The sequence below is a fragment of the Sabethes cyaneus genome, chromosome 3, assembly GCF_943734655.1.
Source record: "Sabethes cyaneus chromosome 3, idSabCyanKW18_F2, whole genome shotgun sequence".
Taxonomy (NCBI): Eukaryota; Metazoa; Arthropoda; class Insecta; order Diptera; family Culicidae; genus Sabethes; species Sabethes cyaneus.
Genome location: NC_071355.1, coordinates 109381554 through 109453642, shown reverse-complemented (window position 1 = coordinate 109453642; position 72089 = coordinate 109381554).

Here is a 72089-nt window from a genome sequence, read left to right as displayed (position 1 = left end):
CTGTAATGCCATTCTATTTGAATCACATCTATAGAGTTTTTTTGAATAATTTTCATCAATTTTTATTAACCTTCGGTTACTCACGCTATTGTATTTTATACAACACGTGTAGGTTTTTCAACGCCATATTGTTATAAAGTTACAAATCGTTGTTTAACTAACTTAAAGTTATAATGTTACAAACGTTGTTCAACCAACTTATTGTGAGGAAAATGTCATAATTATTCAATGCATTAAAAATTTAAATTGTTGGGAAAATGTATGCAGCAAAACTATCAGCAAATGTAAAATGTTTAAAATGTATCCGTCTGCTGGTAGTCGAGTAATTCGCAGTCAAAATTAGAGTATTCTTTATAATCAAAGTTCTACAGTTCCTAAACAAGCAAACATACAGGTATACTATTTTCAGCAAAGTTGTATATATTTACTATTTGTACAATTTTATAGTACATGAAAAAGTCATACAACAATTACAAAAAGAGCAAAAATAGAAAAACTGATTTTACAAATTCATTTACAATAAATAAGATATTTCTATCTTCGCTGCAGAGTTAGAAGATTACTGTCTTTAGCAAAATTTCTTTTAATAATATGCTCTATAACTTTGCAGAACACATCAATGTGTTATATTGACACTGAAGAAAAATATTTTTTTATTTCACTTTTAGGGGGATTAATCAAAATAAAAATTCCACCAGACGATAGAACTTTCAATTTCAAGAAACTATTCCAAAGGTTCGATGAAGTTTTCCCAGTCAAAACTCTAGTGCACGCGTTTTATATGTCAAAACCAATAGTGTCAAAACCTCTCGTTTGATATTAAAGTAATTGAAATTAGGTAACTTATTTTGGTTAAAATCATTATAAATTTTTGTTAATTTTGGTGTGGTGTATACGGTTGCTCATAACTTTCAAATTAAATGTCCAATCTGATTTTTTGATTCAATTATGATCTATTAGGAGATATTATCCTCCAAATGAGACTAATAGCGCCTAAATCGGTTTAGTCATCTCTAAGAAACAGGCAATAATTATTACCTTGTCAAAACAGGTTTTTTAAGCGTAACTTTTAAACTACTTGTTTGTTTTCAATAAAATTTACCCGAAAAATTTAGCGTTAACAAGAGCTTTCATTCGATACTAAGATCGTTGAAATCGGTCATTCAGTTCCGGAGAAAATCGTGTCACGTAATTTTCACTTTTTTACTTATAACTTTTAAACGAAATGTCGGACCTCGAAGCAATTCAATAGTGATATACTAGCAATAATACCTTTCAAACAAAAGTAATAGCGAAAAAAACGGTTCAGCCATCTCCGAGAAACAGGCGATAGAAAAGTTGCGCCCCGCACATACATACACACATACACACACACACACACACACACACACACACACACACACACACGCACACACACACACACACACACACACACACACACACACACACACACACACACACACACCACACACACGCACACATCATACACACACACACACCACACCACACACACACACCACACCACACACACCACACCACACACACACACACACACTCACACACACACACACGGATGGTAAATGGTTGAATAATGCGCTCCAGAACTATCACGAAGTTCCACAGCCTCTTATTTAGCAACTCCTATCTCTACCTCCTCGTGGTACCATCCGGGATACTCTCCTTAGTGGAAATCGGACAACCGGTGGAAACTAGGGTCGTATGCGGACAGAGAAGGGGGCACTCATGCGAAGGCTGAGTGTAAACTCTCCGCCTGCAAATGACGGATCTCGGTAGAAGCATGTTCGATGAACCTGAAAATACCGAGAACCTGAGCAGAGGGTCCAAAGCCCCCAAAGGAGGATGGTTTTAATAGCTATTATCCATGGCTAAAAGTAAAAACATGAATGGATAAACCCCTAATCCAAGGTGTCATGCGACCCGTGCCGAGGGATGAATGGTGGGGGGGGGGTTCTATAAATACTCAGCCTCAAACGGAGCCTGTGGAGTACCAGAGCGCCCTCCACAGTAATCAGCCCTTACCGCATCATGAGGGGCTCTGATGTGGCGGACTTTTCTTTCCCCTCAACTCGTGGGATTCTTATGGAAGACAAAATCAAAAATATAACAAGTGTGGATACGGTGGAAAACCCGTTCGCTAGAGGAGGTATCCAGCGTTCTCCACCAAGGGTGGAGAAGGATGCAACTAGGAGCGCTAGTGTGGGTGGCAAAGGCAGCGGTATGCCTACCACGCCGGACACAGCGATGAACGGCCCAGCGCTTATCAGGGCGATGGAGAAAAATAGAGACGCTGTACCTAAAGTGGTAGCAGCGTCACAGCAGCTCGAGGTAATAATCGAGTTCACGTCAGGTCGCGGAAATTTCTCCAAGGACCTAAAGCAGAGCTTGCTCATGCTTCGGAGAACCTTGAATGCAGCGACCAAAACGCACAACGACCTCGTGGCGCGTGCAGGAGAGGCTAAGAAGGTGACCGTGAAGGCGTCGAAGGCAGTACAAACGGACGCTTGCCCGTTGACGGAGTGTCGTAACGTGGCCCAGGAGGCTACGGAAGGCGCTACCAGCAGCGGTAAGGCATCCGCCAAGCGCCCGAGACAGTCCCCGGGGGATAGCACCCCTGGCGGACCGAAAAAACGCCTGATCGGTAAAAGCCCTCAGGCTAGCGGGTTGGCAGAGCTAACCGATGAACCAGCGGGAAGCTCCAAGACAGGTGGCCCGTGGACCGAGGTTAGGGCCAAGAGAAAAGGCGGAGGAGGCTCCAGTAAAAAAACTGCTCCACCTAAACCGGCAAGAAAGCGAGCGAAGAAGGGCGACGCTCTTATCCTGAAAACCGACGGGTTGAAATACTCGGAGGTTCTGAAGGCCATGAGAGGAGACGCCCTACTCAAGGATCTGGGCGCGGACGTACGGAGCATCCGCCGCTCACGCACGGGCGATATGATCCTCGAGTTAAAGAAGGACGCCACAAAGAAGAGTTCCGCATACAAGCCAATAGCGGAAGGAGTGCTCGGGGACGGAGTGAAGGTGCGTGCTCTCACACCAGAAGTGACTCTCCAGCTTAAGAACCTGGACGAGATCACCGAAGTGCGTGAGGTCGTACAAGCTCTCAAAGAGCAAAGTGGAGTGGTGGTGGCAACCGAGGCGGTTCGCCTACGCAAGGGTCCGGCCGGGACCCAGGTAGCCTCCATACGACTTCCGCTGATTGACGGAAACAAAGCCCTGAAAGCTGCTAGGCTAAAAGTGGGGTGGTCGGTATGCCCACTGAGCGTGTCCAAGCAGTCGGAAGCTTGCTTCCGGTGTTTCGAGCACGGACATAAAGCCTGGAACTGCAAGGGGCCAGATAGGAGCCAGTTGTGCAGGAGATGTGGCAGTGCTGGCCATAAAGCAAAGGACTGCGCGGAGCCTCCTAAGTGCCTGATCTGCACCGGTAAACGGGACGCAAAGCACGTAACGGGAGGTCCAAGGTGCCCGGCCGGTGTGCCGGCGACTAAGCCACGTTCATAGTGCAAGTGACACAACTCAACCTGAACCACTGCAGCACAGCTCAGCAGCTGTTACACCAAGCAGTTTCTGAGTCAGCAATGGACATTGCCATAGTCTCGGATCCATATCGCGTCCCTGCCGGAAACGGCAACTGGGTCTCGGATAGGTCTGCGACGGCGGCTATATGGACAACAAGCAGGTTCCCGGTTCAGGAGGTTGTGTCAACTGCAGACGAGGGATTTGCGGTTGCCAAAGTGGGTGGAGTGTTCTACTGCAGTTGTTATGCTCCGCCGAGTTGGTCTATCGAGCAGTTTACGCGGATGGTAGACCGAGTATCAGTTGTGCTGACTGGTTTAAGGCCGGTGGTTGTGGCGGGCGACTTTAACGCTTGGGCGGTAGAGTGGGGAAGTCGTCGCACGAACCATAGGGGTCGGATTCTGCTTGAAGCTCTGGCAAAGCTTAACGTAGATCTGGCCAACGTCGGCAACACAAGTACCTTCAGTAGGAACGGTGCGGAGTCTATCATCGACGTGACTTTCGGCAGTCCTGGCCTGATAGGAGACTGGCGGGTAGATAATGGCTACACTCACAGTGACCACCAGGCGGTCCGCTATGGTGTCGGTCAGATAACGAGGCGGCAGGCGGCGAGTAGGGCCAACACTCCAACCACCCGTGGATGGAAGACATCATACTTCGATCCCGAAGTATTTGTGGAAGCGATCCGGAGAGAGTGCGGTGATCGCGGTATGCCCGATCCGAACGCTGATCATTTGGTTGAGGTACTGTCGCGAGCATGTGACGCTACCATGCCTAGGAAAGGTCGTCCTAGGTATGGCAGGTCACCGGCTTACTGGTGGACAGATGAAATTGCGGAACTCCGCGGAGCGTGCTTTCGTGCGAGGAGAATTATGCAAAGAGCTCGTTCGGATGAAAGCAGGGCTAAACGTCGAGTAGCACTTGTTGCTGCACGCGCAGCGCTTAAGAGCGGGATAAAAGCTAGTAAACGAGACTGCTTTGAAAGGTTATGTGCTAGTGCCAATGCGAACCCGTGGGGTGATGCCTACAGAGTCGTAATGGCAAAGACCAAGGGTGTGATGGCGCCCGCTGAGCAATCGCCAGAGATGCTGGAGCGGATCATCGAGGGCCTCTTTCCGCGCCACGAGCCAAGGCCCTGGCCCCAGGCCGCTGAGTCGTCCCACGGCCGACGTTCCAGTATCTCAGACCATAGCGTAGGATGGTCGGCCTTCCAGCCGAACATCCAAAGTAACGTGGGCGACGGCGGTTTGGAGGTCGGGGAGGAAGTGACGGTTACGAACGAGGAACTCATTGATATCGCTAAATCCCTAAAGGTGAGCAAGGCACCGGGGCCAGACGGTATCCCGAATATGGCCATTAAAGCGGCTATTTTAGAGGCTCCCGAATTATTCGGGGCAGTAATGAATAGATGCCTGGAAGCTGGCCACTTCCCGGACAGATGGAAGCGACAGAACCTGGTCCTATTGCCGAAGCCGGGAAAACCTCCGGGTGTCCCCTCGTCATATAGGCCGATCTGTCTACTCGATACTGCCGGCAAGGTGCTGGAGAGGGTTATCCTTAACAGACTCGTACAGTACACGGAGGGTACAAACGGTCTGTCAAGGAACCAATTCGGCTTCCGAAAAGGCAAATCTACGGTGGATGCCATCTTGTCTGTCACTAAGACAGCCGAGGTGGCAATCCAGCCCAAGAGGACAGGTATTCGTTATTGCGCAGTTGTCACGCTCGACGTGAGAAATGCGTTTAATAGCGCTAGCTGGGACTACATAGCCAGCTCGCTTCGGAACGTCCAAGTGCCGGTGTCGCTGTACAGAATTCTGGAAAATTATTTCCAGAATCGTGTGCTATGCTACAACACTGAGGAGGGTCAGAAATGCGTTCCAATCACCTCAGGGGTTCCGCAAGGTTCCATACTGGGCCCGGTGTTGTGGAACGTCATGTATGACGAGGTGTTGAAGCTAAAGTTTCCGGTAGGGGTGGCGATTGTCGGCTTTGCGGACGATATCACCTTGGAAGTCTACGGTGAATCTATCAGAGAGGTTGAGTTGACGGCTGCTCACTCTATAAGCATTGTTGAAGATTGGATGCGATCCAGGAAACTGGACCTAGCGCATCATAAAACGGAGGTTATCGTGGTTAACAACCGCAAGTCGGTGCAGCAAGCAAATATCAGTGTCGGGGACTGCACTATTTCGTCAACGCGGTTCTTAAAACTCCTTGGAGTCATGGTCGACGACAAGCTCAAGTTCGGGAGCCACGTCGACTATGCCTGCAAGAAGGCTTCCACAGCTATTTCGGCATTGTCTCGTATGATGTCTAATAGCTCTGCGGTATATGGCAGCAAGCGAAGGCTTTTAGCCAACGTGGTCCAGTCCATACTCAGGTATGGCGGGCCGGTGTGGTCATCGGCGTTAGGTACCAAAAGCTATCTAGCCAAGCTGGAAAGCACCTATCGTCTCATGTGCTTAAGAGTGGCGAGTGCGTACCGCACAGTTTCACATGACGCAATCTGCGTCTTAGCGGGTATGATGCCTATTGGTATCATCATCAGCGAGGACGTAGAGTGCTTCAACCAACGTGGAACTAGAGGCATACGGAGTACCACAAGATCGGCCTCGATGATCACATGGCAGCGGGCATGGTCTGATTCCACAAAAGGCCGGTGGACACATAGACTTATCCCGGAACTATCCAGATGGGTCAACAGGCGTCATGGCGAAGTCAACTTCCACCTGACACAGATTCTGTCAGGGCATGGTTGTTTTAGACAGTATCTGCACAAATTTGGGCATGCGGAGTCCCCCGAGTGTCCTGAATGCGCGGACGTTGAGGAAACTGCAGAACATGCTTTCTTCATATGCCCTCGTTTCGAGGGCGTGAGAAGCAACATGATGGCAGTTAGCGGACAGGACACTACTCCGGATAACTTAGTCCAAAGGATGTGTTCTAGCTCGGACGTCTGGGGTGCGGTGAATGCGGCTGCTACCCAGATCGTACTTGAGCTACAAAATCGTTGGAAAGCCGATCAACGGCGAATAAACAGCCTAACTACCATAGTCCAGTAGTTATCTAAGAGCGTGCGTTAAGCACAATAGCCCCTCCCTGAAGTAATACCGAGAAGGTGGTTCCAGGGGGGATTGAGGCTGGAGACTCGAGTAGGGTTTTAGTGGGTCTGGATCTCCACGATCTTCACGGGATACCAAACCCCACTCCCTGAGCTGTCTTCTCAGGTGTCTGATAGCAGATTTCCCTACTCGTTAAACAAAAAAAAAAAAAAAAAAAAAAAAAAAAAACACACACACACACACACACACACACACACACACACACACACACAAATACACACACACAAACACACACACACACACAAACACACACACGCACAGACACACACACACACACACACACACACACACACACACACACACACACACACAAATACACACACACAAACACACACACACACACAAACACACACACGCACAGACACACACACACACACACACACACACACACACACCACACACACCACACACACATTCACACACACACACACACACACACACACACACACACACACACACACACACACACACACACACACACCACACACACACACACACACCACACACACACACACACACACACACACACTCACACACACTCAGGATGGTAAATGGTTGAATAAGGCGCTCCAGAACTACCACGAAGTTCCACAGCCTCTTATTTAGCAACTCCTCGTGGTACCATCCGAGATACGCTCCTTAGTGGAAATCGGACAACCGGTGGAAACTAGGGTCGTATGCGGACAGAGAAGGGGGCACTCATGCGAAGACTGAGTGTAAACTCACCGCCTGCAAATGACGGATCTCGGTAGAAGCATGTTCGATGAACCTGAAAATACCGAGAACCTGAGCAGAGGGTCCAAAGCCCCCAAAGGAGGATGGTTTTGATAGCTATTATCCATGGCAAAAAGTAAAAACATGAATGGATAAACCCCTAATCCAAGGTGTCATGCGACTCGTGCCGAGGGATGAATGGTGGGGGGGGGGGGGGTTCTATAAATACTCAGCCTCAAACGGAGCCTGTGGAGTACCAGAGCGCCCTCCACAGTAATCAGCCCTTACCGCATCATGAGGGGCTCTGATGTGGCGGACTTTTCTTTCCCCTCAACTCGTGGGATTCTTATGGAAGACAAAATCAAAAATATAACAAGTGTGGATACGGTGGAAAACCCGTTCGCTAGAGGAGGTATCCAGCGTTCTCCACCAAGGGTGGAGAAGGATGCAACTAGGAGCGCTAGTGTGGGTGGCAAAGGCAGCGGTATGCCTACCACGCCGGACACAGCGATGAACGGCCCAGCGCTTATCAGGGCGATGGAGAAAAATAGAGACGCTGTACCTAAAGTGGTAGCAGCGTCACAGCAGCTCGATGTAATAATCGAGTTTACGTCAGGTCGCGGCAATTTCTCCAAGGACCTGAAGCAGAGCTTGCTCATGCTTCGGAGAACCTGGAATGCAGCGACCAAAACGCACAACGACCTCGTGGCTAAGAAGGCGACCGTGAAGGCGTCGAAGGCAGTACAAACGGACGCTTGCCCGTTGACGGAGTGTCGTAACGCGGCCCAGGAGGCTACGGAAAGCGCTACCAGCAGCGGTAAGGCATCCGCCAAGCGCCCGAGACAGTCCCCGGGGGATAGCACCCCTGGCGGACCGAAAAAACGCCTAATCGGTAAAAGCCCTCAGGCTAGCGGGTTGGCAGAGCTAACCGATGAACCAGCGGGAAGCTCCAAGACAGGTGGCTCGTGGACCGAGGTTAGGGCCAAGAGAAAAGGCGGAGGAGGCTCCAGTAAAAAAAACTGCTCCACCTAAACCGGCAAGAAAGCGAGCGAAGAAGGGCGACGCTCTTATCCTGAAAACCGACGGGTCGAAATACTCGGAGGTTCTGAAGGCCATGAGAGGAGACGTCCTACTCAAGGATCTGGGCGCGGACGTACGGAGCATCCGCCGCTCACGCACGGGCGATATGATCCTCGAGTTAAAGACGCCAACAAAGAAGGACGCCACAAAGAAGAGTTCCGCATACAAGTCCATAGCGGAAGGAGTGCTCGGGGACGGAGTGCAGGTACGTGCTCTCACTCCAGAAGTGACTCTCCAGCTTAAGAACCTGGACGAGATCACCGAAGTGCGCGAGGTCGTACAAGCTCTCAAAGAGCAAAGTGGAGTGGTGGTGGCAACCGAGGCGGTTCGCCTACGCAAGGGTCCGGCCGGGACCCAGGTAGCCTCCATACGACTTCCGCTGACTGACGGAAACAAAGCCCTGAAAGCTGCTAGGCTAAAAGTGGAGTGGTCGGTATGCCCACTGAGCGTGTCCAAGCAGTCGAAAGCTTGCTTCCGGTGTTTCGAGCACGGACATAAAGCCTGGAACTGCAAGGGGCCAGATAGGAGCCAGTTGTGCAGGAGATGTGGCAGGCTGGCCATAAACCAAAGGACTGCGCGGAGCCTCCCAAGTGCCTGATCTGTACCGGTAAACGGGACGCAAAGCACGTAACGGGAGGTCCAAGGTGCCCGGCCGGTGTGCCGGCGACTAAGCCACGTTCATAGTGCAAGTGACACAACTCAACCTGAACCTCTGCAGCACGGCTCAGCAGCTGTTACACCAAGCAGTTTCTGAGTCAGCAATGGACATTGAGACTATGGCAATCCATATCGCGTCCCTGCCGGAAACGGCAACTGGGTCTCGACGACTGGGTGGACGACAAGCAGGTTCCCGGTTCAGGAGGTTGTGTCAACTGCAGACGAGAGATTTGCGGTTGCCAAAGTGGGTGGAGTGTTCTACTGCAGTTGTTATGCTCCGCCGAGTTGGTCTATCGAGCAGTTTACGCGGATGGTAGACCGAGTATCAGCTGTGCTGACTGGTTTAAGGCCGGTGGTTGTGGCGGGCGACTTTAACGCTTGGGCGGTAGAGTGGGGAAGTCGTCGCACGAACCATAGGGGTTGGATTCTGCTTGAAGCTCTGGCAAAGCTTAACGTAGATCTGGTCAACGTCGGCAACACAAGTACCTTCAGCAGGAACGGTGCGGGGTCTATCATCGACGTGACTTTCGGCAGTCCTGTTCTGATAGGAGACTGGAGGGTAGATAATGGCTACACTTACAGTGACCATCAGGCGGTCCGCTATGGTGTCGGTCAGATAACGAGGCGGCAGGCGGCGAGTAGGGCCAACACTCCAACCACCCGTGGATGGAAGACATCATACTTCGATCCCGAAGTATTTGTGGAAGTGATCCGGAGAGAGTGCGGTGATCGCGGTATGCCCGATCCGAACGCTGATCATTTGGTTGAGGTACTGTCGCGATCGTGTGACGCTACCATGCCTAGGAAAAGTCAACCTAGGTATGGCAGGTCACCGGCTTACTGGTGGACAGATGAAATTGCGGAACTCCGCGGAGCGTGCTTTCGTGCGAGGATAATTATGCAAAGAGCTCGTTCGGACGAAGGCAGGGCTGAATGTCGAGTAGCACTTGTTGCTGCACGCGCAGCGCTTAAGAGCGGGATAAAAGCTAGTAAACGAGACTGCTTTGAAAGGTTATGTGCTAGTGCCAATGCGAACCCGTGGGGTGATGCCTACAGAGTCGTAATGGCAAAGACCAAGGGTGTGATGGCGCCCGCTGAGCAATCGCCAGAGATGCTGGAGCGGATCATCGAGGGCCTCTTTCCGCGCCACGAGCCAAGGCCCTGGCCCCAGGCCGCTGAATCGTCCCACGGCCGACGTTCCAGTATCTCAGACCATAGCGTAGGACGGTCGGCCTCCCAACCGAACATCCAAAGTAACGTGGGCGACGGCGGTTTGGAGGTCGGGGAGGAAGTGACGGTTACGAACGAGGAACTCATTGATATCGCTAAATCCCTAAAGGTGAGCAAGGCACCGGGACCAGACGGTATCCCGAATATGGCCATTAAAGCGGCTATTTTAGAGGCTCCCGAATTATTCGGGGCAGTAATGAATAGATGCCTGGAAGCTGGCCACTTCCCGGACAGATGGAAGCGACAGAACCTGGTCCTATTGCCGAAGCCGGGAAAACCTCCGGGTGTCCCCTCGTCATATAGGCCGATCTGTCTACTCGATACTGCCGGCAAGGTGCTGGAGAGGGTTATCCTTAACAGACTCGTACAGTACACGGAGGGTACAAACGGTCTGTCAAGGAACCAATTCGGCTTCCGAAAAGGCAAATCTACGGTGGATGCCATCTTGTCTGTCACTAAGACAGCCGAGGTGGCAATCCAGCCCAAGAGGACAGGTATTCGTTATTGCGCAGTTGTCACGCTCGACGTGAGAAATGCGTTTAATAGCGCTAGCTGGGACTCCATAGCCAACTCGCTTCGGAACGTCTAAGTGCCGGTGTCGCTGTACAGAATTCTGGAAAATTATTTTCAGAATCGTGTGCTATGCTACAACACGGAGGAGGGTCAGAAATGCGTCCCAATCACCTCAGCGGTTCCGCAAGGTTCCATACTGGGCCCGGTGTTGTGGAACGTCATGTATGACGAGGTGTTGAAGCTAAAGTTCCCGGTAGAGGTGGTGATTGTCGGCTTTGCGGACGATATCACCTTGGAAGTCTACGGTGAATCTATCAGAGAGGTTGAGTTGACGGCTGCCCACTCTATAAGCATTGTTGAAGATTGGAAGCGATCCAGGAAACTGGACCTAGCGCATCATAAAACGGAGGTTATCGTGGTGAACAACCGCAAGTCGGTGCAGCAAACAAATATCAGCGTCGGGGACTGCACTGTTTCGTCAACGCGGTCCTTAAAACTCCTTGGAGTCATGGTCGACGACAAGCTCAAGTTCGGGAGCCACGTCGACTATGCCTGCAAGAAGGCTTCCACAGCTATTTCGGCATTGTCTCGTATGATGTCTAATAGCTCTGCGGTATATGGCAGCAAGCGAAGACTATTAGCCAACGTGTTCCAGTCCATACTCAGGTATGGCGGGCCGGTGTGGTCATCGGCGTTAGGTACCAAAAGCTATCTAGCCAAGCTGGATAGCACTTATCGTCTCATGTGCTTAAGAGTGGCGAGTGCGTATCGCACAGTTTCACATGACGCAATCTGCGTCTTAGCGGGTATGATGCCTATTGGTATCATCATCAGCGAGGACGTAGAGTGCTTCAACCAACGTGGAACTAGAGGCATACGGAGTACCACAAGATCGGCCTCGATGATCACATGGCAGCGGGCATGGTCTGACTCCACAAAAGGCCGGTGGACACATAGACTTATCCCGGAACTATCCGGATGGTTCAACAGGCGCCATGGCGAAGTCAACTTCCACCTGACACAGATTCTCTCAGGGCATGGTTGTTTTAGACAGTATCTGCACAAATTTGGGCATGCGGAGTCCCCCGAGTGTCCCGCGGACGTTGAGGAAACTGCAGAACATGCTTTCTTCATATGCCCTCGTTTCGCGGGCGTGAGAAGCAACATGATGGCAGTTAGCGGACAGGACACTACTCCGGATAACCTAGTCCAAAGGATGTGTTCTAGCTCGGACGTCTGGGGTGCGGTGAATGCGGCTGCTACCCAGATCGTACTTGAGCTACAAAACCGCTGGAAAGCCGATCAACGGCGAATAAACAGCCTAACTACCATAGTCCAGTAGTTATCTAAGAGCGTGCGTTAAGCACAATAGCCCCTCCCTGAAGTAATACCGATAAGGTGGTTCCAGGGGGGATTGAGGCTGGAGACTCGAGTAGGGTTTTAGTGGGTCTGGATCCTCACGCCCCAGTAGGGGGGTCGGGATACCAAACCCCACTCCCTGAGTTGTCTTCTCAGGTGTCTGATAGCAGATTTCCCTACTCGTTAAAAAAACACACACACACACTCACACACACACTCACTCACACACACACACACACACACACACACACACACACACACACACACACACACACACACACACACACACACACTCACACTCACACACACACACACACACACACACACACACTCACACACACACACACACACACACACACACACTCACACACACACACACACACACACACACACACACACACACTCACACACACACACACACTCACACACACACACACACACACACACACACACACACACACACACACTCACACACACACACTCACACACTCTCACACACATACACACACAGACACATACACACACACAGACACACACACACACACAGACACACACACACACACACACACACACACACACACACACACACACACACACACACACACACACACACACACACACACACACACACACACACACACACACACACACACACACACACACACACACACACACACACACACACACACACACACACACACACACACACACACACACACACACACACACACACACACACACACACACACACACACACACACACACACACACACACACACACACACACACACACACACACACAAACACACACATTGCTCAGTTCGTCGAACCATGTCGATTGGTATATGTGGCTATGTGGCTCGGCCTCGGATCAATTTCGTGTTTTTCGACCAATTCCTAAACCTTTGTTATAGTAGGGTAAGGGTAATTCGACCTATGAAACCAACGCAAGGCTAACAAAATGCAATATAACGTCCAAATAGCGCTATTTTTTCGAAAATATGATAGAATAGTACAAAAGGATGTATATTCAATTAATATTTAAAAGGAAATAAGTGTACGATGTATATTTTTCACTCATCTTCTTGTTTCAATTTAATATCCCATTGGGCTGATTTTCGACCCCTTGTTTTAGTTTTCGACCCTTGCGTGTTCTAATATTCGACCCAAGTACAAAGTAATGTATTTTCAAAGTCGAGGGTTGTTTAAATTGTTGAATTTAATGCAAGAAATTAACTGCAACATTTCTGTATTTGGTATTATTTTTTTTAAACTAAACCGTAAACCTTTTTTGTAGACTATTTCAATTACCCTTCTCCTTTGAATGAATAGATGGAAAATGTTTGAAATGCAATCCCGGAAAACGCCTGAAATCATACAATTACTTTTGGGTCTGGTTACTTTCCACTTCTATGGCTTTTGAACGAGGTCGAAAAATGAAACAAGCGTCACAAACAGTTTCGCGTTTCAATTTTCGTACTTTTTTAAAAGTCTTTAATTACATCGTGAAAACAAATATGCGCTGTAACAAAAGAAAATTGGAAAGAAATAGGTATTGCCTATTCTTTGTATAATAACATATTGCATGAATTCAGTGTCCTAATATACACAATTTATGGAAATTTTGATTTCGAATCTGTTTTCACTAGACGAAAAGAAAACACTAGAACTCCAGTCCCAGCTTAAAAAATTTGATTATTTGGACGTACAGACGCCAATTTTGGTGGGGTATTGCAAAATTTCTAGCAAAATAACAACCTTGATATACAATATCCTAAATAATAGCTTTCCTCTACCTTTTTCTTAGGAATCTATTTGAAGAATGTTTCAGCAGTGGTGCGAAAACTAGCACAGGGTCGAAAACTAGATCTCTTACCCTATAACAAAGGTAAAACATAGAAAAGTTACGACGGACCGTTGCACGTGACAAATTATAATCAAAAGCGAATGCAACCCGATTGAAAACTTGCTGTATACCAGTCAATGAGCTGTTTCGTCCGTAGTTGGTGCGTTGAAGAGGTACCCTCAGCATTGAGTTGCCCCGCAGTGCCCTGAGACGCACTGTTGTGCGGTAATAAAACGAATCCTGATTTTGTGAATTTACTCCAGCATGTATTCCAAAGTGTAGAAAATAATTACAAAATTCCTGAGAATCGTGGACAATTAGATTCGGTAAACTAATGCTATATTATAACTCACTTTTGGTGACTCGTTACCGCGATGTATGATGTTGCATGAACGGGTAACTTTTATAACTTTTTAGCCTTATTCATTTAAGTAAGTTTAGATAAGGATATATCAATAAGTATAGTTTCAGTATCACTAGTTTTAATGATTTCTCACCTTAGGCAAATTTTAGTTATTTATAAGTTAACCAATAAGTAGTTTAAGAATAATCAATACCTCCAGGAGGCTAGCAAATAAACTGTAAACAAATGTAATTTCACTTATTTTTCACATATTAGCATGTATGACGATAGTTTTATAGGTACCTAGTAGTTTATAGATCTAAGCAGCACAAGTAACAAGTTAAGTAGATTTTAAGATGTTTGCCACTTAGTTAAAATAATTTTAGATAAGCAAAAAGATAGATATAAGTACAAACGGCCCTATCGCTTTCGATCACATGTACGGTTTTTTCTATTGTTCCCGACTATTGACGTTTCTTTGCTCTGGTGACTTTCGTTTGACCATTAGCTCCATCGACGATCCCTTTATTGGGGCATGGGTGTAGCTGAGTTGACGCATGAGCGTTAGTAGCAATAGGAGCATTGGGGCTCGGCGGATCATTGGACGTGGCGGGATCAACATTCCCCCCCCCCCCCCCCCCGGAATACGCCGATGGTCATCCTGAGGCGTATGCTGACAGACGCCCACGTCTAGAACAGCGAGCTTCACGGCTGGACGCTCGTAGATGCCGCTGGCGGTCTGAATTGTTGCCCATCTCACTTGACCGTCTACTCCTGGTTTCGTGGCTATAACCCGTCCTTTCGGCCAGCAGTTTCGCGGGAAGTTCGAATCAGCAATTATTACGATGTCACCGGTCTTAATGGGTCTCGCTGGTTCGAGCCATTTGGTTCTGCGAGTGATCGATGGTAGATAGTCGCGTATCCATTGTTTCCAGAATTGGTTGGCCAAAGCTTGGGAGAGCCGCCAACAGTTTCGAAGCATTGTAGGGTTGTCGTCGAGATGTACCCATGGCTTCAATCCACTAGACGAACCTAGCAAAAAGTCGTTTGGGGTGAGCACGGGCGAGTCGTCGTCTTCCAAAGGTATACTGGTCAGTGGTCGCGAATTGATTATGCTCTCCACTTCTATCAGCGCGTTTTCCAGGATCTCGTAGGAGATCGGGCAATTCGACAGTAGCTTACAGAGATTCTGTTTGACTGTGCGGATTAGACGTTCCCACGCTCCGCCCATATGCGGGGAGGCTGGTGGGTTGAAACTCCAGCTAGTGTGGGTAGTAGTGAACTCGGTCATCAGGCGTTCCCGATCCAGACTTTCGAGAGCAGCCTTCAGTTCCTTACTAGCACCACGAAAATTGGTCCCTTGGTCACTATAGATGACTGCCGGTGTACCCCTCCTACCTATGACGTTACGTAAAGCCAGAATGCAGGAATCGGTACTGAGTGTGTGTGAAATTTGCAAGTGTATGGCACGGATGGTCAGACAGGTAGCTATCAGCACCCAGCGTTTTTCTGTTTTACGGTTTGCGGAAACCAAGATCGGGCCGAAATAATCCACTCCCATGTGTGTAAACGGACGTGAGTAGGCGGCCAGACGTGCTGGTGGCAAGTCGCTCACGGCTGGCGGTCGTGGAGTTGCCGCTTCGTTCATGCATTTCTGGCATTGTTTCCGAATTGTATTGTAGACTGACTTGAGGCGGGGGATCCTGTACCGCTGTCTAACCTCGTTGAGGACAGTGTTATGGTTCTGGTGGTGGTACTTGCGATGGTAGTAGAGCAGTATCAGACGAGTGATGTGGTGTTTGCCCGGAAGGATGATAGGATTGACTGCGTCGTAGTCGATCGACGGGCATGCACCGGTCCGGCCACGAACTCTCAACTGGTCCTTTTCATCAAGGAAAGGACAGAAGTAGGCGATAGAGCTGTTCTTTGGGATGGACTTCACCTCAGTTCCACTCAGGCGATTACCGTAGAGAGTAGCAATTTCGTCAGCGTATTCGCTCTGCTGGGCGAGACGATGAAGAAAAGTTTCAGCTCTAATTAATTCTTGCTGCGTCAGCGGCCCACCGTTTCGTTGATTCGTGCTGATCATCTGCTTTGAGTTGAATATGTATCGAAAAACGTACGCCGTGCTTCGGAGCATGGTTATCCACGTTGAGAAGTTCTGCGGGTCAATGACAGGTTCTGCTGCGGGAGCGTGCGTTAACAGGTGAGCTCGCAGCGCCGTATCTGTCGTTCCACATCGAGGAGTAGCAGGCCAATCTGCTTTACATTTCCGAAGAAACTCTGGTCCTTGAAACCAGCGGCTGGACGGATTGAGATCGGGATGGCGTGTCCATTTAGTTCCTTCGTCAGCCACGTTCTGTTTCGTTGGAACCCACCTCCACTGCTTCGCATCGGTAGTCTCCAGAATCTCGCTCACTCGAAATGCCACGAATGGGCTGTACCGGCGATGATCAGAGTTTATCCAGCATAGAACATCTCTGCAGTCGGTCCAGAAGTAGCGCTCTGATATCTTCGTAGATAGCGATTGGGCAACGCTGTTTGCTAAGCGAACTCCTAAGATGCTGGCTTGCAGCTCTGAACGTGGAATGGAGAGGAATTTTAACGGGGCAACTCTCGTTTTCGTGCTGACAAGTGCGGTTTCTATCAAGTCCCCTTCTTCGAAACGGAGATACACAATCGCTGCAAAGCCACTCTCACTCGCGTCGACAAACGTATGCATTTGGACGTTACTGCCTAGGGAAGTAGATAACCTGTAGCATCGAGGGATCTGGACGTTGGTGACTTCCGGCAGAACCTTCAACCACATCAGTAATAAAACGAATCCTGATTTTGTGAATTTACTCCAGCATGTATTCCAAAGTGTAGAGAATAATTACAAAATTCCTGAGAATCGTGGACAATTAGATTCGGTAAACTAATGCTATATTATAACTCACTTTTGGTGATTCGTTACCGCGATGTATGATGTTGCATGAACGGGTAACTTTTATAACTTTTTAGCCTTATTCATTTAAGTAAGTTTAGATAAGGATATATCAATAAGTATAGTTTAAGTATCACTAGTTTTAATGATTTCTCACCTTAGGCAAATTTTAGTTATTTATAAGTTAACCAATAAGTAGTTTAAGAATAATCAATACCTCCAGGAGGCTAGCAAATAAACTGTAAACAAATGTAATTTCACTTATTTTTCACATATTAGCATGTAAGACGATAGTTTTATAGATACCTAGTAGTTTATAGATCTTAGCAGCACAAGTAACAAGTTAAGTAGATTTTAAGATGTTTGCCACTTAGTTAAAATAATTTTAGATAAGCAAAAAGATAGATATAAGTACAAACGGCCCTATCGCTTTCGATCACATGTACGGTTTTTTCTATTGTTCCCGACTATTGACGTTTCTCTGCTCTGGTGACTTTCGTTTGACCATTAGCTCCATCGACGATCCCTTTATTGGGGCATGGGTGTAGCTGAGTTGACGCATGAGCGTTAGTAGCAATAGCAGCATTGGGGCTCGGCGGGTCATTGGACGTGGCGGGATCAACACGCACGTTTAGATCAATCGCTCCAAGAATAGCAGGACAATCAATTCTTCCCTGCAACGTGTCGACAGGAAACAGAGCTCTTGCGATGTTCCTTCATGTCTGTAGTGTCTCCAAATGTATTAATCGGATTTCGCCATGGTAGACGACGGAGAGCAAAGCGTAAGAAGCGGCGTTGAACTGATTCAATGCTTTGCATCCCGTTTGGGTAATATGGATGCCAGACAACGGAACCGTACTCAAGAGTCGAACGGACGAGTGCACAGTATAATGCCTTGAGGCAACAGACGTCAGTGAAGCTCTTAGCGATGTGGAAGACGAATCCTAATGTCCTGGATGCCTTGTCCACAATGTAAGAAATATGCCGTTTATACGATAACTGGCTATCTAAAATAACGCCGAGATCCTTTACCTGGTCGACACGTTGGATTTCTGTCCCGCGTAGCTTGTAGTTCAAAATGACGGGTTCTCTGATCCGGGCAAAAGAAATAATGGAACACTTCTCAGGATTGACGAGCATGCAGTTCAGATTGCACCAATTCGTAAAAGTCTCAAGCTCTTGTTGAAGACAAATTGCGTCGTCCTTGGAACGTATCTTCAAGTACATCTTCAAATCGTCGGCGAAGGATAAACGAGGACTTCTGCGTACATAGTTGACATCATTGAAGTACAATAGGGAGATTTACGGTCCCAAATGACTACCTTGTGGGATTCCAGATGAGGCCGGAAATGCATTTGATTGAAAACCTGCAACTGTCGCAATCAGTTGGCGACCTACGAGGTACGAAGTGAACCAACGCAACATACTGCCGCTGATACCGAGTCTTTCCAATTTAGCAACCGCAATAGCATGATTGATTTTGTCAAACGCCGCAGACAAATCAGTATAAATGACATCCGTTTGAGCACGATCCGCTAGACTTTCGGCAACATATGTTCTTTATTTATTTTTATTTATTTACTGCATATTCAGTGAATACTGTATAGACTGAAACATATATCTAAATTAATTGTCTTACACTACTTTTAAAACGATGTCTACTAACATGAAAATCAAACACATCTAAATTATTTAGCAGACTAAAACACTTCTCCAGCGGATGGTTTAGACCAAACACTGTTCTATGTCTAACAGTTAGGAATAACAAACGTTGGCGAGAGCGACGCGCTGGAACGGAAAAGTCGAAGAAGGTCTGGGAAGTCAATCCGGTTGGTCAATATATCAAAGGCAAACATTCTTTGCAGGTATACGCATCGCTGGTGCAAAGGCTCCAGCCTTATCAGTAGGCATCGCTGTTCGTAAGGCGGCAATCTCTATGGTTCATTCCAGGGCAGTCGTCGAAGCGCAAAACGAACAAAACAGCGTTGAACCCTTTCGATGCGAGCGATCTGGCTTGCATGATAAGGTGTCCAGACTTGTACAGCGTATTCAAGAATGCTCCTCACAAGTGAGCAGTACAATGTTTTCAGGGCGTACACGTCGTGGAATTCACGGGCGTTACGACGGATAAACCCGAGCACGGCGAATGCTTGGAGGTCGTCGCAGTGATGTGCTCGTTAAAAGAAAGCTTGCTGTTCATTGTTACTCCCAAGTCGTTTAACGACGTAACACGATCCAGGCTGAGACCGTTTACTTCGTAGTTATAGTTAAGATGCGTTCGCGCTTTCGTAAAACTTATTATTTTGCACTTCGTCCCGTTCTTTTCTATGCCGTTTAAGACACACCAACTGGCTACATTGTCAAAATGTTGCTGCAAAGCAGCGCAGTCAATCAGCGAGCTGATGGTCCGGTATATTTTCAAGTCGTCAGCGTACAGTGGGGCAGATTGACCCGGCGCGCGGACAAAACCTCATAACTTCTTTCATATGCTTCGTAGAGCTTTATTGTCTTCAGCAACATTATTTGTTATAAAATTTCGCATCTTTCTGTAAATTTTAAGTAGTTGTATTTTTATTCCTATAGATGGCGTTGAGATCTAACTTTTTAAATAATGACTTTAGAAATAGTGTGTCTTCAGAAAAGTTGTTTGTCCTGTAAAGTTACATAAAGTTACTGAACATACCAAAATTGTAGTTCTTACGTGAATCAAGTTATAAATATTTTAAATACTCAAACACAGTTTTACCTTTGTTATACTATAACAAAGGTTTAGGAATTGGTCGAAAAACACGAAATTGATCCGAGGCCCAAAGGGCCGAGCCACATATACCAATCGACAGGGTTCGACGAACTGAGCAATGTCTGTGTGTGTGTGTGTATGTGTGTATGTATGTACGGGGTGCAACTTTTCTATCGCCTGTTTCTCGGAGATGGCTGAACCGATTTGTTTGCTATTACTTTTGTTTGGAAGGTATTATTGCCTAGTATATCACTATTGAATTAGTTAGAGGTCCGACATTTCGTTTAAAAGTTATAAGTAAAAACGTGAAAATTACGTGACACGATTTTCTCCGGAACCAAGTGACCGATTTCAACGATCTTGGTATCGAATGAAAGCTCTTGTTAACGCTAAATTTTTCGGGAAAATTTTATTGAAAATAAACAAGTAGTTTAAACGTTATCCTAAAAAAACCTGTTTTGACAAGGTAATAATTATCGCCTGTTTCTTAGAGATGGCTAAACCGATTTAGGCGCTATTAGTCTCATTTGAAAGGTAACATATCCTAATAGATCACTATTGATTTGTTTTTTGATTGGACGTTTGATTTGAAAGTTATGAGCAATTGAATACAACACATTAAAATTTATAATAATTTATAACCATTTCATCTAAGATGATTTATCTAGTTTGAATTATTTTGACATCAAATTAGAGATTTTAATGCTGCAAATATATCTGCAAAATTTCAATAGAATTGGTTTTGCCGATCAAAAGATATTACCCCTCCAACACTCGCGCCAACTTTTGTAATACGGTTACTCGCGCGCACAATGGCCCAAAGCCAAAAATCAGAGGGGTTGTGTACAAGACACGACCGCATATGACGCAGGACTACGTAAGTCTCTTTGTAGTGATAGTAGCATGTATTCATGCGTATAATCATTCGATTCTTCATGTATACATGCTATATGCAACATATATACATGCTACATGCGTTGTATGTAACATTTATCAAAGTAGTAATATTGCATACGTTCGATTCTGAAAATATTGTGCATTTGAAAGCAATTTAACAAAATTGAGAACACAAACTATTGCTTTCCTGCTACCTTACTGAAATTAAAGATTGTTTTTATTACCCATGGTTTCCCACGATGACAGGATTTTACCAATTCAATCCTATTTTATCAAAAGCACATCTTTTCACTACACTTCTAATGAAACGGCATCGGCAAGCATGCGTATTCATACAGAGTCGTATTATAACCGAACACTACAGCTGTAGCATATTTTTCCAACACAGATATCAAATTCGCCGAGGTTTAATCGTTTCGCAGTACGTTGGGACAACGAACTTGTGTCATTTTTTCTGGTACACTTCCCTAACACAGACATCAAATTGGACTAGGTTTAATCACGTTCGTAAGAAATCTGTTGGCACGAGGGGGCTTTGTCACTTTTTCTGGCGTACTTCCCAAGCAAGGACATCAAAATGGTCTAGGTTTAACCGCGGTGTTAAGAAATCTTGTTGAAATGATGAAGCTTTGTCACTTGTTTTGGCGTACTTCCCAAGCACAGATATCAAATTGGTATAGGTTTAAATCATCGCAAAGAATCTTCCAACCAATCACGAAGCGAGAATTCTGGTAAAACATAGGTTCATTATTTGCAATTTTTCAATAGTTCAACATCAAGAATCCATACTTTTCTTTATTTGGGTCAATTCTTAGAAGATTTACCGATCGATTGGTGTAAGAATATTGAAAATCGATCGGAAAACCGCTGAGCTATTAGCGTTCAAAACCTTTCATTTTTCGTGACGCTCGCATTTTTCGATTTTTTGGAATGACACCCTATCTCAAAACTTGCCGTAAGACGTAGTCCTACGTCAAAAGACATGCGCACTAGAGTTTTGACTGGGAAAACTTGGTTTTAGGTTTATGGAACCTTTGGAAAAATTTCTTGAAATTGAAAGTTCTATCGTCTGGTGCAATTTAAATTTTGATTAATCCCCCTAAAAGTGGAATAAAAAAATTATTTTTCTTCAGTTTCAATATAACACATTGATGTATTCTGCAAAGTTTTAGAGTATATTATTACAAGAAATTTTGCTGCAGACAGTAACCCCCTATCTCTTCAGCGAAGCTAGAAAAATATTATTTATTGTATATGAATTAGTGAAATAAGTTTTTTATTTTAGCTCTTTTCGTAATTGTTGTATGACTTTTTCATGTATTACAAAGTTGCACAAATAGTAAAAATACACAGCTTTGCTGAATATAGTATACCTCTATGTTTGCTTGTTTAGGAACTGTAGAACTTTGATTATAAAAAATACGCTATTTTTGACACCGAATTACTCGACTACCAACAGACGGATACATTTTAAACATTTTATATTATTGCTGATTGTTTTGATGCATACAGACACTATTTTTCCATATGAAGAAACGAGAGAAAATTCCAGGCCAATTCCGATACACCTCATATGCTGATTGCTTCATTTCTGTGATGTCAGTTTATGCTTATCAATTTTCCCAACAATTTAAAGTATTAATGCATTGAATAATTATGACATTTTGCTCATAACAAGTTTATTGAAGAATATACGTTACACAACGATTTGTAACTTTATAACAATATGGCGTTCAAAAACCTACACGTGTTATACAAAATACAACAGCGTGAGTAACCGAAGGTTAATAAAAATTGATGAAATTTATTCTAGAAAACTTTATTGATGTGAATCAAATAGGCATTACAGGAAATTATGCATAGTTCAAAAATCTATAAACTAGACCTTTACTACGCAATGTATATGTTAAAGAATAATATTTGCTCTTACAACCTACTTTTACTTGCACTTACTCAAATTATTAACAACTTACTTATCCTTATTCAGCAATTTCATGAAAAAAGGATCTATCAAAATTTATAAGTGGTCATATTTTGTTCAAATTTTGTAAACGTATTCAATTTTCAAAAATTTTATGTAAATCAACGCACTACGCAACGTTAACCAATAGATGGATTATACTCCGAAGACGTGTCGGTTTCTATCTCAAATAGCAAGTAAGACCGTATAACAAAGGTTCCTTTCACCACTAGGTGGATTAAATCGGGTTTTAAGTATGTAGTCGAAATGGTAGCCTGACGACCTCCTATTATCACAATCTGTATATCAAGAGTAATTTAGTATTACTATTCTGGTATAGGGTAAATCAACCATTTGGGTAAATCAACTTTCGAATAAGCTTAAATATATCAATTTCTGCTGCAAATCTCCGTATTTTACAGATTTTTTAAACAGATTGGAATGTCCATTTTCCTTTTATGGACCCTTGTGGTTTACAATACAATAACGACCGGGTCCATTATAGGAATTTTAGTGTATTTTGCATGGAGAGAGTCCGGTAATGGCGACATTTTTTGCATTGTATATAATGGACCCACTTGTTGAAAACGTCAATTTTAAAGCATTAATAAGGCTTATACAAATTTGGAAAAAAGTTTATGTCCTGGTCTCGAAATATTGTTCAAGGGGGGGGGGGGGCAAGAAAAAAATAATAACATTGAACTTTCAATAACTAAACAAAGGAGAAGAAACCAGTGTTTATTTTTCCATATTAATACAAATTTAATACAAAAATTTTGTACAGTACTTAAATTTGAGTTCAAACCGAACCAACCTTCAAAATTTTTCAATTCAAGCTCATATAGTAAGCATTGCGGTTGAGATGAATCAGCTTGATAATAATGGAATGCTACAGCATCACCTTAAAAAGCCGCACGCGTGTAACTTGACCTGCATTTGAATTTTGCTTTGAACTTGCGTGTCACTCGGTTAGTTATCTTGTATTTTAGAATAATATAAATCCGTGTCACTTACTAGTTCAGAACTCGGTAACCACGAAATAGTATCGGGATCTAATTACCTTGTATTACCCAATTACCTTGTAATTACCCATAGCCTTGCGTTTTTTTGCAAGTGCTGTGCTACTGACATTTTTTGAGAAAAAAGCTTTGTCACTATTCACCGTCACTATCACCGCTTGTTTCTTGATCAAGCTCTTAGTCAAATGGCCATTTCTACTGGTTCTCAACAATAACAAAGATGCAAACGCCACACTATCAGAAGCGATTGTCATTGCTGCACTTCGGATGCGGTGATGCATTCCGGATGAAGTTCACTACTGCGGTAGAATTTGTTCTCCAAATATCAGGGGTTCCAACAGCCCTCTGTCGAAGAACCTTGATCTTTAATTAAAAATTGCCAGACATCGGCATAACAGGTGTCTCCAGTCTTTTTTTTATGCTTCGGATGAAAGCAGTTCGGACAATGTCCTGTTATAAGACCAGTATAATGATTAGATCTTTCTTCGAAAGCTCCAGGATTTTGCGAATTATTGAAATGTTAGGAGAGGTAAACCGTTACGGCTGCCCTGCCCAGTAATGAAAATATTATTCCAATTTTGCACATTTCCATAATCCATACTAAAACTCTATTTTTAAAGCAGAAAAAGATAAAGCTCAGTAAAAAAGCAATATAGCTTAACATGATTTGATCAAACATGGCTCATACAACAATATTCCTTATCAATGGACGTAGTTGTAATATGGCTTTACAGGAGAGGAAAAAAGACATGATTTGATGTTATGGTCTGGGCCACCACTGATCCCAACGGTAATCACAACATGACAATAGTCAGAAAAGTTTCGAGCAATTCAGTGACATCCTTTCTGCATGCATCCAATGCATGGTAAAATATTCTATTTGTAAGGTAAAATTGTAAGTTTTACGTCCCTAATATCCAAAATTAGTTCTTGAACACTGCGGAATAAAACGAACAATTGAAGCCCCGAAAGCACTGAAAGCTGATATTCCGGAATGTCTAATTTGTTGTATTTCTATTTTAATCTATCTACTACCTATGGCAGCCAAAAATAACCCCACTGCAATTCGGAATATCTCCGTCAAAAGCGGTACCAAATGTCACTAATATATTGTTTAGTTTATTGATGCCTCAATTTAGATTGATTCGCTTCTTTTAAAACAAGTTGAATTAAAATGGAATAAAATTTAAAGAATCAGAAAGCTTAGTTGGTAAAGGAAAGTTGATCGAGACTAACCGGATAATTTCTTTAACTTTGCGCATATTGGGTAATTAAGAGATGTAAACTCGTTGAACTGCAAAAAGTCTGCTTATCACTAAAGAATACTACATAATAATATTGCAATTTATTTTTTTGCCCCTTCAAATTTCGAAAATTTTTAAAGGGGGGGGGGGGGCGACATAAACTTTTTTTCAAATTTGTATAAGCCTTATTTGGAGAAATAAAAATATATTAATACTGTTAATACTGATATAAACTATTGAAATGGATTTATAATGTTCCAATACTGGTGAAAACTGTAAAGTTGGCATCACTGTTAGAAGGAACTATCTTATATTCTTGAATGAAAGAAAAATCGAAACTACAAAACAGTTCGAAAACAGACATTTATGAAGCCTTCAAGTAGAAGGTGAAAAGCGTATCTGTTGAATTAAAACTAATAGTGGAATTTTATTGTGAAAATAGGTTTGACTTTTCTTTAACTCAACTTTCGTATTCTACTAAGACGCTCAAAAACAAACTTTTGTTATATTATATACTGTTTATGTGCTTCCAAGCGTATAGGGCGCTATATCTCTGCATATTAGCGTTGGTAAGAGGAAATGCTTATCAACTTAGGAACTATATTGGCTCGTTTCATTATCCCTGATTTTTATTTTCAGGTATAATAAGTTCAAGTTGTCACGTAGTTTTAGTTTTCGAGCCGTAAATCTAGCATGTGCAAAGTATTTTTCGGTATAAATTAAATTATTTTGGTCTATTTTAATCACCGTACGAAAATGCTTGTCTGGTTTTAATTGATGCTTTTCGGTGAAAACGTTGAAAAAATATGTTTCAAGCTAACGTTTCTGCCTACTCATTTCGGCCATCATCAGAACTATTAATTAAAAGAAAATACAATAGACAATGTTCTGTTAAACAACACACTAAAATATTAACTTACATTTTCAAAACATTTAATACACAAAATTTTTATTTAAAATTAATCGTCGTTATTTGTCACCGTTGTCCGTCGTCTGCTTGTGGCTGTGTGTAACGATCTGATCTGAGTCACGAGTCCATTGTACGCGTTAGAGAAACTTGCTGCATCTCGCTGTAGGTTTACTGCTCTCTGTTCTCTTATTTTGATGTGGAGCATCTCAGCCGTCAGTCTCGTCGGTTCGTTGTTGATTTTCTCTAACACACGGACATTTGAGAAATCAAACACATGTCCAAGTTCCATCGTATGTTGAGTTAAACCTGTTACCGAGCTACTGGTGCGGATGGAATTTTTATGCTGCGTTATTCGTTTTTCTAGTAATTGGGATGTTTGTCCAATGTATTCCTTGTCGTTGCATACCCCACAAGGAATACTATACACAACATTAGGTTGTTGCATAATCGGTATTTTGTCTTTTAATTTGGTGAAAATGGTGTTTTTAATTTTGTCGTTCGGTTTGTATGCTGTTACGATGTTATGTTTCCTCAAACTTTTCCCAATTCGTTCGCTCAAACCCGGAATGTAAGGGATGGAGACGAACATAGTGGACTCGTTTCTAGATATTTCAGTGTTTTGTAGAGTGTTGTAGAGTAAGGCGGGGCATAAGTGCGATGTTTCAAGTTGTCATCATTTTTCGCGAGATATAAAGAAGGACAACAACCAAATATATTTTATAGTGATGCAGCTACTCAATGTCTTTACATTCAACTATAAATTATCTGGAATAATAGTGTTATTGAAAATAAATTCATCATTCTTCTGATCAAGTGCCGATTCGCACTTTTACCCCACTAGCGGGGCAAAAGTTCGATTAGCGCGGGGCAAAAGTGCGAAGCTCGAATCCATGAAATTAACACAGCAGTAGCTTACAAAACCATATTATCTTCAATCTGCGGTATGTTTCGGTAAGGAATATTCTCAATTTACACCTTTCCTATTTTGCGCTGGTGTATTGCAGCCTCCGTCAGATCGAAACTTTCCCAAACGTTTGTTTTTTGATTCATCAGCGGAAAACATTGTTTTCCTTCGACCAACATCTGTAGAGCACACAGTTTTCTGCAGATCTTCCATTTCTAGTATCTGTAATATAGTGCCAAAAGCTGTATTTAATTAGCTATACATTTTTGCCTTGTTCATGAATCGCAATTTTGCCCCGCTAGGCGCTTGACGGGGTTTGATTTAATTATGGAAAAACGAAATATATTTTGTAAACTCTTTTCATCGGATTTTCAAAACAGATATGCGAGTGATGTAAAACACTGCTACAAATTTTCAACAAGTAAAATCAACCTGTTGATATCGTATTACCCGTATAACGAAAAATTACATCAAAACCGCCCTAAAATAACATTTGCACATAACTCAGCAACTACGTTTCGTAAGCAACCAAAGTTTACGTTAGATTCAAGCTGTCAAAGAAGTCACTCATCCATGCCAATGTAGTCAATTTACTCGGAATCTGCACCGATAAATCATTAAATCGCAGTTTTACCTTCATCGCACTTTTACCCTCCTCGCCCTGACTTTCGCTGACAGACGAACAGCGTCGCGCGCAGTACCTCACAAGTCGCAAGGACTTGCATAGTGTCGTCGTCCCGTCAGTAAAATGAGTTAGATTCTCGATCCATGAATCGAACTTTTACCCCGTCAGTAAATCGAACTTTTGCCCCGCTAGGCGTTTGACGGGGTTAGATTAAATTATGGAAAAGCGAAATATATTTTGTAAATTCTTCTTACCGCAATTTCAAGAGAGATATCTGAGTGATGTAAAACGCTGCTACAATTTGTCAACAAGTAATATTTTCCTGTTGATATCGTATTTGCCGTACAACAAAATATTACATCAAAACCGTTCTAAAATAACATTTACCCATAACCCAGCAACTATGCTTCGTAAACAACAAATGTTTACGATAGATTTAAGCTGTCAAAGTACTCACTCATCCATGCCAATGTAGTCAATTTACTCGGAATCCGCACTGATAAATCATTGAATCGCACTTTTACCCTCATCGCACTTTTACCCCTCCTTACTCTATAGGAGGTGCACTCGTCTTTTAAGTATGTTGCGTGTAAATTGTTCTGGATAGTTATTGCTGCGCAGGGTGGCAACAGCTGATTTTATACTCTCTTCACGTTTCTCTACGCTTGTTAGTTTTAGCGCCCTGTCGATGAGCGCTACTACTGTATTGGTTTTGTGCATATGGGGGCTTTCCGAAGTATAGTCTAAATAGCGGCCGCTCTGTTGTTTCGGGTGCCAGATTTTTTGAATGCGTTTTTCCACTCTATTCATTTTGATATCCAAGAATCGAAGCGAACCATTTTCTTCTTTTTCGACGGTAAATTGCAATTGGTTTAACTCAACATACGATGGAACTTGGACATGTGTTTGATTTCTCAAATGTCCGTGTGTTAGAGAAAATCAACAACGAACCGACGAGACTGACGGCTGAGATGCTCCACATCAAAATAAGAGAACAGAGAGCAGTAAACCTACAGCGAGATGCGGCAAGTTTCTCTAACGCGTACAATGGACTCGTGACTTAGATCAGATCGTTACACACAGCCACAAGCAGACGACGGACAACGGTGACAAATAACGACGATTAATTTTAAATAAAAATTTTGTGTATTAAATGTTTTGAAAATGTAAGTTAATATTTTAGTGTATTGTTTAACAGAACATTGTCTATTGTATTTTCTTTTAATAAATAGTTCTGATGATGGCCGAAATGAGTAGGCAGAAACGTTAGCTTGAAACATATTTTTTCAACGTTTTCACCGAAAAGCATCAATTAAAACCAGACAAGCAAATTAAATTATGGTTATATATGAGCACCATTGACATTATATTAAATTTGTTAAAAAGGTATTTTACAAGAAAATTTTCGAATATTCAGGTTAGGCACATATAACTGGTGCTTGCATACTTACATTATCCATCTAGCTCCCCCATCTACTAACAACAATTCCTTTCCCGAAATACTTGTGAAGATGCAGAGAATTCCCTGGTCTTTAGTAGCAACAAGTATTGGACTAATATTCCTTCCCATCCCACCAGGACCCGCATTCGGACGTGGCCGGCGTCAGTATTGATCAGCATGCAGGGACATGATAAGGTTGCACAATGAGGAATAGCGAGCTGTCCCAAGTATGCTTTTTCCAGCCATCATTTTGCAATTTTCATCGGTCCTGGTCAATAACGGAGTAGCAGCACACGGGCGGTATCCTATGCTTATGCTTATGCTTATTATATACTGTTTATGTGCTTCCACAACAGCGCAATGTTGCTTTAGATTAAACCAGATTAATTTTGCTTTTTTTGTTATTTGCTTATTGCTAGAAAATTTCATTTTGTTTGCAGTTTTACATGAGAAATTGGGTTTGTTTGTTTGTTTCAAAATGTTATATCTCGAGAACGGGACAGAACACCTCGTGGTTTTGAGTGATTCTTTTGTAAAAAAGTCTGAGGAACACGATGGTGTTGAAATTTTTGAGATCAAATTATACTCATTGAGAGAAAAATACAAATTTAGTTTTCAGATCGAAAATAAAAGTATTTGGCAGCATTACCGCAAAAAACTTGCCTCCCAGTTGGCCTCGAGGTATGACTCTGGCCTAATAAGCCACTCATCGTATGTTCGAATCTCGACTGGGAGAGGCCGTTAGAGTCAATAGGATCATAGTAATTGGCCCTGCAATTGTCCTGCTCTCTGGCAGCTGGCTGCGAAGTCTGTCGTATAAAAAACAGAAGGTCAAGTTTCGATAACGGAATGTAGCTCCTAGGCTTTGTTTTGCTTTGCTTTTACCGCAAAAAACTAATATTTTTTTCGGATTTCTCAGATGATTTCCCATGAAAATGTAGAATAGAGTTTTTTTTCTAAATTGAATATTTACGAAGATATAAGCAAAAGAAAATAAACGAATTTGACGAAAATGATGCTTTTTCTAATGAAAGGGAGGGTTCCCAAAAATCGAGGGAAAGTCCAATCGGCACCAAACTTGGGATTTTTGCTTCTTGACCCAAAACGAACAACCTGGCCGAGTTTGGTGAAATCCGAGAAGGTCGATTACAGGTGACTCGGACACTTGACGTGGGGTGACCCATATATAGAGTTATTTCATGTGAGTTTATAGGGCAACCAACCTATTTTAAACCCAATCAGCAGCTGAACATAATTTGGACACTTCTATTTGATTTTTCTGTAAGCGTCCAAATTATGTACAGCTGCTTAGGGGGTCAAAAAACATTGATTACCCATGCACCCATGATTACCATATGCTAAGCAAGTTTGGCAGCACAAATATTATTTTTATAATTGCATTTCATGATATACCACAAGATGTCATGCATATTAACTGCGATGTCCTGCCAAAAGTCTACATTTAAAAATGGAAGCCAAACCGATTGAATTAAACTAGTCTCTTGTAAGCATCAATCAAAATAATAATTCACCGATTATTATAGACTCTTCACTATTTATTCCCAGCATAAATCACAAATATTATTTTTATAATTTTTAAGTTACCGTAAAACGGGGTAACATTGATCATCAGGGTAACATTGATCAAATGGACCTTTCGCATAAATATGTGAAATAAACAACTTCTGCCAACTTTCCTGAACTGATCAATGTTACCCTCAATCAGGGATGGCACGATCACTTTGACTCAATTCACATTCATTTGACAGTACCGTCTCAGCCAAGCAAAATTTGACAAAGTTTTGTATGGGACATTTGTACAATTAGTAATGCAATCTACTATTTTGCTGAATATTTTGCTGAATCTTTTGAAGTTACGGCGCTATAATGCTAGTAACTCGTCAATGAATGAACGTTCACTTAGTCGCTGAAGAAGTACTAGCATTGTATCACCGTAAATAAAACCCGATTTAATCCACCTAGTGGTGAAAGGAACCTTTGTTATACGATCTTACTCGCTATTTGAGATAGAAATCGACACGTCTTCGGAACATAATTCATCTATTGGTTATCGCTGCGTAGTGCGTTGGTTTACATAAAAATTTTGAAAATTGAATAAGTTTACAAAATTTGAACAAAATTTTGATAGATCCTTTTTTCATGAAATTGCTGAGTAAGGATAAGTAAGTTGTTATTAATCTGAGTAAGTGCAGATAAAAGTAAGTTGTAAGAGGAAATCTTATCCTTTATCTTGTCTAGTAAAGGTCTAGTTTATAGGTTTTTGAACTATGCATAGTTTCCTGTAATGCCATTCTATTTGAATCACATCAATAGAGTTTTCTTGAATAATTTTCATCTGCTGATAGTCGAGCAATTCGGAGTCAAAATTAGGGTATTCTTTATAATCAAAGTTCTACAGTTCCTAAACAAACAAACATACAGGTATACTATTTTCAGCGAAGTTGTGTAATTTTACTGTTTCTACAATTTTGTACTACTTGAAAAAGTCATACAACAATTACAAAAAGAGCAAAAATAGAAAAACTGATTTTACAAATTCATATACAATAAATAAGATATTTCTATCTTCGCTGCAGAAATAGAAGGTTACTGTCTTTAGCAAAATTTCTTGTTATAATATGCTCTATAACTTTGCAGAACACCTCAATGTGTTATATTGACACTGAAGAAAAATATTTTTTTTATTTCACTTCTAGGGGGCATAATCAAAATTTAAATACCACCAGACGATAGCGCTTTCAATTTCAAGAAACTCTTGCAAAGGTTTGATAAACCTTAAACCAAGTTTTCTCATTCAAAACTCTAGTGCGCACGTTTTCTTTGATTTGGAGTTATTGTGCGCGCGAGTAACTGTGTTACAAAAGTTGGCGCGAGTGTTCGACCGTTAATATATTTTAACCGGTAAAACCAATTCTTATGAAATTTTGCATATATATTCGTAGTGTCAAAACCTCTCGTTTGATATTAAAATAATTGAAATTAGGTAAATCATCTTGGCTAATATCATTACAAATTATTGTTATTTTTGGTGTGGTGTATACGGTTGCTCATAACTTTCAAATTAAACGTCCAATCAAAATACCATTCAATAGTGATCTATTAGGATATATTATCTTTCAAATGAGACTAATAGCGCATAAATCGGTTTGGCTATCTCTAAGAAACAGGCGATAATTATTACCTTGTCAAAACAGGTTTTTTAAGCATAACTTTTAAACTACTTGTTTGTTTGCAATTGTAAATGCCTGAACAATTTAGCTTTAATAAGGGCTTTCATTTGATACTAAAATCGTTGAAATCGGTCATGTAGTTCCAAAGAAACCCGTGTCACGTATTTTTCACATTTTTGCTTATAACTTTTAAACGAAACGTCGTATCACGAAACAACTCAATACTGATCTACTAGACAATAACACCTTTCAAACAAAAGTAATAGCGAACCATTCGGTTCAGCCATCTTTGAGAAACAGGCGATAGAAAAAATCATTACATACACACACACACACACACACACACACACACACACACACACACACACACACACACACACACACACACACACACACACACACACACACACACACACACACACACACACACACACACAGACACACACAGACACACAGACAGACACACAGACAGACACACACACACACACACACACACACACACACACACACACACACACACACGCACACACACACACACACACACACACACACACACACACACACACACACACACGCACACACACACACACACACACACACACACACACACACACACACACACACACACACACACACACACACACACACACACACACACACACACACACACACACACACACACACACACACACATTGCTCAAATCGTCGAACCCTCTCGATTGGTATGTGTGATTTGGCCCTAAGGGCCTCGGATCAATTCCGTGTTTTTCGACCAATTTTTAAACCTTTGTTATAGTTTAACAAAGGTAAAAACCCGATTTAATCCACCTAGTGGTGAAAGGAACCTTTGTTATACGGTTTTACTTGCTCTTTGAGATAGAAATCAACACGTCTTCGGAACATAATTCATTCATTGGTTAACGTTGTATAGTGCGTAGGTTTTCATAAAGTTTTTGGAAATTGAATAAGTTTACAAAATTTGAACAAAATAGCAGCACCTATAAATTTTGATAGATCCTTTTTTTCATGAAATTACTGAGTAAGGGTAAGTTGGTTGTTACTAATTTGAGTAAGTGCAAGTAAAAGCAAGTTGTAAGAGGAAATATTATTCTTTAACATATTATTCTTTAACATATTATTCTTTAACATATTATTCTTTAACATATTATTCTTTAACATATTATTCTTTGAATGCCATATTGTTATAAAGTTACAAATCGCTGTTCAACTAATGTATATTCTTCAATTAACTTGTTATGAGCAAAACGTCATAATTATTCAATGCATTAATACTTTAAATTGTTGAGAAAATAGATCAGCATAAACTGACATCACAGAAACGAAGCCATCGGCATGTAAGGTGTACCGCGATTGGCCCTGGAATTTTCTCTCGTTTCTTCATATAGAAAAATGGTATCTGTATGCAGCAAAACTATCAGCAAATAAACGATGTAAATGTATCTGTTGGTAGTCGAGTCATTCGGGGTCAAAATCAAGGCATTTTTTAATCAAAGTTCTACATTACCTAAACAAACAAACATAGAGATACTCTATATTCATCAAAGTTGTGTATTTTTACTATTTATACAATTTTGTAATACATGAAAAAGTCATACAACAATTACAAAAAGAGCTGAAAGAGAAAAAACTGGTTTTACAAATTCATATACAATGAATAAGATTTTTCTATCTTCGCTGAATAGACAGAAGGTTACTGTATTCAACAAAACTTCTTGTAATAATATGTTCTAAAACTTTGCAGAACACATCAATGTGTTATATTGAAACTGAAGAAAAATATTTTTTTTTATTTCACTTTTAGGGGGATTAATCAAAATTTAAATTGCGCCAGATGATAGAACTTTCAATTTCAAGAAATTTTTCCGAAGGTTCCATAAACCTAAAACCAAGTTTTCCCAGTCAAAATTCTAGCGCGCATGTCTTTTTGGTTTTGGGCCATTGCGCGCGAGTAACCATATTACAAAAGTTGGCGCGAGTGTTGGAGGGTTAATATCTTTTGATCGACAAAACCGATTCTTCTGAAATTTTGCAGATATATTTGCAGCATTAAAATCTCTAATTTAATGCCAAAATAATTCAAACTAGATAAATCATCTTAGATAAAATCGTTATAAATTATAGTAAATTTTAATGAGTTGTATTCAATTGCTCATAACTTTCAAATTAAACGTCCAATCAAAAAACAAATCAATAGTGATCTATTAGGTTATGTTACCTATCGAATGAGACTAATAACGCCTAAATCGGTTAAGTCATCTCTAAGAAACAGGCGATAATTATTACCTTGTCAAAACAGGTTTTTTAAGCATAACTTTTAAACTACTTATTTGTTTTCAATAAAATTTATCCGAAAAATTTAGTGTTAACCAGAGCTTTCATTCGATACCAAGATCGTTGAAATCAATTATTTGGTTCCGGAGAAAATCGTGTCACGTAATTTTCACTTTTTTACTTATAACTTTTAAACGAAATGTCGGACCTCGAAACAATACAATAGTGATATACTAGGCAATAATACCTTTCAAACAAAAGTAATAGCGAACAAATCGGTTCAGCCATCTCAGAGAAACAGGCGATAGAAAAGTTGCGCCCCGCACATACATACACACATACACACACACACACACACACACAGACATTGCTCAGTTCGTCGAACCTTGTCGATTGGTATATGTGGCTCGGCCCTCCGGGCCACGGATCAATTTCGTGTTTTTCGACCAATTCCTAAACCTTTGTTATAGTATAACAAAGGTAAAAAGATACAGCAATACTTTATTCAGAAAAGTTGTAGATAATAACTAGTTCTTCAATCGTCCCATACACAACTTTTAAAAATTCTGCATGACTGAGACGGTACTGTCAAATGAATGTGAATTGAGTCAAAGTGCCATCACTGCCCCCAATGATCAATGATATCCCGTTTTACGGTACGTCATATTTGCTGTGTTATGTGAATTAACTAGTAGTAAATTAATACGGAAAAATCTTTCGTTTACTCCTATGTTTAGTTTTTATAGCTTTGAGATATTATTGAGTAAGCCACATGATTTTCAAGTAGGTATACTGCCAAAACTTTTCGTTTTTATATGACACGTTACCCGAGCAGGGTATTAGAGCAAATTGAAAACAAAATTTGATATCTTGATGTCACGGATTTTGAATACTCGGTGTGATTTCATTTTGGTCGACTTAGCGGTTAAAATATCAAAATTGATTGCAAAAATTCCACGCCGTGAAATTAAATTGAATACTACTTTTGCTATCAAAAATATCAAACGGAATACTAATCTTGATGTTACACAATATTAATAGGAAAGCAGAATTAGTTATAACTATAATTTTACTATCATATGATCATCATTTTGCTATCATCATATAATTTGAACCAACCATTTTACTAGAAAAAAAATTTAAGTGAAAATTTACGTTTATTTACACCATATATAGAATCTGCCAACATATTTTCCTTCATTAATAATGAAAGCAAAATGATAATAAAGTCTGATACATCATAAGTGCCATTTTGAGTTGGTAACAAAACATGTTTTCTAGTTGATATCAACAGCAGAATATGTAATAATTTTGATATACTTTTGTTGTCAATCCTTGCTCGGGTAGTTATAATAAAATTCATATATTTACCACCTTTTTTCCTTTCTTTAAGGAGTTTAGAACCACGCTGACGATTCATAGTATTATTGTACAGCAAACACTCACTGAAATGCCTAGACACAAAACAGTTTAACAACGTTCTTCCACGTTGAATCGTTGTGCTCAACTAAAATGCAATTTAATCGAAGCCTCCTCTTAACCCCAACCGTTTGAATTTTAATTCGCGTGAATAAATTTCCACATGCCTATAGTGAACTCTTGATCGCAGTTATACTTATACTACACTACAGTTTATTACGTTCCATACAACTTGTCTTTTCTTACTACAACCTTGCATTTAAAAATACAATTTCAATAAAATGTATTTGTGAAAAAAATGTGTTTTGTGATTAGTTTTGTCCTTTTGTCAAATCATTCAATTATCCAATTGAAGTTTTAAATGAAAAGTCTAATTAGCGCAAGGATTTTCTTTAGAATTATTAGTTCAAAATTATTCCCGCTACTAAAAAATAGTTCAAAAAATAAATTAACCCAATTATCAAGCCCAATTAGGCCTCAAGAACAGATTTCTTGACATATTGGCACCAATATTGTAAAATTTTAACCACGCGTTCAAAAATTATCACCTTTCAAAAACAAGGATTCTGGAAAATTGCAACGAAAATTATTCCACGAATTTTCGCTTCTAAAAATTTTTTTAGTGGAGTGCAGCCATAAATTATGTACAGTAAAAAACGCACAAACATTTGTTTAACTCTCCAACGGGCACCTTTATAAAAACGATGCGATCCAGTTAATGACACATTTCAGCGTAACGCGACACCACGAGGAGCTGACTTTCATTGATATTTTGCTTCCGCTGGCAAAAATTAAGTTTGTAACTAAGTAATTAAATAGGTGATAAATTATACTTGTTAAATGCACTTTCTGATGTAGTATTTGCTTTTTGATTTGGATGGTTATTTAGGTAGATATAACAAGTTACATTTCGTGACGCGACACCATCGCAGAAATGTCGTTTTTCGATTTTCAATGATTCAATTACCGTTCTGATTCAAACTTCGAACACTTAAGCTATGCTGAAACTTTCTTCAAAGAAAAATGTTCGAAATCATCTTTATTCTACCCCCATAAATGGTTTAATAGCAAGACAATTTAATTATTTTCGTGTGAAAATTTTAAAAATGAGGATTTACGTTAAAAAACACTAAAAAACTGCAGTTCGGTTTTGATTTAAACTTCGAACACTTTCATGGTCGACATTCAAAGCTCGAATCAATTTCAGTCTCAGACATCGAACACTTGTAATACTTTGATAAATATTATTGTTTTTAGTATCATTCAACTAAAATAAGTGAAATTTTAACCTTTTTCTTAACACCGTCTTTTCAATCGTTATGTGTACGGGAAATTTAACACCCATTAGTGTTCGGATGGTTACCCGGGTACCCACCGAAATGAAATGCTTCTAACTTTATCAATTCTTGACCGATTTTGGATCTTGAACCGTCAAAAGATTGAAAAATTTGTCAATTTTTAGAGCATGAGACACACCAAGCCTGAGACCTCGTCTGGTTCCCGTAAATCCGGATCTCCGGGACCATGTTCCGGATCCAAAAAACTGTGTATAATTGTCAATAAAACCACACAATATTGGTATCAAAATTCATGAAATCACTCCAGGAGTTGATGTTTATCCATTTTGAGTCCATTTGGTCGGTCCGACCGAACCAAAGTGACAAAATTCTGATTTCGAGAAAAACGCGTTCAAAGTATGCCGCTCTGTATGGTTTATAGCTATCAATCGTTCGAAATCATCTCATAACTTCGGCTGTTTGCAACATTTATGTAGTCTGATTAGAGTTAAATGTAGCTTTGAAAATTATTGATCGTTTGCAATCATTAACTCATGTTTTAAAGTTTTGTGACTTGGTCCGGTCTGATTTAACACCGACCGTTTAACATTTAACAATTTAACAATTCATACATAAGCAACATGTATGAATTTTGACATACATATTGCTAGGGTTTCTATCCAAACATGCTAGTGGCCTCTTAGGACCCCGCGGAAATCTGCTCCGGAGTGGCCATTCTGGAGACAACTCATCAAATGGACTCAAAGTGGATAAAAATGAACTCCTGGAGTGATTTAATGAAGTTTGACATACATATTGCTGGGGTTCCTAACCAAACATGTTAATGGTCTAATAGGGCTCCACAGGAACCTGCTGCGGAATGGCCATTCCGAGGACATATCATCAAATGAACTTTGATATACATATTGGTAGGGTTTGCTATGAAAATGAAGCGCAGCCAACCAACCACCCACCCACACACACACATACACACACACACACACACACACACACGCGCGCGCGCGCGCACGCACACACATAGACATTGCTCAGTTCGTCGGACCTTGGTTCGGTTTCGTGTTTTTCAACCAATTCCTAAACCTTTGTTATAGTATAACAAAGGTAATAGGGTATTGTCGTTATCCTCGGGCCACTGTTATGGTCGGGCCATCACGATTTTACAGTTTTAGTAACTCATGATATCTACGAAACAACCATTGTAAAACTTCTTATTGTGATAGCTAACTTTTCACAATATTGTGAGTTTCAATCGTGTATTCAAAACACCCGTACTGAATTCAGTGACTAAATCTTACAAAAAAAGTTTTCCAGGCGCAATGAACTTTTCTTCAAGAAATGATTCATGAAAGGTAATTATCGAGATAAATTTTGAAAATGTATGAAGTGTGTTGTGCTGCACACGAATACTACAGAAAAATCCCCTCCAGTAAGGTGTTTGGGAAGGCTAAGATGAAATACTAGAAAAGTGCTATTTGTAATGGTCGGGCCACTTGAGAAGTCATGGTTGGGCAGCATAATTTTTAACGCAGAAGCGCAATAATCGCTGGAGAATCTCAGTCACGAAAAATGTGATGAAATAAAGCAAAATTAATACGATAAAAACCTAGATTTTTGTTGTTTTACCTTTGTTATACTATAACAAAGGTTTAGAAATTGGTCGAAAAACACGAAATTGATCCGAGGTCCGGAGGGCCAAGTCACATATACCAATCGATAGGGTTCGACGATTTGAGCAATGTCTGTGTGTGTGTGTGTGTGTGTATGTATGTAATGATTTTTTCTATCGCCTGTTTCTCAGAGATGGCTGAACCAAATCGTTCGCTATTACTCTTGTTTGAAAGGTATTATTGTCTAGTAGATCACTATTGAGTTGCTTCGTGACACGACATTTCGTTTAAAAGTTATAAGCCAAAATGTGAAAAACACGTGACACGGGTTTCTCTAGAACTACATGACCGATTTCAACGATCTTAGTATCAAATGAAAGCCCTTATTAAAGCTAAATTATTCAGAAATTTTTAATTGAAAACAAACAAGTAGTTTAAAAATTATGCTTAAAAAACCTGTTTTGACAAGGTAATAATTATCGCCTGTTTCTTAGAGATGGCCAAACCGATTTATGCGATATTAGTCTCATTTGATAGATAATATATCCTAATAGATCACTATTGAATGATTTTTTGATTGGACGTTTAATTTGAAAGTTATGAGCAACCGTATACATCACACCAAAATTAACAATAATTTATAATGATTTTAACCAAGATAATTTACCTAATTTCAATTATTTTAATATCAAACGAGAGGTTTTGACACTACGAATATATATGCAAAATTTCATAAGAATTGGTTGTACCGGTCAAAAGATATTAACCCTCGAACACTCGCGCCAACTTTTGCAACACAGTTACTCGCGCGCACTATAACCCCAAACCAAAGAAAACGTGCGCACTAGAGGTTTGACTGGGAAAACTTGGTTTTAGGTTTATCGAAACTTTCTTGAAATTAAAAGCTCTATCGTCTGGTGGAATCTAAATTTTGATTAATCCCCCTAAAAGTGAAATAAAAAAAATATTTTTCTTCAGTGTCAATATAACACATTGATGTGTTCTGCAAAGTTATAGAGCATATTATTACAAGAAATTTTGCTAGAGACAGTAACCTTCCATCTCTGCAGCTAAGATAGAAAAATCTTATTTATTGTATATGAATTTGTAAACTCAGTTTTTATATTTTTGCTCTTTTTGTAATTGTTGTATGACTTTTGCTTGTGTTACAAAGTTGTACAAATGATAAAAATACACAACTTTGCTGAATATAGTATACCTCTATGTTTGCTTGTTTAGGAACTGTAGAACTTTCATTATAAAAAATACCTTAATTTTGACTACGAATTACTCGACTACCAGCAGACGGATACATTTTAAACATTTTACATTGGCTAGTTTTGCTGCATACAGACACCATTTTTCCATATGAAGAAACGAGAGAAAATTCCACTTGGGGTCAATTGCGGTACACCTCGCATGCTGATTGTGTAACAGGTCCGCCTGCTCGCTACCCGATCAATAAGCGGGTGGCTTAAGCGCCACTCTCCGAAGGAGAGACCACCCACCGAGATTCACGGTTGCCCAGCCTGAGACTCTCGCAGGGAGAGATTCCTTTTTTTTTTCCTCGTTCGGGAAGGGAAGCGGGTTGGCAGACTTAACACGTTGCGATATACTCCGTATACTCGATACGTCAAAACACTTTACCTACAGTGTAGACCTAGTACTTAAAAACGCAGCTTGGGAACTTGCGAGGACAGAAAACTGAACGGGGGATTTTCATCACTGGCCGAGTCCAGTTTTCCACTTCAAAATAACGGCATACGATTCGAGAGTGTCCGTGGCTGATTTCGGAGTCAGCCGCCCCAGTAGAAAATAATTACAAAAAAAAAGAAACCTAAAAACCGACGCAACCCGAACACATGAAATTTTCTTTAAGCCAGCTACATGGAGATTCGTTTCATAAGTGAATGCTCTTTCCTTCCGTACTACTGCAGTTTTATATTAGCAAAATAATTTGGCAAACTATTTGCATTGTGCGTTTCCATACATTATTGTTCGATCGATCAAAGATTTTCATTTGTCTAGGCCTATTTATTTCCTACCTTTCCCATTCTCTCCCTACTCGCTAGCGGTGTGTGCAAGACGATGCGTTCAGTTGACGGGGCATGTGCGGTGGGCGGCTATCAACCCGCTGCTGCTTGTTCGTTTAGGGTCACGGCCCGTATAATAGTCGCATGCGCATGGACAATAGAATTATATGAAAGTACTCACGCAATACCCGGGTTTTATATGCGGTTTACCATTGCTGCTGGTGGTCGATGTACTTTAACAAGATGGCGGGGCCGCCATCCCTCTGCTGGGCAATACGCGATCTAGGTTCGATCCGCGCCACGCGGATCCCGAATTTCTTCTCCTGCTAACGGCGCACGGCGTGTGCAGATTTGGCTGCTTTACTGGTTGCTGATGGAGGCTGCTGGATGCTGCCGAATCCTATTCGGGCAGCCTATCCCGTACAGGGCGCAAAGTAACGGATGCTACCCTCGTCCGGCGTTGTAGCGGGCCGGAAAAGCTTGAAGCTGACGGTGGGGTCGAGAAGTCGCTGACAATGTGACGCTACGCAGATGATGTGTTCCGTGGCGAATCTAATACCCAAATATAAAAAGAACCACACGCAAATTTTACACACACCGCCTTTTTGGCAATAATAGGTGCCCTACCTCTCGCAGCACACTTGCGGGCACGCACTACGGTCGCACACGGGTAGCACTTTCTAGGCGCGGTACGCTCTATCCCTGCCTATCTCTGGGAAAGGGAAACTATTTAGCTAACTGAAAAAGAAATCTTCATGTATTTTGTCACCTAGTCACTAATTCACGACGCGAATCTCAATTTTACGGACAACTCCTGCCTCTTTCACGGGTCAGATCAAAGTGAAAGATCAGGGCAAGGTGATCCTCAGATAAGCCGTTCTTGATAACTTCGTTATCGAAACATCTACCTAGCGAAGTCCTTTATCGCTGTGTTCGAAAGTACGAAGTTGCATTTCGGTTAAAGTGATCTTCTTCTACCGCACGGCTTACATCTAGCCAACCCGACCAACCCCAAGGATAGAGAGAAAATTGAAACACTCTCCCGACTGCGGGCGGGTCATCAGCCTTTTTCGACAGGTCAACCTCCTCGATCGAGTTAGCGCTGATAAGCAAATTTGCACGTAAGCGAGCGTCTCGGATCTCATTACGATCGAAGCATTTGATTCAAACACTGTGTGTCGTGCGCGGTGTTGCCGACAACAGATTTTAATTGGAAATTTACTTGAAAACAATCAATTAATTTTACGCCGTGACCTGAACATTAACTAATATCTATATTTATACAAGTAATACTAATCATGGAATTTTGGCAAATAATAACAGAAAAGTATATACAATTATTCAATACATGTACTTGTTACAATTGTTTCGTTTCTGTGATGGTGGTTTATGCTGATCTATTTTCCCAACAATTTAATTTATTAATGCATTGAATAATTATGACATTTTGCTCAGAATAAGTTTATCGAAGAATATACGTTAGTTAAACAACGATTTGTAACTTTATAACAATATGGCATTGAAAAACCTACACGTGTTGTACAAAATACAACAGCGTGAGTAACCGAAGGTTAATAAAAATTGATGAAAATTATTCAAGAAAACTCTATTGATGTGAATCAAATAGAATGGCGTTACAGGAAATTATGCATAGTTCAAAAACCTATAAACTAGACCTTTACTAGGCAATGTATATGTTAAACAATAAGATTTCCTCTTACAACTTACTTTTATTGGCACTTACTCAAATTAATAACAACTTATTTATCCTTACTCAGCAATTTCATGAAAAAAGGATCTATAAAAATTTAAAAGTGTTCCTATTTCGTTCAAAATTTGTAAACTTATTCAATTTTCAAAATTTTTATGTAAACCAACGCATTACGCAACGTTAACCAATAGATGAATTATGTTCCGAAAACGTGTCGATTTCTATCTCAAATACCAAGTAAGACCGTATAACGAAGGTTCCTTTCACCACTAGGTGGATTAAATCGGGTTTTTTTCATTGTAGTTGTACACTTCGGAAAAGGCGATTGTAGCAATATTGATTTTACAAGATCGCCAAAATTTCGCAAAAATCCTATTAAAAATAGGGTATTTGTACCTATATGAGCCGTTGTTCACGGAGTTCATTCTTTTCATGCCTCTATATGGAATTTCAATACGTATGGCTTAGATTTTCTGCGGTGGCCCAACCTGTACAACATGGCCCGACTATGACAACATTTTTTGTCTTCACGTAAATGCCTATAACTTTTTTATTTTTCAAGCAATCAGTTCAAAACATTTCGAAAATATACCTTATTCTTAGACCTGTGCAACGATGTATTTAGATTTCCAAAATTCCTTTTGAAACGAAGGTTATGGGCGAACTCCAAAACGTGGCCCAACCACGACGACACTCCCCTATAGTATAACAAGATGCCGCAAGATGAATTATTTCAAAATTCAAAAATGTCCCCCGCAATCAGTTACCGGATGTTCCGGAACCGATGGTAAAGTGGTCATTTGGGTTCTAAATGACCTTATTTCACTCCCATCAGTCTTATTTGATCAAGCCAATGTGATTTGATGTGTCGCAAGATGAGTTATCCCAAAAACCACAAATGTCCCCGAAAACCGGGTACCGGATGTTCCGGGATCAATGCTGATGGGGCCATTTGCTTTCAAAATGTCTTTATTATATTTTCAATAGTCTTATGTTAACAAGCTGATGCAATTCGACGAGTCGCAAGATAAATATCCCAAAATTCAAAATTGTCCCCTAAAACCGGGTAGCGGATGTTCCGGAACCGATGGTGAAGTGTCCATTTGGGTCCAAAATGTCCCCATTGTACTTCAATTAGTCTTATTTTATCAAGCCAATCTGATTTGATGTGCCGCAAAATGAATTATCTCAAAGTACAAATGTACAAATACAAATGTTCCCCGGACCTGGAAGTGGCTGTTCCGGAACCGACGCAGAAGTGGCCATTAGTCAACAAATATTCCCTAACATACCTTGGGTGCCAGTTTTTGGCCATATCTTTCAAACGAGGTAAAGAAAACGAAATTTGGATTGAAAATGGTTGAATGAGAGCAATTTCAAAACTTGGATCGTTTTCGACCCCCAATGCGTAATATGTAACTTTTTTCTAATGCATTAGGAAGGTTAAAAGAAAAGGCCCGTTTTGTCAAACCTCTTTGCGTCTCATCTCTTATGCTTATTACGGCGGCATAAATGCATTTCAAATCAATTTTTCTAAAGGATTAGCTTTCCAATAACAATGGCAACCGTTTCATGCAAAATAGACGCATTCAAGTGTATTTATGCCGCCGTAATAAACTTAAGAGACGAGACGCAAAGAGAATCTCTCATTTGCACATTTGACCTTTTGAAATGTTGCTCGTCAAACATTAGGATTAGAAAGAAACTATTTTCACATTCGAATTCCAATCGAAAACAGTCGAGTAAAAAATGGCTTTTTTAGCGTTTGGAAATGATCATAAAGAAATCGACACGTCTTCGGAACTTAATTTCACTGTTTGTTAACGCTGTGCTAGTTATCATCCATATCCATCCTAGCGATAAACAATCTTCAGAGTATATTTTAACCTACTAAATAACTTTATAGAACATAGGAAATGTGCAAAATTTTTGAGCAGAACTGATTTTAAAGTGGCCTGCGTAGGCAGCGTCGAGGTACAATGTTAGCCTAACAAGCCAGTCGTCGTATATTCGAATCTCGACTGATCGGTGCCGCTACAGAGTTAATAAGATCTTTGCTCTAACCCCGTAATTTTCCTGTACTCTAATAACCGGCTGCGAAGTCTATAAAGAAGGGTCAAGTTCTGAAGGACGTTTACACCCATGGCTTTGCTTTGCTTGATTTTAGGGGTTTCTTTAAACAAATCATTAAAATTCGCAACCAGTAAGAGATGGATAGTTTTACTATAGTATATACAGCAAAGTTGCTTATGTTGCTTAGTGTGTTTTGTGCAATTTTTGTGAAGACGCTATTTTTTGGACGCGTTTAAAAAACAAAAATTTGTGTCACCCTACTAGGCGGGTTCACGGTCACCCTAAAAATGTAAGAAAATGTGCTATACTTTATTGAATGACTGCTCCAAAGAAACATCCGTTGAAAAATTACATATTTTTACTCTATTATTCGGTTTTTGAGGGTTGGTCCCATAAAGGTTTGGTCATTAAAGTTTTCTTGAATAAATTTCATCAATAATTTTTAAATATCTTTTCACCAGTAGAACCAATCCTAGTGAAATTTGACAGATACATTTACAGTGTTAAGACCTCTCGTTTAATACTAAAATAATTGAATCTAGATAAATTATCTTCGTTAAAATCTCTAGGGTAGATGCTCCAGTAATGGAGGGATTATGTCGGGGGATAGTGTTTAAAGACAATTTGAACGCTCAATTTATCAGTTTCCAATTGAACTACATGATAATATGGTGCACCATAATGTTGGCTTTAAATACATACCAAACTTATACAATTCTGCTGGTTTATATATCTAAAATATAGCTTTTCCTGACATTAGTCTGTGCTCCTAAACTAGTGGTAATGTTCCTATAATAGTGGAAAATTTGCCTATAATAGTGGAATTTTGTTTACCGCCCTTAGTAACGCTTGCAGTGAGCATGGCAGCAGGTGGATAACAGCGTAGGCTTGTTAAAATGCTATGGATTGTTACGAATTTCTTAAGCAATTGCACTTTATGGGTCTGCTCACAAGGAATTTGTAATTTGTAACCAACATCTTCAATTTTAACTATGTATCTTTGATAAAACTGTTAACAAATATATATTTAACAATAGAAAATTGAAATTATCTCGAAATCCGCCAAAATTTTGATATATTTCGCGTTTCCACCACTACTGGTACTACCACAACTACTGGAGCATCTACCCTATAAAGTATTGTAAATTTTAATGTGTAACTTCAATTGCTCATAACTTTCAAACTAAAAATCCAATCAAAAAACAAATCAATAGTGATCTATCCGGCTATATTACCTTTCAAATGAGACTAATAAGCGCATAAATCGGCTTGGCCATCTCTGAGAAACAGGCGATAGAAAATGAGCTGCACACACACACACACACGCACACACACACACACGCACACACACACACGCGCACACACACACACGTACACACACACACGCACACACACACGCACACACGCACACACACACGCACACACACACGCACACACACACGCACACACACACGCACACACACACGCACACACACACGCACACACACGCACACACACACGCACACACACACGCACACACACACGCACACACACACACGCACACACACACACACGCACACACACACACGCACACACACGCACACACACACGCACACACACACACACACACACACACACACACACACACACACACACACACACACACACACACACACACACACACACACACACACACACACACACACACACACACACACACACACACACACACACACACACACACACACACACACACACACACACACACACACACACACACACACACACACACACACACACACACACACACACACACACACACACACACAGACATTGCTCAAATCGTCGAACCCTATCGATTGGTATAGATAACTCCCTCCAGGCCTCGGCTCAATTTCGTGTTTTTCGACCAATTTTTAAACCTTTGTTATAGTATAACAAAGGTAATATAGTATAACAAAAGTACAAATGTGTAATTTTTCAACGTGTGTTTCTTTGGAGCAGTCATTCAATAAAGTATAGCACATTTTCTTACATTTTTTTAGGGTGACCGTGAACCCGCCTAATAGGGTGACACAAATTTTTGGTTTTTAAACGCGTCCAAAAAATAGCGTCTTCACAAAAATTGTAGAACACACTAAAAAAAGCAACTTTGCTGCAAATAGTAACTATCTATTTTTTACTGGTTGCGAAATTTAATGATTTGTTTAAAGAAACCACTTTAAAATGAAGCAAAGCAAAGCCATGGGTATAAACGTTCTTCAGAACTTGACCCCTCTTTATCGACAGACTTCGCAGCCGGTTACTAGAGTACAGGAAAATTACGGGGTAAAGATCCTATTAACTCTGTAGCGGCACCGATCAGTCGAGAATCGAACATACGACGACTGGCTTGTTAGGCTAGCATTGTACCCCGAAGCTAACAGCCACTTTAAAATCAGTTCTGCTCAAAAATTGTATGCAAGTTTCTATGCATGTTTTCATTCCTTTCCTATGTTCTATAAAGTTATTTAGTAGGTTAAAATACACTCTGAAGATTGTTTATCGCTAGGATGCATATGGATGATAACTAGCACAGCGTTAACAAACAGTTGAATGAAGTTCCGAAGACGTGTTGATTTCTATATGCTCATTTCCAGCTCAAAACGCTAAAACAGTTTCTTTATAAACCTAATATTTGACGAGCAACATTTCAAAATGGTGAATGACCCTCTGGGTTAAAACCACATTTCAAAAGATCCAATGTGCAAATGAGAGATTCTTCTTGCGTCTCGTCTCTTACGCTTATTACGGCGGCATAAATGCACTTGAATGCGTCTATTTTGCATGAAACGGTTACTGGTGTTATTGGAAAGCTTATCCTTCAGAATAATTCGGTTAAAATGTATTTATGCCGCCGTAATAAGCATAAGAGAGGAAACGCAAAGAGAATCTCTCATTTGCACATAGGAACTTTTGACATGTTGGTCGAGATTTCTATGTTTAGCTGTAAGTAGATGGTTATGAATAAACATATCGATGGCCTTCATTGTATTAAAGTTGAACTGTACGTTAGCGGCAAAACTTTCGACTTGATCAGTATCTATCGACCTCCTTCCTTCGATTACAATAGATTCCAAGACTTTCTAGAAAGTGTACTAACAAGTCCTGACAATAGATCATGCTTCATTTTAGGTGACATTAATATCCCCATAAATATGAACAATAACAACGTAGTCTCAAAGTACTTAACCTTTCTAGAATCTTATGGTATGGTTTGTATGAATAATATAACTACTAGACCGGCAAGTAGCAACGTTTTAGATCATTTTATTACAAATATCCACGGGGCTGAGAGACTGCGTAACGATGTTATTCTTTCAAATTTAAGCGATCATTTACCAATAATATCCACCTTCAAATTGTTTGTTAAGAGAGAACAAGTTAAACTTACAAAAAAAATTGTTAATCACTTAGAACTTGAAGCAATGTTCTCCAATTACATCAATAATACAGAAATTACATCTAATGGTAGTACTTGTCTGTCTGACATAATAACAACCGACAATATAATGTTGAGGCAGTGTACGAGAAAATTCACGACCCTAGCAACCATGAAAGATAACTATTGTCCATGGATTGATTACGATATTTGGAGATTGATAAAATTGAAAAATCTCTATCAAAAGAAGACTAGGAAGGATCCTAGTAATCAACGCTTAAAAGATCTATTTAAACATATATCCAAAAAAGTTGAAAGTAAAAAAAGAGCTTGTAAAAATCCTACTATGAAAATCTTTTGAACAGTACATGCCACTCGAAATTTTGGAAAAACATTAATTTAATTCTCGGGCGTACAAAAAACAGAGAAAAGCTAACCCGCTAGTTCTACTGATCCCTTGGAAAATGTACGTTATGTAGAAAGATCTATCTATTTACGTCCCACTAGTGTAAATGAAGTTTTAATGTTAATAAAAGATATAAAATCAAATGAAAGCTGTGGACCAGATAATATTCCGGCCAATAGGAGAGTAGTCAACAGTGAGACAACAGGAACAGTGAGACATCGGGAATAGCTTCGCCATAAAACGTACAAGATCCATGATATTTTCCTGCAAAGTAAAGTTTGTGAATCTATATCACATAATACAGTTTGAGAAAAATTTATTAATTTTTAAGTATATTTTTCAACAAAAGTCGTTTTTGGGGGGGTCAAAGTAAATTTTATTGCGAACATTTTCAGGTGATTTTTAACGGCAAATCGCATAACTAATCCAAATTAAAGTTACTACATGGCATCTCATAGGAATGAGAGATAAAAATAAAAAATATAAGACCATCGAATTGTTTGCTAACACCACTATTTCACTATTTCTTATAAAACATTCCTATTGGGAACAGTGAGACAAACAGATGTGGGTAATTTCCAAAAAAAAATTTTGAGTTGAATTGTAAACCAATCCATATAAATTGATTGTAAATGAGTTCTGAAGTGTAAGTTGAAGGTCAGATAACCAGGATTTGACCTTTATATGAATATAAATGTAGATGTGAGAAAAATCGGAATTTTCAATACTGCAGAACAATAATGTATCCTTTATGCACAAAATAAACAGTACGACTTCTAAATTATTCTTTGTTACCAAAAAATATGGTTTAAGTTTAATTCTAATATGTGTCTCAGTATTCAATACTCGTTGTCTCACTCTTCCCACCTACTGGGGAACAGTGAGCCAAAAAGACACCTTCACATTTGCGTTTGTAACTATTTTATCTTTTAACCAAACGGGCTGAAACATTTTTTTTTAGACAACTAGAAGGATATACCTTTCAAATGGGTTGAAGACCTCGTTGGTAACTATCACCAAAAAATTTTTAAAATTTTTGGAAAAAAAGTGTCTCACTGTAGACGTCTCTCCCCTATAGTAAAAACTAATGCTGTATCGTTCTCGAAAATTCTCTCTGAAGTTTTTAATGAAATACTGGCAACGGGAGTTTATCCAAGTTTCTTAAAAATCGCAAAAGTGATACCGATTTTTAAATCTGGAGATACTTGCAATCCTTCCAACTATCGACCAATATCAATACTCTCTGTATTCAACAAAATACTTGAAAAACTGTTGGTTAACCGTATTCAAGACTTTCTGAACAGTAACCATGTGTTGTATAATCTTCAGTATGGGTTTAGGCTAGGATGTGGCACTACAACCGCAATCGTTGAACTTGTCGACAACATTATCAAAGAAATTGACGACAAAAAAGCTGTTGGACCGTTGTTTATCGATTTAAAAAAGGCATTTGACACTTTAAACCACGATATACTATTACGTAAATTAGAACGTTATGGGATTAGAGGGATTGGAAATGAAATTATCCGTAGTTATCTAACCAATCGCAAACAATACGTATATGTAGATGATTCTGTAAGCACATATAGTTACATGCGAGTAGGCGTTCCGCAGGGCAGTAACATTGGCCCGCTGTTATTTTTGCTATACATAAATGACCTACATAATCTTAATTTGAAAGGAACACTGCGTTTGTTTGCTGATGATACGGCCTTGTTTTACCCTGGGTTAAGCGGACAAACGATAATCTCAAACATCAATACAGACTTGGAAAAACTACTAATATATTTCAACGCTAACCTACTATCACTGAATCTTTCAAAAACGAAATATATGATCTTCTGTTCTCTGCGGAAAATATTAACTGTAGAAACCCATCCTCACTTAGGAACTACAGAAATTGAAAAAGTAGAAAACCTTAAATACTTGGGGTTAAACTTAGATTCCTAACTGTCATGGAACAATCAAATTAGTCATGTTGAACGAAAAGTCTCAAGTTTATGCGGAGTTCTACGGCGTGTAAGTAACTTTATGCCTGAAGAAGCTTTGTTGAAATTTTACTATGCTTGTATACACTCTCATCTGCTGTATTTGATCATTGTTTGGGGTCATGCAAGTAAATCAAAATTACAGAAGTTACAAAGCTTGCAAAACAGATGCCTCAAAACTATTTTTAAACTTCCGGCACTTTATCCTACGAATCTACTTTACTCTAACGGCTCCCACAAAATATTTCCGTTATTGGGGTTACGTGAGCAACAAACGATTACTTTTGTTCACAATGTCATGTATAAACATACTATGCATCATAACATGTCTTTTACTATACAAAATAGTGTACGAAACACACGACAAGCTAGTAATCTTTAATCGATTCGTGCTGCCTCCACCTTTGGTCAATGCAGAATCATGTACCACGGTCCCCTTATATATAACTCCATACCCACAGATCTTAAATATTTATCAAATACTGAAATCTTCAAAAATAAATTAAAGTTGTATCTTAAGGAGAAAATAACTAGTTATTTATTGTAATGCGCACTATGTCGAAGACAAAAATATGTGATCCTAGAAATAATAATTTATAATGTGATCATATAAGTAAATATTAATCCTATTAATTAAATTTGTTTATTAATCCTAATAATTAAATTTGCATATATTCAAACAAACAAACCCCTTAAAAGGAATATAATTCCACTGGGGCTTGTATTATATGTAGCAACTGGTCCTCTCTCTCTAATTATTATTTTTATTAATTTAATTTGAATGTGTCCACTACCAGGGGGCTCTCTGTGTGAGCTTTTTGGTGTGGGGGTGAGCGGAGGGCTAATAAAAAAAAAACTACAAGGTATACAGCTCTAAGGGTTGTACGTAAGGGAGACGTAGGACTATATCAGATCATTAGATCAAAGACTAATGTAAACTGCATTTCTGGCATATGTATATTTATAAGAATCTGTCAGCGCCATTGTTTAAGTGAATGTTTAAATGAGAAGAGCGAAATATTCAGATTCAATTCTTCATTGAATGCAATGGTGGCTTTGAAAATACGCCTGCAACCATTGAGACATAAAGATTTCTATTCAAATCACTTGTGTGCATCATAAAGGTTGAAATAGTAAAAAATGGCCAGCCCACAGATTAAATTTAATCACGTGCAGTACCTTGCAAGTCGTAAGGACCGGCATAGTGTCGTCGTCCTGAAAGTAAATAGTAGTTAGATTAAAACTTCTCGCTCGGTGGTAATCTGCAATTGATGCAGGAAGCGGCACAATATGTGTCGATAACCCAACCAAAACGCGTCGCTATTCTTGAGAAGTGGATTTTGCGGTCTCCTTTCGTCCAGCGCCTCTATGGTTCAAAGGTACAAGTACCAGCGAATCACATGCCCTGGCGGGTGTTGTGGGTTCGAATCCGGTTATAATCTTAGATTACAGCTTGGTTCGACTCATGCACCTTCCAGTATTGGACAAAAGGTAGGAGTCAAAATGACTACTTGTCAAGCATAGCTACCAATACCCCCCCCCCTTTCCTTTCCGCTCTTCCCCTCCTTCTACAAAAAAACTACAAGGTATACAAGCCTAAAGTTTGTACGAAAGGGTGACGTAGGACTATATCAGATCATCAGATCAAAGACTAATGTAAACTGCGTTTCTGGCATATGTATGTTTATAAGAATCTGTGAGTACCATTGTTTAAGTGAAAGTTTAAAAGAGAAGAGCGTAAAGTTTAGATTCATTGAATGCAATGGTGGCTATGAAACACGTGGACGGGGGTTCACAAGTACAACGTCAGCAACCATTGAGACATACAGATTTCTTTTAAAAATCACTTATGTGCATGAAGGCTGAAATGGTAATGAATGACCAATTTCTGTTTTATTTCTATGTCCTTATCCTCTTACCACAGGGTCCTTAGTTCTCTTAGTCCTTATGCTCTTACCACAGGGGTGAGGGGTCTCAAACCATCATAAAATAAATAAATTCAAAATAAATTCATGCCGGTTGTAATCTTAGATTACAGCTTGGTTCGACTCATGCACCTTCCAGTATTGGACAAAAGGTAGGAGTCAAAATGACTACTTGTCAAGCATAGCTACCAATACCCCCCCCCCTTCCTTTCCGCTCTTCCCCACCTTCACCAAAAAATTTTCATTTCTTTCCTTACCGTCCCTTCATCAATTGTAGAACCATCGTTTCAAAAAAATATTAAATTCATGCCTCCAAACACCCCCACATGCCAAATTTAGTTCCATTTGCTTGATTAGTTCTGAAGTTATAAAGAAATTTTTTTTATTCGTATGGAAGCCCCCCCCTCTTAGAAGAAGAAGGGTTCTCAGTACACCATAGAAAAACATCTTACCTCCAAAAACCCTCACATGCCAATTTTGGTTCCTTTTGCTTGATTAGTTCTCTAGTTATAAAGAAATTTGTATATTATTTGTGTGGGAGCCCCCCTTCCTAAATAAGGTCACAATTCATCATAAAAATTTCTTGTTTTCTAAAGTCCCCACATGCCAAATTTGGTTCCATTTGCTTGATTAGTTCTAGAGTTATGAGCAAATTTGTATTTCATTTGTATGGGAGCCCCCCCCCCCTCCTTCTTAGAAGGGGAAGGGGTCTTAGTACACCATAAAAAATTCTTTCCTCCAAAAACCCTCCCGTGTAAAATTTGGTTGCATTTTCTTGATTAGTGCTCAGGTTATGAGGAAACTTGTATATTATTTGTATGTTCCCCCCCCCCCCCCTCCTAAAGAGGAGAGGGGTCTCAATTTACCAAAGAAAAAATTCTTGCCTTCTGAGCCCCGTACATTCCAAATTTGGTTCCATTTGCTTGATTAGTTCTGGAGTTATGAGGAAATTTGTATTTCATTTGTATGGGAGCCCTCCCTCTTACGCCCTCCTTAAAATTGCTCTCTCACCCCCCTATAAAATTGCTGGTCATTTTATCTATCCAACGACATATAAATTGTTCAGTTTCATTCAGTAGTTTAGTAGTTATTAGCATTTGAAATCTTTCATTCCAACGTTACACTTCTATTTTCGTTTTCACAAAGTGCTACCCTGTCCCAGTATAGTAAACAAAGACGTAGTCCTACGTCAAAATTTTCATTTCTTTCCCCTACCGTCTCTTCATCAATTGCAGAACCATCGTTTCAAAAAAATATTAATATATATGTATGACTGCATCTCAAGGTCAAGACTAAAAAACTTGAGATTAGTCTAGTATTAAATATGCTTATGCGAAGCTTGACATGTTTCAATAATCTTGCATTATCTCGCTTGAGGCCTTTAAAATGGCTATTGGTTACAAATAACATTAAAGCCAAAGCACGGTCATCGCAAATATGACGTGCCATTAAAATGTCCTTCTTTTTTGACATGAACGGCAACAGGCACGTAAGTTAGCGGCGTCGGTTCAATTATTTTGCTCCGAGAAGGTTTTACTAGTTTACTTTCACTTGTAACATAGCAGAAAATTGGCTGAAGATGGCTGAACACCGCTGCTAGTGTACTGTAGTGATCTCCGTAAATTTTGCTATTTAAAGTCAATCTTTCGATAAAAAATTCGCGAGGTATTGGCAGACAATGCAAATTATTGGTGGAAATACGGTTTTAGTGCAGAAAAGTGTAATTTCAGCTGTTATCATTAGTTTTTTGGCAATTTAGTGAACCTCAAAAGGAATCTTAGTTCCAAAGGGGGAAAAAATAAAGTCAACGGTGCTTACACTTACACGAGATTATCAAAAGAGCCCGCAGGCAAATAACGGGTTGATAAGAAGTGTATTGGTAAATTACAGTTCCTAATTTTAATAGTAGTGCAAGCTTAAATTTTACAAATTTTAAATTGTGATTTTCCACAGAATGCTGAAGTTCTAAGGAAAAGCAGAACAAAGAATTTTACAAGTGTGCATGTATTTTCGGTACAATAACGCCGTCGTGAATGCAATTCTTACAACTATCTATTGGGCACGTTCACGGTGTATACGTCTGTTTATTCTCAGTTGCCATACATACTGTGTTGGCATACGTGAGGATCAACGATATAAACATTGTATGAATGGCAGAATATTGCTGCTAGTGGACGAAACTGTTTTCCGTATAATTCGGTCTTTTTTTTCACGAGTGACGAGCAATTAGTGAAATTGTTCTCGGAAGAGCAGATAAGTGTCATAATCAGTTACTACAAATTTGTTTTTGATTTAGTTATTTAGTAAACCTCAAAAGGAAACGTAGTTCTAAAGGGGGAAAACTCAACAGTGTTTACATTAGGCTGACCAGACGTCCCGGATTATGCGGGACTGCCCCGGATTTGGATGGCTTATCCCGGATTACTAAGCGTCCCGGAAAATGTCCCGCAATGGTTAATTTTTTAATCGAACCACTCTAAGGATGAAACGTTGGTTATATTGCATGAAAACTCTGAAACGTACCTCTCATCGTTATTCGAACAAATTCTTTCACTTTACCGTTGATACCGCTCATCAGCCGGCGCACAGCTTTATCAGTCACGGCTTTAGCCAGCCTCGAGTTCTTCAGTTGACCAATACCGCTGGTGAATGCTTTCGCTTCATTATCCCCCAGTATTGCAATGTTGGACGGACCTGGGGACAATACAGTGCACTCAGCTCTGAACTGAAGTCCATTGTCGTTGTACAGTTGTAACATGCTCTTGCTGTAATGGCAGCAGTCTATCATGGGACTTAATGGAGGGTAAAATCCGTCTGGCACTGGCATTCGTGAGGCCCTTACAAAGGCGTTACAAAACACTGGTTTTCACATTGGTTCGAAAGAGACAGATCTCACGCCAAACCATGACTTTTTTCACGAACTGACCCCCAAAAACAATCATATCATGAATCTGCTGCGAACCTTACCGTGAATAAGCCTGTAGAATTTAACCCCTGGCTTTGGTTAAAATCGGCTTTCTCTGAAACTTGGGGCTCTATTCTGTCACGTCGAGTATCGCTTTGCTCGACTAGTATTATCACTTTTGGTATTATGTAAGTCACATGCGACACGATTTTGTCGAGTTACTCGATTGAGTCAGCCGCTAAAAACCTAGTGACTCAACTGTCAGCAAACGACACCTGAGCTTACTTTGTTTTGGTTATTCGTCGAGCCGCTATGCTGCCCGTTTTTCCCGCGCCCGCTCTCTTCACCCGGCTGTGACTGAGTCGAGTCGAGTTGCTCGACGTGACTTACAGAATAGGGCCTTAATTAATTGTCGAGTCAGACACATCTTTCGCCTTCCGTGAGCACCTGGACGTACAGCTTTCGAGACCGGACTTTAGTCATTGTTTATTGTTTGAGGCTTCGGTTGGACTCTCTACTTGCTCAGTAATACTTGACAATGTGATATATAGAGGTGTGATAATGTTGGTAAAGTGATGATAGTGCATTGAAGAAACTTCATCATGGTGTGGATGGCATCGTAAATCGGCCAACCATGATCAAACGTGACTCCAAAAACAAACCCGATTGCCCGAAGCAGTTTGGTATTGCAGTTTGACGTCCATTACTGATTTATCGCTACTTTCACACCTCTTTAAACCTCATTGAAATTTGCAGCCTTTCCGAGACGGATTTTCCATATAGTACAACGGGCAGTATTCAGTTTTTCCACCCGACCACCAGACAGGCAACCATGTTTTTGCCGCCAACATCTCGTGTTTGCGAAAAAGAAATAGCATGTCAACACTGCGTTTCACTCAACTGCCAGCAGTCTGATTTGGGCCCGCTGTCAAATTTTGAGCCCAGGACATGCTGTCGCTGACGTTCACTGCAGCTCGATATAAAGATGTCGATGGGGTGGTTTTTTCGCTAAAGCATAATCCACGATTTTGGGAATAGCCTTGACTTCCCGAATGACCTTCAACCGTAGTTGATGATCAAGAGTTCCATTCTAACGCTTAGTTTGAGCTTTATGGGCAGCCTTGAGATTTTTCTTGTACTTTTTATTCCCTCGCACTACAGTTTTTAGGATAATCTGCCAGTTTTACCAGCTCGACAAAACGTTACCAAAAGTTTGCATTACCGGCACCTGGCGCGCCAGTTTAGCAAATATGTCATTTAATATGTCCCGCATTCATCGAAAAAAAATCTGGTCACTTTAGTTTACATATACATGAAATTATTGCAAGAGCCCGCAGGCAAATAAAGTACGGGCAAATAAAAGTGCACAAAAAGAAATTTAAAAATTTCCTGTTTTGTAGCAGTACTGCAAGGTAAGGTTTTATAAATATAGTAATGGGCGATGTCACATCGATAAATCGAAACATCGATGTTCCAGCATGGATTTTCCGATGTTTCGATTCGATGTGAGCTTACAGGAAAATCGGTCACATCGATGTTAGTTTTTCGATTCAAATCGATGTCCCGATAAAATTAATCCGTTGAAATCAGGACAACTCAGATTGGCGCAATTAACGCAGTTGGCTGCGTTGCTGTTTCTATAGTTTTTTTGTGCTAAAATCTTGCTTTTTTTGTAGAAGTATGAATATTTTTCTAAATTCTATCGGAACTTCGCATATGTGCGAACCGACAGACCGGACTATTAAGGAGAATGGCTAGAAGGTACAACACCATGCCGTCACTTTGTTTTATTTTTTGCAACAATATATTCATTTAGTTAAAGTCAGAAACAATCAAGATTTTTTCTCATATCAGCCAAAAAATAAGGGTTTGTCAGCATATCAGTAGATACGCAACAAAGTCGGAATAATACTGAATAATTAGGAGCATCGGCCGTTCCGTTTCCTTCATTTGCCAACATCGAACATCGATCGATTCAATTAACATCGATGTCTCACACTCGATTTAATCGATGTGCCGATGTTTTTAAGACTACTGATAGAGTGACTATATACAGAGTGGCGACAATGTCAAAATTGGAATGATAATTATCTGTCAGTGTCATTCCAATCGAGCAGACGACCTATCCAACGCGCATGCAGGAAAGAGAAAGAAAAACCTTGTAAAACCCGCATTGCATACATTTGGGATGACTTGTCGCCACTCTGTATATAGTCACTCTAACTACTGACATCGACTCAAAAACATCGATTATTTTTGTTTCGATGCCCAATACTATATAAATAATTAATTTCCAAAGAACGCTAAAGTTCTAAGCATAGGCAGAAAGAAGAAATTTACTAGGGTGTACTAGTGTGCATGTGTTACCGGTACAATTAAAGCCGTCTCGCATGCAAGTCTTAAATCTGCAACTATCTATGGTGTACGTTCACGGTGCATACGTCTGTCTATTATCATTTATCACCTATTGATATATGTGAGGATCAGATCGAAGAGAACGAGCGGTTCTTATTAGCACACACTGTTTTCATAGGAACTAGAGTGACTATATACAGAGTGGCGACAATGTCAAAATTGGAATGATAATTATCTGTCAGTGTCATTCCAATCGAGCAGACAACCTATCCAACGCGTATGCAGGAAAGAGAAGGAAAAACCTAGGATAAACCGCATTGCATACATTTGGGATGACTTGGCGCCACTCTGTATATAGTCACTCTAATAGGAACGACCGAGTGATAAAAGGTGACAGTCGATAGCATGATCAAGCAAGAGGGCAAAACACCGATCGTACTATCTCTCACACTACTCACTTTTGGTATTTCGCTTCCTACACTTTCATTCGCATTGATTGCTACTAATGACAAGTCATTTAGGCTGGTATGCAGTGTAATAATAAAATGAAAAAAAAAGGGGGAAAAAGAGGAAAAATCAAACTGACGAGTTTTTAGATATATTTACAAATAGCTAATTGAAGATTAATTTTTAAAACTTTACTTATTTATTTAGTTTTTTTTCTCTTTTTTTTACTACTCTTTATATATACACCTATGTGACAGTCATTTGTCTCTCTATTAATATTCCACTCAAATTTCTGTTTAATGGGGGTTTGGATACGTCAGCAGTAATAGACAGACAGGACTGTGACCATGCTTCTGGGTCGGCAAGCAAGCTTTTCAAATGCTCGGAAGACATGAACTCGGGTGGTAGTTCTACCGAAATGCCCTATAGCCCATCAAACTAATTTCTTAAATGGCTAAGAACAGCATTAAATTTATTCAAAATAACCTTCACCACGCAAAGGCAGCTTCAAGCATTCATAATAAAACATTTTTTCAAAGCAAACTGGATGTAGCACTCCTCCAGGAGCCATGGGTATACAATGGAAAGGTTTTGGGATTGCCTGCACGAAATTGTAAGTTAATTTACGACAGTAATCAGCTCTCAAGAGCTGCAATTCTGGTAAATAACAACATAAAATTCGTGCCGATTACAGAATTTATTGATAAAGACATTGCGGCCATTATGCTGGAAGTGCCAACTACAAACGGGAAGACAATACTCTACGTGGCATCGGCCTACTTTCCAGGGGACGTGGATGATGTCCCACCACCAAAGGTTACAGCTTTTATCTCCTATTGCAAAAGACATAATAAGGCCTTTATTATTGGGTGCGATGCGAATGCCCATCATACAATTTGGAGCAGCTCAAATATCAACAAGAGAGGTGAATCACTTTTCGAATATATCTCTCAGCACGATATTGGTAAATGTAACAGGGGCAATTCTCCAACTTTTACAAACTCAATCAGGGAAGAAGTTCTTGACTTAACATTATGCAGCTCAAAAATTTCTGATAAAATACAGAACTGGCATGTATCAGATGAAATATCGTTATTTGATCATAGTCAAATTTTATTTGAATATGCTGCAAATGACTTGTTACAGGAATACTATAGAGATCCTCGAAAAACAAATTGGGAACATTACAGCTCGGAGCTTGAGGGTGAGAGCGGGATAATTTCAGTAGAAATAAGCTGTTATCAGGAGCTGGAAAAGGGTTCACAAATTCTAATAGACAAAATTAAACAAGCCTACCGTTTGAGTTGTCCGGAAAAAAGCCGTTCTACAAACAGGGATGTGTCGTGGTGAAACGATAGGCTAGAGAAATTAAGGAAAAGGGCCAGGAAATTATTTAATCATGCCAAAACCACATCAAATTGGTCCAAATATAAAAAGGCCCTGACTGAATATAATAAAGAGATCAGAAGATCTAAACGTAGGGATTGGAGGTTCAATTGTGAAAACATTGAAAGTGTCCCGGTTGTTAGTAGGCTTCAGAAGGTTCTCTCAAAATCTCATTCTAATGGCTTAGGATTTCTCAAAAATAGTGATGGTTCTTTCACTTCAAATACAAAGGAAACGCTGTACTGATGAAAATTCATTTTCCAGATTCTCTAGCAGTTCCCAATCAAATGTTAGACATTTCAGACTCAAACTCTGAAATAATGGACAAGTGTGCTGAGACTAGACCAAACGACTCGCCGGATAGATCAGAAAGATCTAATAGGGAGAATGAAAGTCTGGCCAATAAATTTTTCACACAGTAGAATGGGCAATTGATTCATTTGCCCCACTCAAATCTCCAGGAGTTGTTGAAATTTTGCCAATATTTCTTCAAAAAAGCAAGACTGTATTAGTTCCTGCTTTAACTAAGCTATACAAAGTAAGTCTTTTGCTGAAATATATTCCTACAGTATGGCGACAGGCCAAAGTAGTGTTTATACCAAAAGCAAATAAAAAAGACAAATCTTCACCAAAATCATTTAGATCAATTAGCTTGTCATCCATATTCCTGAAAGTAATGGAAAAACTAATTGATGAATATGTTAAAGGTGTGATACTCTGCAAAAATCCTCTAAGTAAAAATCAATTCGCGTATCGAAGTGGCATGTCAACAGTTACTGCTCTCTATTCTATCGTAAATAAAATAGAAAAAACTTTTGAAGCCAAAGAAGTCTCACTAGCAGCATTTCTGGATATAGAAATTATAGTCCGTCATTATAGTCCATGGCAAATTTGATACAACAGTCTCAGAACGAATGCAAACAGCATTAAGTTTTACCCTTTCATGGTGCAAAAAAGAAGGACTGAATATAAATCCTAGTAAGACCACAATTGTACCATTTACAAAAAGAAATAAAACTAACTTCATAACTTTGCACTTAGACCAAACTCCTCTACCGTTTTCTACAGAAACTAAGTGTCTTGGAATTACTCTAGATAAAAAACTCAACTGGAATACACATATCGAACAAGTGATCAACAAAGCTACTAGTGCTTTTTGGGCATGTAAAAGAATGTTCGGTAAAAAATGGGGTCTAAGGCCAAAAATGATACATTGGATTTACTCGGTTATAGTGAAACCTAGAATCACATACGCAGCATTAGTTTGGTGGCCGAAAACGAAACAAAAAACGATTCAAATTAAACTTGGAAAGCTGCAAAGGCTCGCTATTATCGCTATAACAGGAGCAATGGGTACTACTCCGTCTAAAGCCCTAGATGCTCTATTAAATCTGCTGCCATTATCTCAGGTCATTCAACTAGATGCCGTTAAAAACGCGATAAGACTCAGACGAACCAAAAATCTTCTCAGTGGTAATCTAAAAGGCCACCTAAGTATCCTAAAGGAATTTGAAATTAATCCTCTTATTTTTCGAGCTGAAGATCTAATGGAAAAAAAATTAGATTTTGACCATTTATTTAGCATCCATGAACCAGATCGTAGTGAATGGGAACGAGGGGGCCCCTATGTCAGAGATGGTTCAATAACTTTTTACACTGATGGTTCGAAATTGGCAGACCGAGTGGGGGCTGGCATTACTGGTCCTGGACTAAATAGGTCAGTGGCAATGGGCAAATGGCCAACGGTCTTTCAAGCCGAAATATATGCCATTCTAGAATGTACTTCGATCTGCTTGAAGAGAAAATATAGGTATGCAAATATTTGTATTTTCTCAGACAGTCAAGCAGCTCTGAGAGCTCTAAAATCTGTTGCTTGCACTTCCAAATTAGTCTGGGACTGTGTAAAACTGCTTCAACAGCTATCTGCACACAACAGGGTAAACCTCTTTTGGGTTCCCGGGCACTGTGGTATAGAAGGTAATGAAAGAGCAGACGAGTTAGCCAGATCTGGATCTGCAATGGAATTTATAGGTCCCGAACCTTTCTGTGGGGTATCCAATAGTACGTGCAAGATGGAACTGAAAAAATGGGAAGAGAATCAGGTCATATTGAACTGGAATAATACTCTATCAGCTCGTCATGCAAAACAGTTTATTAAGCCAAATGCCTCAATCACGCAAAAGCTATTGAATCTTTCAAAAAAAGATTTGAGTACTTTTAGCGGAGTGCTTACTGGTCATTTCCAAGCAAATATCATCTGAAGGTAATAGGAAAGCTTAATGATGATAGATGTCGTTTCTGCAATCTAGAGTGTGAAAGTGCTCATCATATACTGTGCGAATGCACGGCATTATTCAATAAAAGGCGTAAATTTTTTGATAAAGGACTGTTGGAGCCTTCGGAAATATGGGCTAGTTCTCCTCAGAAAGTAATACAATTTATTCTCAACATATTACCGTGTTGGGATGATGCCTTCAATTAAAATAACAATTACTAAACAACATAGTAGCTGTTCATAAGTAAAGGCATACAGCAAAAGCGGACACACCACAATACATCAAAGAACTGGTCGCAGTGGTTCAAGGTCCCCAACAAGGAAAAAAACATAGCAGACAATATGGCACACACGCAAAAATTTCTGTTTCATTTGATGAGTGTCCTTATCTTCCTACCACAGGGGTGGGGGGTCTCAAACCATCATAAAACAAATTCATGCTTCCAAAAACTCCCACATGCTAAATTAGGTTTTATTTGCTTAATTAGTTCTAGAGTTATGAGGAAATTTGTATTTCATTTGTATAGGAGCCCCCCTCTTAGAAGGGTAATAAGTCTTAGTACACCATGGAAAAAATTCTTAACTCTCAAAACCCCCACATGCCAAATTTGGTTCCATTTGCTCGATTAATTGTCGAGTTATGAGGGAGTTTGCATATTATTTGTATGGGACCCCCCCCCCCCGCTCCTAAAGAGGGGATCTCGTCCAGGTTCTTAAACTGGAGAGTCACTTCTGGTGTGAGAGCACGTACCTTCACTCCGTCCCCGAGCACTCCTTCCGCTATGGGCTTGTATGCGGAACTCTTCTTTGTGGCGTCCTTCTTTAACTCGAGGATCATATCGCCCGTGCGTGAGCGGCGGATGCTCCGTACGTCCGCGCCCAGATCCTTGAGTAGGGCGTCTCCTCTCATGGCCTTCAGAACCTCCGAGTATTTCGACCCGTCGGTTTTCAGGATAAGAGCGTCGCCCTTCTTCGCTCGCTTTCTTGCCGGTTTAGGTGGAGCAGTTTTTTTTCTGGAGCCTCCTCCGCCTTTTCTCTTGGCGCTAACCACGGTCCACGGGCCACCTGTCTTGGAGCTTCCCGCTGGTTCATCGGTTAGCTCTGCCAACCCGCTAGCCTGAGGGCTTTTACCGATCAGGCGTTTTTTCGGTCCGCCAGGGGTGCTATCCCCCGGGGGACTGTCTCGGGCGCTTGGCGGATGCCTTACCGCTGCTGGTAGCGCTTTCCGTAGCCTCCTGGGCCGCGTTACGACACTCCGTCAACGGGCAAGCGTCCGTTTGTACTGCCTTCGACGCCTTCACGGTCACCTTCTTAGCCTCTCCTGCACGCGCCACGAGGTCGTTGTGCGTTTTGGTCGCTGCATTCAAGGTTCTCCGAAGCATGAGCAAGCTCTGCTTCAGGTCCTTGGAGAAATTGCCGCGACCTGACGTAAACTCGATTATTACCTCGAGCTGCTGTGACGCTGCTACCACTTTAGGTACAGCGTCTCTATTTTTCTCCATCGCCCTGATAAGCGCTGGGCCGTTCATCGCTGTGTCCGGCGTGGTAGGCATACCGCTGCCTTTGCCACCCACACTAGCGCTCCTAGTTGCATCCTTCTCCACCCTTGGTGGAGAACGCTGGATGCCTCCTCTAGCGAACGGGTTTTCCACCGTATCCACACTTGTTGTATTTTTGATTTTGTCTTCCATAAGAATCCCACGAGTTGAGGGGAAAGAAAAGTCCGCCACATCAGAGCCCGTCATGATGCGGTAAAGGCTGATTACTGTGGAGGGCGCTCTGGTACTCCACAGGCTCCGTTTGAGGCTGAGTATTTATAGAACCCCCCCCCACCATTCATCCCTCGGCACGGGTCGCATGACACCTTGGATTAGGGGTTTATCCATTCATGTTTTTACTTTTAGCCATGAATAATAGCTATTAAAACCATCCTCCTTTGGGGGCTTTGGACCCTCTGCTCAGGTTCTCGGTATTTTCAGATTCATCGAACATGCTTCTACCGAGATCCGTCATCCGGCAGGCGGAGAGTTTACACTCAGCCTTCGCATGTGTGTGTGAGTGTGTGTGTGTGTGTGTGTGTGTGTGTGTGTGTGTATGTGTGTGTGTGTGTGTGTGTGTTTTGTTCCTATTTTGTTCAAATCTTGTGAAGTTATTCAATTTCCAAAAATTTTATGTAAACCAACGCACTACGCAACGTTAACCAATAGATGAATTATGTTCCGAAGACGTGTCGATTTCTATCTCAAATAGCAAGTAAGACCGTATAACAAAGGTTCCTTTCACCACTAGGTGGATTAAATCGGGTTTTTTAAAATGCGTCCAGAAAAGTACAGTGTCTTTACAAAAGTTCTAGAACACTATAAAATAAGCAACTTTGCTGTACATAATAACTATCTATCTCCTACTGGTTGTGAAGCGTAACGATTTGTTTAGAAATGTAGCGAAAATTGAAAAATTGAGATATCGAAAAGCGACTACGTCACAATTTAGATAATTCATTTTTCTACATAAAAAAATTCAGCCAAATCGGTCCTCTAAATACTGAGATACACGCACCGTCGCTGAAAACATATGGTTTCGAGGAGAACGCGTTTAAACTATTGTACAGCACTGCACTTCCCTTCAAGTGATCCCACAATTTTACTGTCAATTCTCAACGAGATCACATACCGAAAAATACTTAGGGCTCAACATTTCTGAAGGTGAAAGGCTCCTGAAAATGCAAAGCAAACAAGTAATGTTATGTTTGTTCAAAAGATGTTGAAAAAAATATCAAACTATGTCAGTCACAAGTAACAAATAAATGTATAACAGTAGTGAAAATATAACAATAAACATATGCTTTTTGGAAATGCCTGGACCGATTTGACTGCAATAACTAACAAACGGAAAGTTTTGTGGCCTAGAGGAATTCTATTGAACAGAAATTGGATCGGATGTACGTATGTACGGATGTAGGCGTGTCGAATTCTATCTCAAATGACAAATGAGATGGTATAACAAAGGTTCCTTTCACCAATAGGTGAATTAAATCGGGCTTTTCATTGAAGGTTAATTTAAGGTGGTTTTTTGAAGACAAGTTGTATAAAAATCGATTAAAAAATAGTAAAGATAGAGCCAAAAGTGTAATTGCAAGTACTCTAATTTTTGAAGTCCCGGCGGGAACGTAAATGTTAAAGTAGGGTAAAGAACTAGTTTTAAGCAGTCTAAGCGGGTCACTGATTGTTTTACCTTATTACAAGCGATGGGTTGACTAAGTGGGGGATATCAGCATACCAATCTTCTTGCCATCTTTAGTTCTTCAAGCTGTTACCATTGGAAGACACTATTGTTGAGCTAAACTTTTGATTTTTCGCTTTAAAAGTTGGAGCGGCGGAACTAATTTTGAACACACCGAACCCATTTTCACCCGCAAGGTGCTTTTTTAAGCAATCCTGAAATCTGAATTTTTTTACGTCCCCTTAAAAAATCCCTCGAACTTTTCCCCCTATTCAGTAAGTTTGCGTTCCTATCCGCGACCTACTAATCGGCATCTGATGCGTAATCGGCATAGCGTATTGGCATAGATGCGTAAGATGCCATCTGTCTAAATTGTTTATCGGGGCATACACTCACCGCACCGTTCGGCAAATGGTATTCGTCGTCTCTTTTATTCTCTAGTATTCTTATGGGAAACTACGAGTTTGACGTCTCACTCGCTGTTCATAAGGATGGTGGGAGAACAAAAGAGGCAAACATATAGCAGTACACATGGTCCGACTCAGAAGTGTTATCAAAGCAAATAACATTGAAACACATCGTTGCTTCATTAAATCACTGAGAAAATCTTCGAAAATTATTGAGAAAGCTGACTTTTCTGTTGTTTTTAATAAGGAAAAATTAATTATGAACATACATTTCTCTTGAAAGCATTGAACAACGTTTTCACCATTGGAGGTTTCAGTTAATTTCAAACCTATAATTGGTATTACCAGAACCGAAACAGTGTCTTAGCAATACGTTAGTTCATCAGTTATGCTGCAGCTGCTGCTACTGGTGAACAGGTTCCGTCAATTCAGAATTTGTTTTCAGTTTTGTTATAAAATGATTAAACTTTCGGCTAGTGACAAAGCCTTACATAATAAAAAACCCGATTTAATCCACCTAGTGGTGAAAGGAACCTTTGTTATACGGTCTTACTTGCTATTTGAGATAGAAATCGACACGTCTTCGGAAAATAATTCATCTATTGGTTGTAGTTGCGTAGTGCGTTGGTTTACATAATATTTTTGAAAATTGAATAAGTTTACAAAATTTGAACAAAATAGGAACACTTTTAAATTTTGATGAAAAAAGGATCATGAAATTGCTGAGTAAGGATAAGTAAGTTGTTATTAATCTGAGTAAGTGCAAATAAAAGTAAGTTGTAAGAAGAAATCTTATCCTTTAGCATATACATTGTCTAGTAAAGGTCTAGTTGATAGGTTTTTGAACTATGCATAGTTTCCTGTAATGCCATTCTATTTGAATCACATCAATAGAGTTTTCTTGAATAATTTTCATCAATTTTTATTAACTCACGCTGTTGTATTTTATACAACACGTGTAGGTTTTTCAACGCCATATTGTTATAAAGTTACAAATCGTTGTTTAACTAACGTATATTCTTCAACAAACTTATTCTGAGCAAAATATCATAATTATTCAATGCATTAATAATTTAAATTGTTGGGAAAATTTATGCAGCAAAACTATCAGCAAATGTAAAATGTTTAAAATGTATCCGTCTGCTGATAGTCGAGTAATTCGGAGTCAAAATTAGGGTATTCTTTATAATCAAAGTTCTACAGTTCCTAAACAAGCAAACATACAGGTATACTATTTTCAGAAAAGTTGTGTATTTTTACTATTTGTACAATTTTGTAGTACATGAAAAAGTCATGCAACAATTACAAAAAGAGCAATAATAGAAAAACTGATTTTACAAATTCATATACAATAAATAAGATTTTTCTATCTTCGCTGCAGAGATAGAAGGTTACTGTCTTTAGCAAAATTTCTTGTAATAATATGCTCTATAACTTTGCAGAACACATCAATGTGTTATATTGACACTGAAGAAAAATATTTTTTTTATTTCACTTTCACTAATAAAAATTTAAATTCCACCAGACGATAGAGCTTCCAATTTCAAGAAACTCTTCCAAAGGTTCGATAAACCTAAAACCAAGTTTTTCCACTCAAAACTCTAGTGCACACGTTTTCTTTGGTTTGGGGCTATTGCGCGCGAGTAACTGTATTACAAAAGTTGGCGCGAGTGTTCGACGGTTAATATATTTTAATCGGTAAAACCAATTCTTATGAAATTTTGCATGTATATTTGTAGTCTCAAAACCTCTCGTTCGATATTAAAATAATTGAAATTAGGTAAATTATCTTGGTTAAAATCATTATAAATTATTGTAAATTTTGGTGTAGTGTATACGGTTGCTCATAACTTTCAAATTAAACGTCCAATCAAAAAACCATTCAATAGTGATCTATTAGGATATATTATCTTTCAAATGAGACTAATAGCGCATAAATCGGTTTGGCCATCTCTAAGAAAGAGGCGATAATTATTACCTTGTCAAAACAGGTTTTTTAAGCATAACTTTTAAACTACTTGTTTGTTTTCAATTAAAAATTCCTGAAAAATTTAGCTTTAATGAGGGCTTTCATTTGATACTAAGATCGTTGAAATCGGTCATGTAGTTTTGAAGAAACCCGTGTCACGTATTTTTCACATTTTTGCTTATAACTTTTAAACGAAAAAACGTCGTGTCACGAAACAACTCAATAGTGATCTACTAGACAATAACACCTTTCAAACAAAAGTAATAGCGAACCATACGGTTCAGCCATCTCTGAGAAACAGGCGATAGAAAAAATCATTACATACATACACACACACAGACATTGCTCAAATCGTCGAACCCTATCGATTGGTATATGTGACTTGGCCCTCCCGGCCTCGGATCAATTTCGTGTGTTTCGACCAATTTTTAAACCTTTGTTATAGTATAACAAAGGTAAAAAGATAGTGAATAATATGGTATGTGACAATCGAGTGCTTGACTTTTAGAGTGGTTGTAATAAGTGCTGAAAATGTGATGGATTGATTAGTAGCAAGGTGGTGATTGCATTCAGCAGCTGAAAAATGTACGTTTTTGGACAACAATTTTTAATTCATCATATTTCTTGTCGGAAACCCAGTAAATTGTGTTTGTGGGAATTAAATGTATGGTTAAGTGATTTGTGAAGATGATCCTATCAAAAGATTTTGAAAATATGAATAAAAAAGTGCATTTTCGGCTCATTTATTTTCAAGTGATTAAAATAGGTGACACTGCTTAACTCGTTCCTTACCCTATACTCTATCTATCAAAATAAAAAATAGGACGCAGAGTATGTCTGGTTTTTCTGAAACTAAGGTACAGAATTTTACGAAAAGTTTTTTTCCTTCGCCTATCAATGACGCAGATCATCACAGAGCTGCGAGTGGAACAAAAGGCAATAGAGGGGAAAATTTTAAATGTTTTTCATGGGGATGTTTCAAAGTCGCGGAGAGAAACATATGAAAAAATTTATTCAAAATTTGTAAGGTCTCACAAAATGGGCAATAAAATTTTTGACGATATAGACATTCCGGAGAAATTCGGCCTTTCGTGATTCGGCCATTCGTGATTCGGTCTTTCGTGATTCGGCCATTCAAGATTCGGCCAATTGTGTTTCGGCCATTCGGTACCAGCCCGTTTCTATGTGTCCCACACATAGATTTTTGCAATGTGCTAAGTAAATGAACTTTATATGCCAAACAGTTATAATTTGTGGGTACGCGAAATTTTTGCACATACTATTCATATGCGTATAATTTTTATGTGTATAATGGCATATGCTATTCACATGCATATAATTTTTACGTGTATTTCAGGGCGGATTGTGCTTATATGTGACCGATGATGGAAATATACCATTCATATGGAAATTTACCATTAGTTATGTGTAGAATATTTTGAGTGTAGAAGGGGTAAGATTGTGCCAAAGTTCATATATTTATAATTAGGCATTCAATTTATCGAATTTTGCCTACTACGACTTATAACCTAGGAAAAAAGAAACGAGAATGTTTTATACATATGTGTTACCACTCGTGAGCGCAGGCTATCCATATTTTCCTTTATCCCTAGAAACACGCGATCATGATTTGTTTATTTTTAATTTTTCGTAACACGAGTTTATCCTCTCTTTGTTGTGAGAGGATAAAGCAGTATCAACCGTCTTTCAGAGACGAAAATACACAGGTTACTTTTGAATTTACCAAGCAACCAGCCAACAAGAGAGAGACATATAAAACAATCGAATTTATGTATTTGGGTATCACCATGGGTTTTATTATATACCTAGTATTGCATTAGAGTTTCGCGCCAATTCCACCTGCGATTTATATTTTTCATGGTTTACTGAGAGAGGATAAATGGTTTTTGGAGATAAATGGAGAGGATAAAATTTTCAGGGAAAAATGCAATGAGATATTATCCACTCTCATTCTGCAGCGGAAAAATGTTTTTCTTTCGCTTTGTACAAACAGATAACCACAGAATCTAGTTGTCGTATGAGAATAATGGGTGAGCGAAAAACGTTTATTCTACATGTGAGTGAAAATTTTAATCACTGCTTATAATATAATTAGAATCCATTGTAACTAACCATCTCTACGGCAAGTGTTAACTGAACATTGAAGTAAATATTGACAGGCTTTGAATCAATTTAATTGCTAAATTGTGTGTGTAACAAGCTAAAGAACGAAAAGGCATGCTTTTTTGGCACAATCTCACCCCGGCAGACGGTACATTAAGTTTGAAAATGCAGATGAATGTAATGACTAATTTGAAACGTTTCCATCCAAATATGTAATTGTTATATTTTTCGGAGTAGTAACCAAAAACATTGATTATATACATTCGTTTTCAACATTTCTCTTCCTTGATGAACATAATGATTAGGAATTATACATGAATTAAAATAAATCTCGGTTTTGACGTAATATAATACAATATCAAGAGACGCATACCACCTTGTATTGAATGATCAACATATATTTTATAACAATTCCAGATAATGTATTCCATTAATATTTAAATACGTGCATATAATTTCCGTCGAGTTCCCTTTCTGTCGATCGTTGGTAGTGTACGCGTATGTGCCGTTATTTGCATTATATTTTTAATACAATACTGTTGAGCCTAACATTGATTGCAGCAATAAGTACAACATTGACCATTCACTCAACGTGGTGATGTATATGGCAAGTATTTCGATGACGATGTGCAATAAGAATTATTATTTCAACAGCTATGCAAAATGGTCAAATTTTTGACGTAGGACTACGTCTTATGGCAAGGTTCGGGATAGGGTGTCATTCCAAAAAACCGAAAAACGCGAGCGTCACGAAGAAATGAAAGATTTTGAGCGTTAGTAGCTTAGCGGTTTCCAGTTCGATTTTAAATATTTTCGCACCAATCGATCGGAAAATTTTCTAAACATCCACACCAATAAGGAAAACTATTAAAAAATTGGAAATAATGGAGCATTGTATGTATGTATGTAAGTATGGGAACTACCACCTGTCTTAGCAGAACAGCTGTTCATAGCAATGGGCATATCTTCATAAGGGGACTCGTACAAACATAACGATTGGTCACGTTTACCAGCTCCTGTATGAAGGGCCAAAAGGGAATCGGTCGGCAAGCAACATCACTTGCACGTTCCAAGGGTGTTTGAGAATCTCCTTCCAGAAACTAGATCACATGAGTCAATCGTTAAGTAAGCCCTCCCAATGCAGAATGGCCCAAATAGGTGGGGAGAAGGGCCCACTCCCGGGAGAAGGGCCCGGGCCAAGGTTAACCTTAGGAAGCACAATGCTTCAAACAAGCGCCCTGATGGACCCGCCCATTCATTGATTTTATTGTTTTGTGTATTTTAAATATTTAGTTTTTTAAAACGCTCTTCTTTAATTACTTCTGTCGTTGCTCTTATTTATTGTCTTTGGTTTATACGTTATAGTTGCATAGTCTCTTAATTTTTGAATAAATTTAATATGCCTATTTCCAATATGAGTATTCTTGTCCATAGGACCCATTTTGTCTCGTGTACTATTATTTGCTCTGTTTTAATTTTGTGTTATAATTGTGTATCATTGGATCATAATTATGTATTAACTTAAGCTACTCTTTATTTTCGTGATTTTTTTGTCTTTGGAGTGGTTTCGTTATGCTTTTCGATTTTTCCTTATCTTTTAGCACGGACAAACAGACGAGACACTCGCATTAATTCCATCGTCCAATCAAAAACCACTCATTTTTCAAAAAAGCATGTTTCGCAACATGGCTACACCGCGGCGCGCGAATGTTGGTTCGAGTTTTCAGTATAAAACCATTCAAATGTAAAAACCCTGCAGCCCTTTTTTTTTTTTTACGAGTTGGGAAATCTGCTGAGCGCTTTAGAAGATACGGTACTATCAGACACCTGAGAAGATACCTCAGGGAGTGGGGTTTAGGTATCCCGACCCCCCCTAATGGGGCGTGAGGATCCCGACCCACTAAAACCCTACTCGAGTCTCCAGCCTCAATCCCCCCTGGCACCACCTTATCGGTATTACTTCAGGGAGGGGCTATCGTGCTTAATGCACTCGCTTAGATAACTACTGGACTATGGTAGTTAGGCTGTTTATTCGCCGTTGATCGGCTCTCCAGTAGTTTTGTAGCTCGAGTACAATTTGGGTAGCAGCCGCATTGACCGCTCCCCAGATGTCCGAGCTGGAACACATCTTTTGGACTAAGTTATCCGGAGTAGTGTCCTGTCCGCTCACTGCCATCATGCTGCTTCTCGCGCCCGCGAAACGAGGGCATATGAAGAAAGCATGTTCTGCCGTTTCCTCAACATCCACGCATTCGGGACACGCGGGGGACTCCGCATGCCCAAACTTATGCAGATATTGTCTGAAGCAACCATGCCCTGACAGAATCTGTGTCAGGTGGAAGTTGACTTCGCCGTGGCGCCTGTTGACCCACCCAGATAGTTCCGGGATAAGTCGGTGTGTCCACCGACCTTTTGTGGAATTAGACCATGCCCGCTGCCATGTGGTCATCGAGGCCGATCTTGTAGTACTCCGTATGCCTCTAGTTCCTCGTTGGTTGAAGCACTCTACGTCTTCGCTGATGATAATGCCAATAGGCATCATACCTGCTAGGACGCAGATTGCGTCATGTGAAACTGTGCGATACGCACTCG